A 51,692-nucleotide genomic window follows, 5' to 3' on the forward strand; every position below is an offset into this window, starting at 1 on the left:
CGTACACTAACTTGTTGAAACGTCGTAATGACCCCATGAGATGGGGACCTTATGCCCATTTTCTAGATGAGGAAACTGAGGCACAGAGAGGTTGACTAACCTGCACAAAGCTACACAGCAGGTAAGTGGCAGAGCCAGAACTGAAACCCAGGTATCTGGCTCCTGCAGCCTCACAGTTCACCAGCCCAGGCAACAAGTGTCAAAGGACAGTGGCAGGCAAGGCTTGGGTCGGCGCCTAGGTGAGAGGCCCTGGTTCTCTCCAGAGCCCCACGAGCTGGGTCAGGGATGGTGGCCAGAGGAAGCTGATGCAGTACGGAGCAGTCAAGGGCGTGATGAACACTCTGCAGCTGGGGACTGATTTCTCTGTCCCTGGGCCTTTGTTCCTGGGGGATTTTTCATCTGGTAGCAGAGCTGGACCCCAAGTGTAAGCTGGAGCCTGGGGCAGTGGTGGGGGCTCAGCCGCTTGGCCCTAAGGGTGGATCTCAGGTCCAGGTCCTGATGGGGGTGTCTAGGCAGAGTGGGCCTTGGTCTGATCCCACCTGGGAGACACATCCCCACTCCCCACTTCCCCAGCCACCACACTGTGGCGGTGTCTGGGTAGCGTGAGCCCATGGCGGGTGTGTGCTGTGTCTCTGTGTGTTTCTCGGAATGAGAAGAGCTGTGTGTGTGCATGTGTGTGTGTGTACGTGTGAGTGCGTGAATCCAGGGGGCAGGGCTAGGCCTGGTCTCTCACTGTCCCCCCCCCTCCCTCCACCACAGTTCCATCAGCCCCCAGACCCCACCACCCATCCCCTGGTCACTGTGGGCAGTGCAGGGATGGCTGCCCAGCTGCCGGCTGACAAGGCCCTGGTGAGTAGTGTCAGCTCCTTGTCCTCCTCCTTGTGGGTGGCTCAGCCTGGGCAGCCAGAGTCAAACGAGGCCCTGCTGGAGCCCCCCTCCGGGGCCTGTGCCCTGTCACCTGGGGCAGGGTGGCCACGAATACAGCTTTATGCCGAGTCCCACAAGTCCTCACAGAGAATCATCAAACTTTGGGATGGCCTTGGGGACCGCCACACAGCCCTGAAGCCCCAAACCAAATCCAGTCCCAGCCCTGTACTAATGATGTCATCCTAAAGACAGCTGACGTTTCTTGAGCACCTACTGTGTGCCAGTGCCATTCTGTGCTGGGGGAGGGGGATAATCCCTGGGAGGACCCACTGTGGCCAGGGCCTTGCCCCACCTCCCTGGCTCCTCCAGCCCTGCCGGCCTGGTTGAACCAGACATCTTTGCTGTCACAGGAGTTGGTGACATTCAAAGACGTGGCCGTGAACTTCCCACAGGAGGAGTGGCAGCAGCTGGAGCCGCCTCAGAGGGACCTGTGCCAGGACGTGATGCTCGAGAATCTCCAGAACTTGAGCTCCCTGGGTAAAACGGGGGGCTCTGGGGAGGGCCTCCTCCTCCTAGTTCACAGGTGGCCCCTTCTCGCTGTGTCCTCACAAGGAGGAAGGAGTGAGAGCTCTCACTAATCCCATCTGAGTACCCTGTCTTTATGACCGACTCACCTCCCACCCACCTAATGCCATCGCCTGGGGATTAGGATTTCCACATATGAATTTGGGGGGGGCACATACATTCTGTCCATTGCACACACACACTAGACCTCATTCTAGAGCCCTTAGCAAGTACTTGAGGAGGCTTCTCTTTGCTTTCCCAGCCCCCAGCCTTCACCCCTTCCAGCTCTGGGAGTAGGTGACATGGGTGACGTTCGTGTTTTCCGTCTCTTTCAGAAATGGAGTCTAGACTGGAGAGGAACGGCCCAGTGGAAGCTGTCCCTGCAGGAGTGTTCCCTGAGCTGGACCTGGAAGAGCTGGGAGGGGGCTGCCCCTGGGGCTGTGCATCAGGAGAGGCCGGGACAGCTTCAGGAAGGGCCCCTTCAGAGCATCAACCAGGAGACCCCCAGCCAGGAATTCCAGGAGGGAGGGGACCCCACAAGTGCGGCTCGTGGAATCCCAAGTGGGAGAGCCCCTGCCGTCACTGAGAAGCCCTGTGTGTGCCAGGAGCGCAGGGAGGCCTTTGTGCACTGCACCGACCTGGCGCAGCCCCAGCGCGCGCACGCCCTGGACAAACCCTTCGCGTGCGGCGAGTGTGGGAGACGCTCCCGCAGGAAAGCCACGCTCACGGCGCACCGGCGCGTCCACACTGGCGAGAAGCCATTCACGTGCGCCGAGGGCGGCAAGGCCTTCTGCCAGCTTGCCAACCTCACGGTGCACCGGCACAACCACATGGGCGACCGGCCCTACCGGTGTGCCGAGGGCAGCCGCGCCTTCGTGCAGAACACGCAGCTGCTCGGGCACCGACGCACACACACCGGCGAGCGGCCCTACAAGTGCGGCGAGTGCGTTAAGGCCTTCACCCTCATCACCAACCTGGTGTACCCACCAGGCGCACCGGCGCATCCACACCAGGGAGAAGCCCTCCGTGCGTGACCTGTGCGGTAAGCGCTTCACCAAGCGCTCCTCCCTCCTCGGGCACCAGTGGGCCCCCAGAGGCGAGAGGCCCCACCCGTGCAGGGTGTGCGGGAAGGCCTCCCGCAAGAAACCCGAGCTGGGCAACCACCAGCGCACGCACACGGGCGAGCGGCCGCTCAAGTGCTACGAGTGCGGCAAGGCCTTCAGCCAGAAGGCGCGGCTCGTGGTGTACCGGCGCAGCCACACGGGCGAGAAGCCTTTCCATTGCAGCGCCTGCGGGAGATCCTACAGCCAGAAGGGCTACCTCACCGTGCACCGGCGGCCCCATACCGGAGAGAGACCCTTTGGGTGCACGGAGTGCGGCAAGACCTTCAGCCAGAAGGCGCACCTCTCCATTCACCTGCAGATCCACACGGGCGAGAAGCCCTTACCGCTGCGGCGAATGCGGGAGAAGCTTCCGGAAGGTGTCCTTCCTGCTCCAGCATCAGGCCATCCACAGTGACGAGGCCCTTCCAGTGTGGCGTGTGCAGCAAGGCCTTCGTGCGGAAGTCCACCCTGGTCCAGCACGGCCGAATCCACACAGGGGAGAAGCCCTACCAGTGCGGGCAGCGTGGGAAAGACTTCCGGCACCAGCCCACGCTGACGGCGCACCGGGAACCTCACCTGCCACCAGAAGACCCACGCTGCTGCAGGGGTGCCCGCCAGGGAGCCCAGCCTTCTGCCCAGCCTCCCAGATAGCCTGTCACAGGTCAGGCCTGAGAAGGCGGCCAAGTTTCAGCATCCTCCCGTCATCACTTTAGAATTAACTTAGGGACGTCAAGAGACGCCCTTGGGGCTTGTGACACATTCCTGAGAATTCCCTCAGGACAGGCGACAGCCGCCCCACTTCAGCAGTGTGCGACCTGTTCAACCACACAGGGCCTGGCCCACACTCGGTCTCACGCTCTGCAGTCACCATTTTGAAATGCTTAATAATCTCTGGACAGAGGGCCCCATATTTCCATTTTGCACCAGGCTCCAAAAATTATCCCCATTCCCAGGGGAGAGATTAGATCAGGCAGGGGTTGGCAAACTGCAGCCCTGGGGCCAGACCTGCTTTCACATGGCCCCCGAGGTAAGAACGGCTTTCACACTGTAAAATAAAGCGAAAAGAATACGACACAGAGAGAGCTTTTGTGGCTTGCAAAGAATACATGGTCTCTGGCCTTTTGCAGAAAAGGTTGGCCAACCCTTGCCATCAACCAACAGTTATTTGTGGAATTCCGCACCCTTCCTCAGCACACGCTGGCAAAACCCTTTTGGTCTCATGGTCCCTCTTGGTGGTTCCCTCAGGTGGGCTCCTGGGACTAAGTGGAGGAGACTGGCCGGCTCCGTTCTTTCATTTCCCTCTAGGCCTTTAAAAAAATATATATATATTTATTTATTTATTTTTGGCTGCATTGGGTCTTTGTTTCTGCACGTGGGCTCTCTCTAGTTGCAGCGAGGGGTGGCTACTCTTCGTTGTGGTGCACGGGCTTCTCATTGTGGTGGCTTTTCTTGTGTGGAGCACGGGCTCTAGGAGTGTGGGCTTCAGTAGGTGTAGCACGTGGGCTCAATAGTTGTGGCTCATGGGCTCTAGAGCGCAGGCTCAGTAGTTGTGGCGCATGGGCTTAGTTGCTCCATGGCATGTGGGATCTTCCCAGACCAGGGCTTGAACCTGTGTCCCGTGCATTGGCAGGCGGATTCTTAACCGCTGAGCCACTGGGGAAGCCCTTACTGTGGCTCAGACCAGCTGCTGTCTTTGGTGCTGAACATCACCTGTGTACCTGGCACTTTACCGGGAATAAACGTGATTCTCTGTTAAATGGCTGCCTATGCACTGCCGGATCCGGCGTCTCTGCCAGAAAGGTCTGTCCAGTGGGAGCTTGCTGTAGCTCACTCACTGTATTCGTTTGCTCCGGCTGCCATGGCAAAAGGCCACAGACAGCACAGTGGACTTGAATGGCAGAAATCTATTCTCTCGCCGTCCGGGGCCAGGGTGGGAGCAGAGGTGATTCCTCCTAAGGCCTCTCTCCTTGGCTTGCAGATGGCGGCCCTCCTGTGGCCTCTTCACGTGGCTGTCCCTCTGCCCGTGTGCGGCCTGGCATCTCTCTCTCTCTTCTTAGGACACCAGTCATTGGATTAGGGCCCACTCATATGACCTCACAGAACCCTAATTATCCCTTTAAAGGCCTATCTCCAAATGCAGTCACATTTTGAAGTTACTGGGTGTTACGATTTCAACATATGAATTTGGGGAGAACACATGCAATCTATAACATCCTTAAATGCCTAGAAACGTAGCCTTTTGCAACTGTAGCTGCTGTCTACATGTTACCGGAAAGCGTGAGCACCCACCTGGCATTGTGGGCGGCAGGGGAGACAGTGACCCCCACGCTCCTCACTTTCCTTCCTTCCTGGTGCGGAGTTAGTCCTGGGACGCAGCTGTCCTGTCAGAGCCCGCATTTCCCACTTGCATCCAGGAAGGGGCATGGACCGCTCCTCCCTGTGGAAGGTGAGGAGAGGGATGTGTCCAGAAAAGGCTGGGCCTTTGCCACCGGCCCTTCCCCCATCCACCCCCTGGATGCCGACCCCAGGGTGTTTCCAGAAGCCGTGAGCTGAAGGTGGTACAGGGAGTTTGGACCCCCGAGTCACCCTGTGGAGATCCTCCTACGATCGGCTGCAAGGAATTAAGCCCCAGGTCTTTGGGGTTTGTTGCTGCATTTCGTCCATGCTGACCCAGCTCTGTGACCGCACCAACACCTCCACCCTGTGTGGGAGGTCAGGCCTCACCTCCACTGAAGGAGGCACTGAGCAAGCTCAGGTTCACCACTGGGTGAGGGCCAGTACCAGTGGTTGAGCCCAGGATCCCCGGACCCCAGAGCCCACTTGATCACTCCTCCACTCTGCAGGGGCTGCAGACCACGCGTCCAATCTGTTTCTTGCCCCAGATGTTGTTGGTGTGGCCTGCTTGGGCCTGGCCCAAGTAGCATTTCTTAAATATGGGAATTTGGTGCTGCTTGGGAAATGGAAACATTGCACATAAAAGCTTTCAGCTCCAAGATCTTGAGCAAAGCATTAGTACTCTGAGCCTCAGTTTCCTCAGCTGAAAAACCAGGATAATAATAGCATTCTAGATAGTACTTATTAATATTTTATTTGACTGGTTGCTAATAGAGCACTGTATTTATTATTTACTACTAATTAATGATAATAACAATAGAGCACTATTATCAATAGTAAAATAATAAGATTATTAAGGCTGTGGATGAGGCATATATTAGACAATAAGCCTGCTTGACTCAAAGCACTTTATGTTCACAAGAATCCCATCCAGTATGTCGGGGGGTCATAAATCTGTGATTTGAGAGAGGATGGTCTGCACCTCTCCTGAAATTCCAAAACTTCCAGGAGATTCCTGGCCATCACCAGCTTCTGGATCTGTGTCCAGGCCCTCAGTGAATAATACTGGACAGTGACCATGGGCCTCTGATAACTCCCCAGGGCTTGTCTCTGTCCAAGGTCTCAGTTACCTGCATCCCGTCCTGACCCACCAGGGACCGGGTGGCGCTGAGAGAAGAGGGTGTTCCCACACCCCTCCTCTCTGTCCTTTCCCATTTGATGAGAGGACTGGGCCGGGTGTGGAAAGGTCTAGCAGGGAGAGGCTGAGTGTCCCATCTCACGAGTAGGAGGTGATGGGAGGGTAGCACAGGAGGAGGGTGGCGACATGGCTGCTAGGCCAAACCGTCAGAGACCCCAACTCTTAGCTCCTACTGGGGGGCCTAGAAGGTTGCCAAGCTCCATGTGCTCATTTTATTGAAAGACCATGTCTCATGCCCCTGCCTGACTGCACGATCTGCCTGGACAGGTCCTCAGGGTGCAGCCTGAGGGATGGTTGTCTCCACTTCGTCCTGGAAACACCCCTGGACGACACCTCCCAGCCTCCATGTAGGTCTGAGGGGAGGCAGCTGTCAAAGGCATGGCAGACAGTGGGAGACACTGGGCCACTTCCGGTCTGGTGCTAAGGTGTTGGTCAGACTTACCTCCTCCAGGCTGCCTCCCCTGACCTGCCGCTGGAACGCTCATGGTAGCTGGCAGCCAGCTCTGACCAGCCCTGTGTCCTCAGGGGTGGACGGGATGTAGGTCCTAAGTGACCACAAGGAGTGGGACTGGGTGGATTTTTTGGTCTGAGACTGAGAGAGAAGCGAGGCAACAGGAGAGAGACAGAGAGGCTGGGGGCTCTGTTGTCTGAGGCTCTGTGTTGCCAGGACCTGCAGCTTAGCCTGCCCCCGACTATCCTAACAATCAATCGACTTCGGAGATGCCCACTACCCCCTTTTTAAAGCAGAGGGAACCGCAGCACAGAGGGTTAGAAGGAACTCACTCGCTCACAGCTGGGGCTCACCTTCCATCCACCCAAGGCTCATACTTGCCCTGTGCCTCACAGTCACTCACCCGGCCACCCCTGCCCCCCACCCCCACCAAGCAGGAAACCTGGTCACATGACATCTGTTCTTGCCGACGGGAATGGGGGCATGGCGACGAAAGCTGGTGCAAACAGATGTGACCTGGAGCCTCTCAGTCTCTCTGGGCCCTGCCCCCATCCCGTGGTAAAGAGAGCACAGAGGACAGCCAGGACCGGGGGCTCTCGTGGTGACCGAGGCAATGAGAAGGCTCCCCAAAGAAACTGTCACGCGCAGCAGGACCTCACTGTCACAACAAAAGCCAGAGAGGCCATCCGATGACGCTGGGGCCGGCTCCTCCGTGTCATCCCACTTCTCCCCCGCCGACTGTGACCTGGGCAGAATGGACCCCACGCCCACGTCAAGGGTGGGCAGTGGTTTCAGGCCGATCTGGGCAGTCACTCCCATTCATTCCCCTTCCACAGCTACTATTTCAAGGATGAGGGCGAGACCCGTATCTAAGCCAATCAGCACATGGCATTTCTCTGGTCAGAACAATCAGGCCCTGGTGAGTCCAGCGGAATGAAACGTAGGGCTTTTTTGCCAATGACTGGAAGAGGTCTGTCTCCAGCTGGACAAGACTCAGGAAGTGTGTCAAGAGGAGCTGCTGGAAACCAACACGAAACCACAAGGGAAGCCAGCCTGAGGACGAGGCCAGGGCGTGAAGGGAGAGCCGGGGCCCACGGGGAGGCAGTGCTGTGGTTCCGATGCGCCGCGCGCCTGGATCAAGTCCACCCTGACGCCTGCCCCTGACAGACATTCAAACACTGTCCATGGTGCTACATGGCTGTCTCTCCTACCTACAACACGAAGTGTGCTGACTGATATAAGTGGCTGCTTAAAATGAATTATTTATTCTTTGTGAACCCCGGCGTCAGGAAGTGTGGGACATTCAGACACGCCAGGACATTTGCGACCAGTAGCACAGAACATTAAAATAAAAAGGTGGTGGAAAAGGTCCCAGAGAGGGGAGACTGGGGGAACTCTGTGTACACAGAGCTTCAGGTCAGCCTTAGGAGACTCCAAGTTTAACTGCAAAACATAACTATGTAAAGAGACTCAGCTGCGCAACTTGCTGAATCCGGTGAAGCGTTTAACCCTGAATATCAAGCCCGTTGTTACTCGCTCCCCGCCCTCTCCCACGAGCACTGAGGCCGACTTCAACAGCACACCTGGCACCTGTATCTTTCTCGCCTGATGACTGTTTAAGATGACATGGTCTCCCTTCATGAAAAGTTTTATTTAAAAAAAAGAATTTAACAGACCACTATGAGAAACCTTGGCAGCCAAGGCGGTTACTGTTATCGCTTACTCTGAAAAACAATTGTTTTCCTCTCACTAACTTGCCAACTTCTACCGCTTATTAGCCTGGGGGGAGGGGGCTTCCAGTACGGTTTAGGGAGACCGCAGGGGGGCTGGGATGTGGACGGACGACGAAGGGTCCCCCGCTAGCTCTTCCCCAGAGGAAACTCACAGACAACCTACGTCTGGACTAGACCGAGGGTGTGTGTGACAAGGGGAGAAACGTCCCCACGCTCTTATCAAGTCCTGCACGCCTCTCCCCAACTTCACTATCGGAACGGAGACCGACCGGAGGCTCCATCTCAGCGCTTAAAATTTACTGAGCGCTTGGTCTGGAGCCCTGACGCGCTCCGTTCCTGGAACTCCCGTGAGTTACCAGCCACAGCCAGCCTTGCAACGTTCCCAAGTACACTGGGCACGGAGGAACTTGCCTTCCGGCTCGGCGGTGTGGACGCCCGGCTGGGAAGCAGCGCGTGGGAACCAAGACCCCCACAATTCCTAAGAGCCGCGGGGCTGCGCCACCCTGGGCCGCCACTTGAGAACTCCCGGAGCCGACGGCCCGTGCTAAGGACCCCGCCCACCTGGTGTAGACTGGGGCGCCCCAAGCTCGCTAGGTGTGGATCCTCAGGTGCCGCGTGAGGTTGGTGTTCCGGCTGAAGGTTTTCCCGCACTCGCCGCACCTGTAGGGCTTCTCCCCGGTGTGGATCCTCTGGTGAACCGTGAGCGAGGAGTTCTTGATGAAGGCCTTGCCGCACTGCGCGCACCGGTACGGCTTCTCGCCCGTATGGATGCGCTGGTGCTCGATGAGGTAGGCGCTCTGGCTGAAGGCCTTCCCGCACTCGCCGCACGCGTAGGGCTTCTCGCCGGTGTGGCCCATCTGGTGCACCACCAGGGACGAGCGGCCCGTGAAGTGCTTCTCGCAGATGTAGCAAGCGTACGGCTTCTCGCCGGTGTGGATGCGCTGGTGCTGCGTCAGCGCGGAGTTCTTGCTAAACGCCTTGCCGCACTGGCCGCACTCGAAAGGCTTCACCCCGATGTGCAGCCTCTGGTGCTGGATCAGGTAGGCGCTCTGGCTGAAGGCCTTGCCGCACTCGCCGCACGCGTACGGCTTCTCGCCCGTGTGGTTGCGCCGGTGCAGCGTCAGCGACGAGCTCTTGTTGAAGGCGCGGCCGCAGTCCCCGCATGCGTACGGCTTCTCGCCCGTGTGCGTGCGCTGGTGCTCCGTCAGGTGCATGTTCTGGCTGAAGGCGCGCCCGCACTCGCCGCACACGTACGGCTTCTCGCCCGTGTGCGTGCGCTGGTGCACGATCAGGTGCATGTTCTGGCGGAAGGCCTTGCCGCACTCGCCGCACGCGTACGGCTTCTCGCCCGTGTGGACCCGCTCGTGCTGGGCGAGGGAGGAGGTCTTCCGGAAGGCTTTCCCGCACACGCCGCACGCGTACGGCTTCTCGCCGGTGTGCGTGCGCTGGTGCACGATGAGGTTCATGCTCTGGCTGAAGGCGCGGCCGCAGTCCCCGCACGCGTACGGCTTCTCGCCCGTGTGGACCCGCTGGTGGATGGTCAGCGACGACCGTTCCAGAAAGTGCTTCCCACACACGTCGCACTGGAAGGGCTTCTCCCCGGTGTGGATGCGCTGGTGTTTCACCAGCGACGAGCTGCGGCCAAAGGCCTTGCCACACTCGCTGCAGTCGTAGGATTTCTTCTTCACGTCCGGTCTGGAGGGTTTACCAAGGTCTGAGTTACCTGCGAGGTTCTTGCCCCGCATGGCAAACGGGTGGATCCCTGCTTCTCTCGGACCCCCCGACCTGGGTGGCGCCGGGGTGGGGCTCTGGTTAACGAACGCCTGCAATTCATGACATTCGGGGGCCGACTCCCGGGAGATTTCCGGCCGCCCCGGGCAGGTCCTAGCGCTTCCCCGCCGCGACTCCACCCTGTCACCCGGCATCCGCGCTCCGTCCAGGGCTGAACCCCAGGGCCCGGATGGTCTGTCTTCCGAAATCTCCTCCTTCAGGTCCGGTTCTTTCATTTCAGGTCTCATTTCCAAGTCTGGCGGGGGAGGAGGAGAAGGAGAAGAAATGTACGCGGTTAATGCTGGGTGGAAGTAATTTCCCAAGCGGGGGTCGGTAAACGACAGGGCACGGATGGAGAAGCTAAGAGCAAAGCAATGCGCTGACGACACACGTGGTTTGAGAAGGCAGAACCCACCTAGGAGGTGAGCAGAGAACTAGAAATGTCCCTTTCGGAGCTCGGAGGAGACACACAAGTTGGGCGGGGAGGGGGCGGGTCAGAAAGGCTGTCGCAAACCTGAGTGAGGAGTTTCTGCAATGGATTCCTCCCCTCCAGGGTCCATCCTGAATATCCCCAACCAGTCACGCTTCCCAGAGCATCGATTTTGTATTAGAAATGATACAAATACAGCTGACGTTTATGGCGTGTTCAGGTTACGCCGTCTTCCCGGGCCCCGGCCCAGCTCCATCCCTCCCCCCCCCCCACCCCGCCCCGCCCCGCCCCGTAGGCCCCACTCCCCTCCTCCACTGCCCAGTCATGGAGCGCAGGTATCCCTGTGGGGCTGGCTCCAGACCTCTCCTCTTTGCACATCCATCCCTTCCTGGTCATCAAGCGGAGTCTCCAATCCCCTCTCACGTGTATCCTGTTCATTTCTATTTCCAGTCTGAGTTCTGGACTCTGTATCGTGGACCTAATGGCTTCATTCCCAACATTTAAAAGTTGTGAGATCTTACACAAAAATGTCACGAAAAGTGTGACGATATGACCACACAAAGCCTTTATTCCTATGAGGCGATAAAAAGCAGGAGTGGAGCAGCAGCTGTTCCCAACCCCTCATTTAAACCCCCCCTGGCCCCACCAACACTTGAGTTTGAGACCCCCCTCCCTTAAGTCATGTCATGCCTCATGGCCCCGCCAAGGGAGTCTGGACTTCTGTATAGTATCTTCTATACAGTGATGCCTCCCAAATGTGTGCCCCCCACCCAGACCTGCTGAGTTCTGATGAGGACTATTCAGAAGACTCCTGTGTCCCTCCTGTGTCCCTCTTGGGTATGGCAAACCCGTTTAACAGGAAACTTGTGATTTTGGAACCCTCACCCCCACCCCAAATGATAAAAAAAGAAAGAAAGGCTCATCAAAGAGATGTAGCAACATAGTCAGACACAGAAGGACACTCATATGAGGTCCCCAGAGGAGTCAAATTTACAGAGACAGAAAGTAGACGGTGGGTCCCAGGGGCTGGGGGAGGAGGGAATAGGGAGTGTTTACTGGGGACCAGGTTAGGGAAGATGAAAAGGGCTCTGGAGATGGATGGTGGTGATGGCTGCACAATAATATGAATGTACTCAATACCACTACTGTACACGTAAAAAAGGGCTAAAATGGTAAATTTTCTGTTCTATGTATTTTACCATAATTTTAAAAAGTGTTTTAACAATAAAGATTTAGCAGTCATTTTTGATTCGCCCCTTCCTTCCCATCATCCAGGCTGTTGAGTGCCACTGGATGGGCAAAGCAGCTTGAGCCAGACCAAATCTCTCCAACACAGCCAACCATGGAGTCAGGCACCGCAGATTTCCTGCCTACACCCTCTGCCCTCTACAAGGCGCTGTCCACTCAGTGGTGGGGATCTTCTCAGGCAGGCCAAGCCCTCCAGCATCTCCCCAGCACACTGAGAATCAGGGCCAAGACCTTCCCTCCTGGGCCCTTGGGCAGACAGAGCCAGCCTGGATCCTGCCGACCACGCCGGACTGACTCACCTTCCTTTTCTTCAGGCACACTTGCCCTGCGGTTCCCTTTTTACCCCCTTGTCTGTGCTGAGCTCTTCCTGCCTTGGGCCTTTGCACCTGCTGGCTCCTTGATACTCCTTGCATGCTCATCCTCAGGCCTCAGTTAGCATTTATCCTCCATCCTACGGTGGAAAGGAAGATCTCTCTTGGTATCCTCTTGCCTGCTTCCTAGTGATCGTTCGTTATGGCCCGTGGCAACTTGTCTTTGTCCCTTGATCTGTTTACTACCAGTCCCTGCCCTGCAGTGGAAAGTGAGCTCCAGGAGGGCAAGACCCTGGCCTGTGCCTGGTTAGTTACAGTACCTGGCACACAGAAGGTAGCAGGTAAACATGCACTGCACACCTGCAATGTGCCCAGTACGGGGCTGAGCAATCGGCACAGATCATTCCGTGTGGTCCCCACGACTATGTAGTTATGTTTGAGATTATACCCATTTTACAGACAAGGAAACTGAAGCTCTGAGAATTAAGTCACTTACTCAAGGTCACACAGCATACTAGAAGCAGAGCTGAGATTGAAGCCTATGACCACAGAGCCACGGGCCCTGGTCAGTCACTGTTTTGCTGTGTTTTTATGCTTTCCCACGCCAGAGCAAAGGATCTGAGAAATACTTGAGAGTGATCCTGGCTTAGTGACCCTGGGGTGTGGCGTGATGCCCAGATGTTACGGCAGATGGAGGCATGGGGCATGAAGGCCCCGTGGCATGGGTGGGGGTAACTTCTCAGTAGGAAGAGGAAAGGAAGGCTGATGGTGGGTTTGGTTTGGGGTGCATGGGGTCTGAGACGTGCTGGAGACATACACTGGCCTGAGCCTGCAGAGATGGGAGGCAGCGGAGTCTCGGTTGTGAATACAGTTGGAAGTCTTCTGGAATAAATATGAGAGCTGGAGGGAGCATGCCAGCAAAATCCCAGAGTTAAGGGGCAGTTAAAAGGGGGCAGCCTCCCTTTCAGGGATTAAAACCCTTCAGGAGATGTGGCAACATGGATGGACCTAGAGGATATCATATTTAGTGAAGTAAGACAGAGAAAGACAAATATTATATGAAATCACTTATATATGGAATCTAAAAAATAATACGTATGAATCTGTATAAAACAGACAGACACAGAAAACAAACATATGGTTACCAAAGGGGAAAGGGGGGAGGGATAAATTAGGAGATTGGGATTAACAGACACACACTACTATACATAAGCTAGATAAGCAACAAGGATATATTATATAGCACAGGAAACTACATTCAATACCTTGTAATAACCTATAATAGAAAATAATCTAAAAATATATACCTGTGTATATAACTGAATCACTTTGCTGTACACTTGAAACTCACACACTATTGTAAATCAACTCTACTTCAATTAAAAAAAACAACACAAACACCCTTCAGGAGAATTTGCAAAAAAGCAAACATCAGCTCTTACTCGTGAAAAGGTATGCAAACACAGCTCAACATCAGCCAAATTAAAAGGACCCTGCCATATGGCTTTTCACCCATCAGATCGGCAAGGAGCAAAGCATTTGATGATGTGTGGCTGGTGACAGTGTGTGGACATGGGCCTTCTTGCCCACGGCCAAGGGAAATGTTAACAGGACAATGTCTGCAGAGGCCATTTCGGCAACAAGCTACAAACGTCCAAAATGTTATTCATTCCTTTTGCTCTAAATGTGGATTTTTTTTTCATGGTACTAGATTTCTTGTCCTTTATAGTTTCTTTTCCCATATTATGTATTTCCACAATTGCTTCTGATCACAAAGTAATTCACACTTGTTATTAAAACATCAAACATCCAAAAATAACATAAAATGGAAGTCTCCTGCAATCTCACCATCTAACAGTTTGATGTATAGTTTTAGAATTTTTTCCCAGTGCATACTTTAAAAAAATACGCACCACACACCCTGTATGCACACACACATATGAACACACACTGTTGTTGTTTTTCTAAAACGTGGCCAAGACAGAGTAACAAAGATAAGATTTCCCTCCAGCCTCCAGCCTAAAGCAATGGGAGGAAGAGAGGACAAAATGTATAAAGCAAAGGGTTTCAAGACACTGGACATGAGGCAACAGAGTGCAGTGGTTCCTGAGACACAGGACTCAAAAGAGGCGGGCCCTCCGGCCACCCAACTTACTCGCAGGGAGGTTCGCACGCCACGGCACAGGAGGGGAAACTGAGGCGAAGCCCGGCAGACTCCCTGAGTTGAGGAGATGGAATTGAGAGACGGAGGCAGGTGAAGTTCACGGGTCAGAGTACTGGGCAGGAAAGTGTGGAGAGTGGGCTCTGGACACAGGCAAGGTCCTCCCTCCAGGACTTGGGTGACTGATCAGAACACTCATATACAGAAGCTACCCAAGGCTGGAGAAAAACCACCCGAAAGGAATTGAAAACAGTCCCCAGAGCCGACGCAGGGCTGGGAACAGTGCCTCCTCGCACCAGCCATGTAACTCGCACCATATAATTCATGGGGCGTTGGGCAGAACATACAGAAGGGTCTTGTGGAGATTAAGTCGTCCTAGACTGAACACAAGCCACAAAGGCAAAAATGAAAGCAGGTCAAATGATGTGGTACTGGTGTCCAGACAGACAAATAGAGGGATGAAACAGAACAGAGTCCAGAATTACACCCACACATACATGGACAGCTGATTTTTGACAAAAGTGCAAAGGCAATTCAGTGGAGAAAATTCAGTGGAAGTTTTTCAGTGGAAAAATTCAGTCTTTTCAACACATGGCGGAACAACAGGACATCTATTTGACACAAAAAAAGTGAACTCGAATTAACATTTTGTGTCATTAGAAAAATTAAGGGGATCATAGAACAAAATATGAAACCTAAAACTATACAACATACAGAAGAAAACCTCTGTGGCTCTGAGATAGGCAAAGATTTCTAAAATCTGACACCAAAAGCATGATCCCTAAGGAAAATAATTTATCAATTGGACTTCAAATTTAAAAATTCTCTTCAAACAAATGGTGCTGGGGAGCCTGGATAGCCACATTCAAAGGAGTGACATTAGACCCCTTTTTAACATCATTCACAAAAATCAACTCAAAGTGAACCAAAGATGTACATGAAGAGCTACAACTGTTTCACTCTTAGAAGAAAACACAGGAGTAAATTTTCATGGCCTTGGTTGGGCAATGGTTTCTGAGACACGAAACCAAAAGCACAAGCAACAACAACAAAATAACTAAATTGAACACATCAAAATTTAAAATGTTTGTGTTTCAAATGATGCCATCAAGAAGAGAAAAGTCTACCCACAGAATGGGACAAAATATTTGCAAAGCATCTACCCGATAAAGGACTTATGTCAATAATAATAATAATAAACCTATAAAGAACTCTCAAAACTCAATAATAAGGAAACAAACAACCCAACTAAATAAAACAGGCAAAAGACTTGAACAGATATTTCACTGAAGAGAATATACATGTGGCAAATAAGCACATGGAAAGATTCTCAATATCAAATGAAAACTACAATAATGATAAGACTACACACCAACGAGAATGGCTGAAATGAAGAAGATTGAGCATACTGAGATTTGGCAAGCACATGGAGCAGCTGAAACTCCCACTCACTGCTGGTGGAAATGTCAAATGTTACAACTGCTTTGAAAAAAAGTTTGGAGTTTCTTAAAAGGTTAGATATACACCTCATATCTGATCCAACCATTCTACCCACCGGTGTTTACTCAAGAGAAAGGAAAGCATATGCCTACAGAAAAACTTGTACACGCACGTTCACAGCAGCTTTATTTGTAATAGTCCAGAATTGGAAACAACCCAAATGTTCATCAACAAGTGAATGGATAAACAAATTGTGGGCTATCCATAGGCAGAATGGTATTCAGCAATAAAAAGATGTGAACTATTGATACATACAACAACATGGGTGAACCTCAAAATCATCATGCCAAGTGAAAGAGGTCAGACCAAAAAGAGACTACATGCTGTATGATTCCATGTATACATGGAATTCTAGAATATGCAAATTAAACCACAGTGACATAAGGCAGACCAGTGGTTGCCTGGGGATGGAGGGTGGGTATGGGGAGGGGAGGGAGATACTACCAAGGGGCATGAGAAACTCTTTGGGGTAATGGATATGTTCATTATCTGGATCATGGTGATGGTTTCCTGGATGTGTACAGATGTTGAAATACATTGAATTATTCTTTAAATATGTGCAGTTAATTATAGGTCAATTATACTTCCACAAAAGCTGTTGAAGAAATGGGACCATACTCTAGTTCTGAAAGTTAGTGTTTCAGCAACACATCAAGGGACATCATTCCATGTCAGTGCCTACAAAGAGTGCACATCTTTGAAAAGCATGGTTTCCATCATATGGCTACACCTTGATATGTTAGTCAGTCTTGTACAGGTGGGCATTTAGGTCATTTCTAGTTTTCTTCCTATGGAAAACTTTGTACACTTATAGAAAGATTTCTAAAGGATAGATCCCTAAAAATGGAATTGTTCAAAATTTGGCTGATAATGCCAAACTGTCCTCCAAAAGAGTTGTCCCAACATTATACTCCTAAAAGGACAGAGTCCCTTTCCCGATACCTTCATAATACAGGCTATTATTCTTTTTCATTTCTGTGTACCTCATGAACAAAAACTGTATTTCTTTGACTCAGTTTGTATTTCTTTGACTATTAGTAAGATTTAAAAATCTTTTATAAAGCGTGATTCCATGTATTTCCACATTTATGAACTGCCAGCTATAAGTCTGGCCATCATTCAGTCTTTTTCTTATTTATTCCTAGGAGCTCTTTACATAGTTATAATCCTGTGACTGTTATCCATGTGGTAAATATTATTCCCCATTTCATCATCTGTCAACTTTATTTTTAGCTTTGAGTGATTTAAACTTTCTACGTAGTCAAATCTGTCAGTGATTTAAACTTTCTACATAGTCAAATCTGTCAATCTTTTTTCTTATTTCTCTGTAGTCCTCACATGACAGGCTGATGGTAAGTAACTCAGCGAAGCTGCCCCTTACCCAGCGAGACCAGGTTCTGGAGGTTCTCTAGCATCACATCTCTGTACAGGTCCTTCTGGGCAGGTTCCAGCTGCTGCCACTCCTCTTGGGTGAAGTCCACAGTCACATCCCTGAATGTCACTGACTCCTGTAAGAGGAAACCCACAACCACTCACCGCACGGCCCTCCTTACAGAGGTCTGAGAGAATGGCCAGAAAAGCCCAGAGGATTTAGGGAAGGCATACAGGATGTATCTGAAGTGATTTCAACAAGGAGCAGCCACTCAGTTATCTTGGTGCCTCATTATTTGGGGATGGTCCTCTGACAGAGAAATAAAACAAATATCAGGCTGTTTAGAGCAGAAAGTCACAGATTTGAGAGACAGAGAAGGAATCAAAGGCAAAATGATCATAACCCAGTGAATCAACACATTCATTAGAAGCCCAGCAAAGGCAGAAAACTAGATGGAACCCAGTAGTTCACCAAAGATTCCTGAGCCCCTACAAAGCTGCAGGCACTGAGCAAGGTGCTGGGATGCAGACACAGAAGGTTTAAGAACTAGTTCCTCAAAGGAGGGGCAGATGAAAACACCTGTAACTGACCCACAATCTGGTCAATACTGTCATGCAGGTATGAACAAAATTCTCCAGGCGCCTGAGCAACGGCAGCTTTAGGGGGCGTCCGGGAAGACTTCAGAAAGGTGACACTGAGTTTAGGCCGGGGGAAGGATCAGTGGTCAGGTCCTTGGGGGGAGATTCTGGAGGGGGGAAGAGCTTGGGTCAAGATATGAGGCTTAAAAGGCAGATTAGACCATTGAGGAATCATGAGAAGTTCATGTGGTGGAAGCATTAGAGACTTTCCAGCTGATGCCATAAGCCCTGGGGATGAAATGAATGTGGCTTAGCAGGGAGAGATGATGATGATGATGGTGATGGTGGTGGTGGTGACGATGGTTGTGGTGATGATGGTGATGACAATGATGTTGTCAATTGTACGTCACAACACGTATCACTTCATAGGCAGTTGCTATGTACCAGGTACTATTCTAAGGATTTGTTATAGGTTGAATTATGCTTCCTCTCCTCCAAATCCATGAGTGGAAGTCCTACTCCCAGCACCTCAGAATGGGACCTTATTTGGAAATAGGGCCACTGGTTAAGACGAGGTCATACTGGAGTAGGTGGGCCCTAATCCAATATGACTGGTGTCCTTATAAATAGAGGAAATTTGGACACAGAGACACGCACACATGGAAAATACCATGTGAAAACAAGCCAAGAACTACTGGGAGCTGAGAGAGAGGCCTGAAATTGATTCTTCTCTAGACCCTTCAGAAGGAACATGGCCCAGCCAACACCTTGATTTTTGACTTCCAGCCTCCAGAACTGTGAGAAAATATATTTCTGTTGTTTAAGCCTGTCTGTGGTACTTTGTTATGGCAGCCCTAGCAAACCAATACATCCATCTTGCTCTCTACTATTTCCCCAGTGTTTAGTACAATGCCTGGCATATAGTGGGCACTCAATGAATAGTTCTTGAATGAATAAATGGGTCAGTGAGTAAGGATGGTGGGAGGATTAAATGAGTTAATCCATGTTTGACACTCAGTGCACAGCATACAGTAGGTGCTTAATTACCATCAGCTACTGTTACTGCCACCCACATCCACAGGTCCTTGGCTCTCCCCAGTGCTCTGAGCCCCTGACATGAGAACCGTGAACCCTGGCTCACCCTCCCTGAGAGGAGGCCTCACTTCCTGGCCAGTCCTATCATGGTCCCCATGTGCCCGCCCAGAGGCTTTGGGCTCATGCTGGCCTCCTCTGCCTCATGGGTCACTACTGTTTGATGAGGAAGAAGTACAACGCAGTGGTTGAGAGTGTGGGCTCGGGAGCCTGGAAGCCTGCAACGAAATCCTGGCTCTACCCTCAACAGCTCTCTTTTCCTTGAGCAAGTGCCTTAACCTCTCTGAACTTCATTTGTTCATAATAACAATGTCCCCCTCTGTAGTTGTCATGGGGGTTGAATGGGGTCATGCCTATATGGTTCCAGCACAGTGTCTGGTATGGCTGGAGTAAGTTCTCGATGAATGTCAACTATTACATTTGATTGACTTTGACATTTCATATGCATCTTATATATATACTTATTATTAGTTATTATTTAATATTTATTTATTTAGGCCAGGCTGGGTCCTAGTCATGGCATGCAGGATCTTCGTTGCAGCATGTTTAGTTGAAGCGTGCAGGATCTTTAGTTGTGGCACGTGGACTCTTAGTTGCAGCATGCGTGTGGGATCTAGTTCCCCTGTAGTAGTTATTATTATTATATGATATTATTATTTGATTCTTTGGCCAGTCCTGCTAATAATTCCTTTTTTTAAAAAAAGCCACTTTATGGAGGTATGATTGACCTATTTAACTAATACAACTTGATAAGTTTGGACAGTATGCGCCCATGAAACATGATCACAATCGCGGCCATAAGCTATCCGTCACCTCCAAAGGTTTCCTGCTGCCCCCCTCTATCTGTTTATTTATTTTAAGTTTTAAAAATATTGTAGTTCCTTCAGAGAGTCTTCTCTAAGTATGCCCCGCATCAGTGAACTCACTCAATAAATAACATATTTACTGAGTAGGCTCCATGCACTGCTCTGGGGCTGGGCTGGGAGGGGTGCACTAAAACCAAAATGGACAGTCCTAGAAGTCTCAGAGCTGACACCTTACAGCAAAGGATGCTGAAGGGCAGACAGCAGGGGCCGCCCTCCTCTGGAGGGTTGGGAAGACTTCCCCAGAAGTATGGTTTAGCCCCAAATGCACCGAACCTGAGTGCTTTGTCTGTGCATGTCTGAGGCCACTCATTCTCGTGCTTCATCTGTTTTGGTCTCCTGTCTAATGGCACAAACCAATTCGCCACAAGGAAAACCTCCCCAAATTCCAAAGAGCTGAAATCAGATAGGCTCTATTTCTTGAAAATCAGAATATATTTGCACTAGATGTAATTAAGAAGAAAGCACTTAAATAAAAAATCCCAACCATACCAAAATAAAAATAATCAACAAGTCCTTCTAAATTAAGTAGGAAAAAGAAGAAATCAAGACGATAATCACAGACAAGTTAAAAATGAAGACATCATGGTGCAGTTGCTTTGGAAAATAGTCCGACAGTTCCTTAGACAATTAAGCAGTGTTATATTAGGACCCAGCAATTCCACTCCTAAGTATACACCCAAGAGAATTGAGAACACATGTCCAAACTAATGTCTGAACTGCAGCATTCCTAATAACCAAAAAGTGGAAACAGCCCAAATGTCCATCAACCAGTGAATGGATAAATAACATGTGGTCTAACCACACAGTGGAATATTATTCAGTCATGAAAAGGAATGAAGCAATGACACATGCTAAAACATGGATGAATGTCAGAAAAATTATGCTTAAAGAACCCAGACACAAAAGACCATATATCATATGATTTCATTTATATGAAATGTCCAGGATAGACAAATCCGGAGACAAAAAGTAAATGAGTGGTTGCCAGTGGTTGGGGGTCAAGAGAGGAAATGGGAGTGAGTGCCATTGGGTACACACTTCCATTTGGGATGATGAAAATGTTCTAAAATTGACTGTGGTGATGGTTGCACAACTCTGAATATACCATAAGCCAATGAATTGTACACTCTGTGGTATGTGGGATATATCTTAATACAGGTGTTAAATAAATAAAGGCATGACAAACCAAAACTCACAGGTAAGTGAAATGACACATTTAGACATCAAAATAAATTCTAGGTGGATTCAGAAGTTCACTGTTAACATCCAAACGATAAACAGAAAAAAAGGAAGAAAAACAGATGATGTGTGACCTGTGGATGGAGAAACCCTTTTATAGTTTAAAGACAATGGAAGACACCAGAGGAGGTGAGACAGACTCGATTTTAAAAATATGAAATGCTTTTGGACTTAAATATAAAATAAGAAACGAAAAGTAAAGCTGGTAAGTATATTTGCCACAAATATTTCCATACACACACACTTCTTTAAAATCTTCAAGAATACTAAGATTCCTGGAGACTGGTAAAGTACAAGATAGATCATTTAACCCCCTGCAGAAAAGGCTAATAGACATTTTCTAAAAATCAAACCTCACTAATATACATACAATGCTACTCGGAAAAGATTTTGTGACACCATTTGTCACCTATCATGCTCAAAGTTTATACCATTTGTCACCTATCCATTTATCATTTATATCCAACTTGCACAATAAATACCCGACAGCCATAAATAACTAGGGACAAATAAATATCAAACAATAGGGGAACCATTAAGTAAGCCAGGTATGGCCCCAAGATAAAATTTCTATGGAGTCATTAAAATGGATGTTACCAAGGAGTTTTTAACAATGCAGAGAAATGCTCAGGATGAAATCTTCGATGAAAAAGGATATAAAAATTGCTCAGCTGGGGTGATTCTTATTTTTGCAAAAAACATGTATCCAGGGAGAGAAGGACACACAACTTTCGAGGGTGGTTATTTCTAGGATGAGATCAAGGGTCATTCTGATCCTCTTCACTATGCTCTTCTGGATTTTCTAAGCTTTTTGTAATGATCATGGCATTTCCTTATTTATCAGGAATTTTCTTTTACTTTTACAATAGATTATTTACAGCATTGGAAAATGATTTTTTAAAAAGTCAAACTCACCAATACCAGATGGACATTTAGATACACTGATTATGCAGCCAAAACAAGTGATGTCTGTAGTTTTCAAAGGCTGGGGAAATCCTAATGATTAATGTGGGATGGAAAAAAAAAATCTTCCAAGATAAAAATGGCAGAGCCAATACTGGGTCAATTTTTAAAAATAATTATCAGAGAAGGAAGCCAATAAATGAATACACAAATAATCCACACGATTATCTCTGGGTAGAGGCACTATGGGTGAATTATACTGTCTTACCTACAGGTTACTGGATTTTCCCTATTTTCTATAAAGAACATTTATATATTTATTATTATGAAATATTTCTGGCATAAAAGCAAGCTTAGAGAAAAATTCAATACACAGCTATATATGTACCACCCATTAAAACATCATAACACATTACAGTGAGAGCCGGGGATGCCAGCCGTGCGCCCTCCCCATGGGCATCCTCCCTCCCCCGAGGTAACTGCTGTCTGAAATGTGTGGGCCTTGTTCCAGCAAGTCTTGTACACATTTAAACCATCAATTTCCAGGTGCCCTCCTGCGTCTCCTGAGGGCCCCCAGGGCAGAACCAGTTACTCCCCAGCTGCCCTGTCCTCCTTGGCTGACAAAAGCCAATGTCAGGGACAGGAAAGAGAGAGGCTCCTGGGCCTGGAGGGGGCAGGGTGGACAAGAGCATCACCCCTGAGCACTGCTGTCCTTCCTCAGGGTGGACAGAACCCCCAGGAGGTGGGGACATGGGCCCTGGATAGGGCTGGGGGTCAGAGGGTCATCCCTCTGGAAAGGAGAGGGAGGCAACATGACTCACCAGGGCTTCATCAGTCAGCAGCTGGGCAGCCATCCCTCCACTGCCCACGGTGACCGGGAATGGCGGGCTCTGGTCAGGGGGGAAAGAGAGGGAGGCACGGTGAGAGACCAGGCCTAGGCCCACCTCACAATGCACACAGGACAGACACACACATGCCCACAGAGGGGCAGGAGACAGGAACACACACACACATTAACAACAAACATTCCGGGTGCTTACCGCCTGCAAAGCACTAGACCAACGCCTCTCACTTAATCCTCCTAACACTCCCGCAAGGTGGGCACTATTTCCACCGACCCCATTTCACCATATAGTCTCACTTATATGTGGAATCTAAAATACGACACAAATGAGCTTATCTATGAAACAGAAACAGACTCACAGACATAGAGAACAGACTTGTGGTTGCCAAGGGGGAGGGAAGGATTGGGAGTTTGGGGTTAGCAGATGCAAACGATTATATATGGAGAATGGATAAACAACAAGGTCCTACTGTATAGCACAGGGAACTATATTCAATATCCTGTAATAAACCATAACAGAAAAGAATATGAAAAAGAATACATATAACTAAATTGCTTCGCTGTACAGCAGAAATTAACACAACATTGTAAATCAACTATACTTCAATAAAAAAAGAATACTGTCAAATTCAATGTTGGTCCCTATAAACTTTAAACAGTGAAATTTCAAATTAAAAAGCAATACAATTATTTAAAAAAAGAAGCCCCGCTGTACATCACAAAGGATCACAAAGGTATGGGCTTGTGTCCCCACCACTTCACGTCTGCAAACCCCACAGCAGCGTGCCCAGCCCGCAGCAAGCCCTCCGCAAAAACATCCTCCAGCTTAAAGCTCTCCGGTGGCTTCCCACAGCCTTAGAAATCATCCACAGTCTTCACTGCTGCCCATATGGCCCTTATAGTCTGCCCCGAGGGCCTTCCCCCCGCCCACTCCACTCCCCTCTCAAACGCTTGGCCCCAGGTACAGTGGCCTTCGAACCTGCCGCTTCCTCTGCCAGAAATGCTCTTCCCCTGGCTGGCTCCTTCTCACTGTCAGCTCAAATGTCACCTCCATGGAGAAGCCTCCCACTCCCAGGGCCCTGAGCTCAAGTAGCCACCAACGCCCACCCCTGCCATCTTCTTATAGCCCACATCATTGTTGACAACTGTCTCTTTAAAAAGTTTTCAAGTTCATCATCTGTCTTCCCTTCACAAGAATGCAAGCCCCCGGGGAGCAGAGATGATCATTTTTGGATTGTGTTTCCAGCATCTAGGATAACAGCCAGAGGTACCCAAACATAGAGCTGAGTGAATGAATAAGCCAACTTCTATCACTGGCAAAGATGCAAAGAAATGGGCCTCCCACACACAGCTGAAGGAACGGGAGTCACTCAACATTTCTGGAGAGTGAGCTGGCAAAACACAAACCCCATAACCCAGCAGCCTTGTTCCCGGGACTCTGCCCATAGCAACAAAAACTCCATGTAAAAGGTTATATATGGAAAAAAGATGTTTATTATAGCACTATTCCTAGAATCCAACCAAACCAACAAACACACAAAAAAACAGAAACAAAATATAAGTATCCATCAACAAAGGAATGTTGAATAAATGGCGGGGCATCCGTTGTGTGAAATATCAGGTCTCCTTAGCAAACAGGAGTGGGTTCTGCATCTGCTGACATATATATTGGTGATGTCATAATCAGAAAAGCAAGTTACTTGGTTTTATACCTAACTTTAACCCTTCTGTATAAAAATGAACCAGCACATGTGGGTGTGTGTTTCTGTAGGTGTTTCTGAGCCTGGGAAAGGCCTGGGGAAGGCCATGGAATAATGGACACCAGATGGTGCCTCGAGGGGTTGGAGGGGGAATGGGAAGGGGGAGTTATTAATCTTTTTTCTTATATTCCTTTGATTGTTTCCCTGGGTGAGTGACTTCATATTAATGTCATAATTTTTTAAACAGAATTTAACTTTTTAAAGAGTATTCTTTCTGGACTGGCAATCTCCATCTGACTCCCATCCCTACACTGTGAGGTCAACAACACTGGCTTTGGCCGGACGTGGACATGACCAGAGCCGACTTACCCAGGAGGCACAGCGAGCCCAAGGCCCCTGATACCTGTAGGGGCCCATGAGAATGTCTTAATTTAAGATCATTTAAAAAAAAAAAGTGACTCTAATCCAGCCTGGATTATATTTGTCTTCATATCAATGTGATCACTAACTGTAATTTTTTTTCTTTCATGAAAAAAGGAGCCCATGAAGGCACAGGGGCCCTGGAAGTGACATGCTCTGGGCTGGTGACTGTTGGACCCATGGGGCCTGAGACCTATGTGGCTACAAAGCTGGGGGCTACTTCCCTCCTCTCCTTCCTTGAGGCTTCTGGCATTTCCTTCCTTCCATTGTTTCTAAGGGTAAGATTCCCATGGGGGGGGAAAATCCTGCAACTGTGTGTCAGATGAGCTGATAGGAAGAAAGGATTTCCCATTTGTCTGGTGGTTAAGTGTGCGGTCTCTGGAACCCAGATGCCTGGGTATAGAGTTGGGTCATTCACTTAAGTCTCTGAGCCTCGGTTTCCCCATGTATAAATGGGGATGATGAGGTCCCTACCTTGGAGTTACTGGGAGGCTTATAAATGAAGTAGTCCCAGCAAAGTGCCCAGAACAGCACTTTGAGGGCCTAATACACATCCTCTGAACAAATCAACCCCGGTCGGGAGTGGGTAGGGGACTCTGACCCTCCTTTAAGAAGGTCCTGTGGAAGGCAAGAGAAGAAGCCTTAGCCCCACATCCTGTCACCCACACACTTCCTGCCCCCCCCAACCCTCCAGAGCCTTCTATGAGCCGGACAAGGCTCTGAGGGGCAGGAAGGAGCTGGCGAATCTGGGGGCCCCAGGCCAGGAGACCTGCAGGACAAGAAGGGAGGTAGCTCTGCTAGGCCTCCCTGTCCAAGCGTTCACAGTCTTTCACACATGCTTTTAGGAGGGTCGCACCCAGATGCACTCGCATACAAACACCCAGAAAGGCCCAAAGACAGACACACAGGTGAACACACACACACAGAGAGGTAGAGACACTGACGGGGCGGACTTCGGGAGAGACACACCCCATGCTCACAGACACACTCACACCCAGGGACACAGCTACAGAGTGAAAGACGAGACACAGGTGGACACCTGGATGACACCCTCACACAGAGACACCGTGGGCAGAAATAAAGGCAGACACACACACAACCAAGGATGTGGACATGGCGGTCACCCAGAGATACATGCCCCCACCCCAACAGGGAAGGCAAAGACTAGACATAGAAGACACCCACAGAGACCAAGACCGGTAGGCACACGAGCGCGTGCGCGCCCCCGCCCCCGACTTACACTGATGCACACACACACAGATTCGCCTCCTTCCCCATCGCATCACATTAGGTCAGTACCGGCCTCCTCCCTCCACTCCTCTCCCCAGCCCTCTCTCTGAGCCGGCACTCCCCTCACCTGGGCCCTCACACCTCCCTTCAGGGCCCACCTTCCCCTCAGTCCACACGGCCTCTCCCGGTGCGCACACCCTCCCCTCCTCCCTCACGCCCCTCGCCTAGGCCCGCACACCCTCTCCCTTCAGTCCTCACACCTTCCCCTCAGTCCGTACACCCTCTTGCTGCCCACACACCCTCCCCTCAGCCCTCAGGCCCCTTGCCTGTGACCTCACGACCCCTCTCCTCAGTCAGCATGCCCCCTCTCGAGCCCCGCCCCGCCCTGCCCGTGGCCGTACTCACCAGCGCGGGTCGGTCTGTACAATGACGGGCGCCCTACGCCCTCCAGGCCGCATTGCGCCTGCGCAGATGGGCGGACTACACTTCCCAGAAGCCCGCGCGCCTCCGCCTCCGCTCAGGCCTTCCCGCCCGCGGAGCCGAATGGAGCCGAGCGGACCCGAACCTACCCGAGACCCGACCGCGCCCCTCCAGCTCCCAGAGGCCCCCGCGGCACCGGAGCCGCGGCCTCAGGGGATGGGGGTGCGCGGGGTGGGGGGGTATTGAGGGATGGGAGGGGAGGAGGAAGAGTGGGGGGAGGAGGAAGAGTGGAGGGAGAGAGGAGATGGGGGGAAAGGGAAGGGGGAGAAGAGAGAGATGGGCGAGAGGTAGGAGGGGTGGGGGATTGCTTAGGGAGGAAGGTGGGGGAGGTAGGAGGGAGAATTCCAGCAAGGGCGGGGGCATGGGTGGAGGTGGAGAAGGGAGGCTGTGGCCCACCTTCTGCAGACTTCTGGGCTGGACTGAGGGAGGATCCTGGGCAATTTTGTTGAGCGTGATAATGATGAATTGTAGAAAATTTGTAAAGCACAGAGATACAAACCAGAAAATAATAAGAAAAAAAAGTATTCACTCTTCTTGAGTTTCCTACGTGCCAGCTCCTGTTTGGGGCGTTTTATGACTTAGGAACGTATCTAATCCTCACAACCATGCTACTTTCCAGATGAGGACAGTGGTGCAGACAAAAGAGGTGGCACAAGGGGACAGTGGGGGAGCTGGGGGTAGGAACCAGGGCTCCTGGCTGGGCCTGTTACACCATAAACCACAAAGCCAAGTCCAAAAGCATCTGCTGAATGTCTCAGTGGCCACAGAAATGTAAACAGCAGCTAGTCTTTTTTTTTTTTTCTTTTAATTGCAGTATAGTTGATTTACAATGTTGTGTTAGTTTCAGGTGTACAGCAAAGTGAATCAGTTATACATATACCTATATCCACTCTTCATTTAGATTCTTTTCCCATACAGGTTATTACAGAGTACTGAGTAGAGTTCCCTGTGCTCTACAGTAGGTCCTTGCTAGTTATATATTATATATATAGTAGTGAAACAGAGGCTAGTCTTAAGGGGTGATTAATAACTTTAAATATTTTATTTGAGACAAATGTAGGTTCACCTTCAGTTGTAAAAAATACAGAAACCACCGAGAGAGATCCAGTGTACCCTTTATCTGGTTCCCCCAAGGGTGAAGTCTTGTGTTACCAAACCAGGTTCATTTGCCCAAGGCACAGCAAAAAGCCAAGGTTTGCAACAAGGAAAAGATTTATTCAGAGGCAGCCGATGAGGAGAGGGGAAAACATCTCAGATCCACCTCCCTGAGGCGAGGGGGGTGAGATAGTTATGGGTTAAAGAAGCAAGGTGATTCTAGTCATAGGAAAAGGTATTGGCAGTAGGGAAAAGGTGAGGTAATCTGTGTTCTGTGGGTTACATGCTTCCTCATGGGATGCATGTCCCAAAATGGAGGTGCTTATTATGATCTGAGGGAGGAGTTTTTGGCCCTCTGATGTCAAAAGTTTGTTCACCAGACACATCAGGCCTTTGTAAAGGCCTAGATGTAGGGTCAGTGGTCCCAACCAGTCTTAACTGGCTTGAGCTTGAACTGGACACAGCTCAGTCCAAGTTCCTGGAAAACGACTTGGGCAAATGTCTTACCGTACAGGCTAGGTGTGGCTTGGAGCACATGCAAATCTTCTGTAGCAAAAATTAAAGTGAGCTTGATCAGTGAAGCCTGGTTACAAGTGGAGGTGGTTTTAACGAGCTGTAAGACAAGGTCAAGAATTTCTGTTAGGGGCTTCCCTGGTGGCACAGTGGTTGAGAATCCGCCTGCCAGTGCAGGGGACACGGGTTTGATACCTGGCCCGGGAAGATCCCACATGCCGCGGAGCAACAAGCCTGTGCGCTACAGCTACTGAGGCTCTACTCTAGAGCCCGTGAGCCACAACTACTGAGCCCATGTGCCATACCTACTGAAGCCCACGCGCCTAGAGCCCGTGCTCCGCAACAAGAGAAGCCACGGCAATGAGAAGCCCGCGCGCCGCAACTAGATAAAGCCCATGCGCAGCAACGAAGACACAACGCAGCCAAAAATAAATAAAATAAATTTATTTTAAAAAAGAATTTCTGTTAGTCACCAGTTTCTGTTAACCCTATAGGGCACGGTTTCACTTGCAAAGTCACAAATAGGATACAGACATGAATATTGTCAAGATACAGAACGTTTCCGTCACCACTAGGATCCCTCAGGTTGCCCTTTCATAGCCACACCCACTTTCCTCCATACCCCATCCTTCCTTAACCCTTGACTATCGCTAATTTTTTCTCCATAATTTTGTCATTTCAAAAATGTTATATCAATAGGCATTTTTTTTCATTCAGCGTAATTCTCTGGAGATTTATCCAAGTTGTTATTTGTATCAATAGTTCATTACTTTACTACTGAGTGGTAATCCATGGTAGGGATTTACCACAGTTTGGCTACCACATCTGGGATGTTTCCAGTTTGGGGCTATTCCAGTCACAATTTTCTTTTCATTTCGGTAGGAACACTTAACATAAGATCTACCCTCATAACAAAAATTTAAGTGTACAATACAGTATTGTTAACTAGAGGCACGATGTACAGAACACTAGAACTTAATCACCTTGCCTAAATGAAACTTTATACCTGTTGACCAGTAACTCCCCATTTCCCCTTCCCTCAAGACCCTGGCAACCACCATTCTACTCTCTTCCTTGTGTTTGACTGTTTTAGATACCTCATATAAACGCAGTATTTGTCCTTCTGCATCTGGCTTATCTCAGCACAATGTCCTCAAGCTTCACCCATGTTGTGGCATGTGGCAGAATTTCCTTCTTTTTTAAGGTTAAAGGATATTACATTTTATGTGTATACCACATTTTCTTTATCCGTTGACTCACTGGACATTTAGGTTGCTTCCACATCTCAGCTATTGTGAATAATGCTGCAGTGAACAATGGAGTGCAAATCATCTATCTGAGATCCTGACTTTCGAGTACCCAGAAGCGAGAAGCGAGATCATTAGGTATTTCTAATTTTTTCTGGAGGAAACTCCATACTGTTTTCCATAGTGGCTGCACCATTTTACATTCCCATCAGCAGGGTACAAAAGTTCTGATTTCCCCACATCCTCTTCAATTAAAAAAAAAAAATTCATTCTAATAGGTGTGTGGTGATATCTCAGTGTGGTTTAGATTTGCATCTCCCTGATGATTAGTGATGCTCTTTACCTTTTCATGTACCTGCTGGCCATTTGTATGTCTTTTTGGAGAAATGTCTATTCTATTCAAGGCTTTTGCCCATTTTAAATTATTTTATCTTTTGCTATTGAGTTGCAGGGGTTCCTTACATATTTTGGATATTAACTCCTTATCGGATATTTGGTTTGCAAATATTTTATCCCATTTCATAGGTTGCCCTTCTACTATTAATTGTTCCTTATTACAGGGTTTCGTGTGAACCTAAATCTTCATTTCTCTGGGATAAATGCCCAGGAGTGCATTTCTAGGTCATATGGTATTTGCATTTTTAGTTTAGTTTTTTTTTTTTTTTTTTTTTTTTGCTGTACGCGGGCCTCTCACTGTTGTGGCCTCTCCCGTTGTGGAGCACAGGCTCCGGACGCGCAGGCTCAGCGGCCATGGCTCACGGGCCCAGCCGCTCTGCGGCACGTGGGATCTTCCCGGATCGGGGCACGAACCCGTGTCCCCTGCATCGGCAGGCGGACTCTCAACCACTGCGCCACCAGGGAAGCCCCTAGTTTTTTTTTTTTAAACAAACTGCCAAACTGTTTTTCAGAGTGGCCGTACCATTTATATTCCTACCAGCAATTTATGAGGTATCCAGTTTCTCCAAATCCTTGCCGATACTGGATGTTGCCATTATACATATACATATTTTACTTTAGCCATTCTGATAAGCGTGTAGTGATATCTCATTATGGGTTCCTTGTTTTGTTTTGTTTTTGTTTTTACTAATGACTTTACTTTTTAGAACAGTTTTAGGTTTACAGGGAAACCTAGCAGATAGTAGAGAGTTCTCATACACCCACCTCCCTGCACCCAACTTCCCCTATTAGTAAACGCTTGCATTGAACGTGGAACATTTGTTACAATTAATGAACCGATATTGATACAGTATTACTAACAAAACCCCACAGTTTACATTAAGGTTGCTCTTTGTGTTGTACACCTCTGTGGCTTTTGGCAAATGCGTAATAATATGTATTCACCATTACAGTAGCATATATTTCAGTGCCCTAAAAATGTCCTGTGCTGCACCTGTTTGTCCTCCTCCATCTTCATGAACCCGGTATTTTTTCAGTTTTGTCTTTTCCAGAATGTCACAGAGTTGGAATCAGACAATATATAGCCTTTTCCAGAATGGCTTCTTTCACTTAGCATTTAATATGAACTTAAAGCTCTCCATTTTTTTAGCTCATTTCTTTTTTAAAAAATTAATTAATTTAAAAAAAATTTTTATTTTTGGCTGCATTGGGTCTTCGTTGCTACATGCAGGTTTTCTCTAGTTGCAGCGAGCAGGGGCTACTCTTCTTTGCAGTGCGTGGGCCTCTCATTGTGGTGGCTTCTCTTGTTGTGGAGCATGGGCTCTAGGCGCACAGGCTTCAGTAGTTGTGGCACGTGGGCTTCAGTAGTTGTGGCTCACGGGCTCTAGAGCAGAGGCTCGGTAGTTGTGGCGCATGGGCTTAGTTTAGATGCTCTGCGGCACGTGGGATCTTCTGGGACCAGGGCTCGAACCCGTGTCCGCTGCATTGGCAGGCGGACTCTCAACCACTGCACCACCAGGGAAGCCCCTGGCTCAATTCGTTTTATCACTAAATAACAGTCTACCGGTTGTGCCACAGTATATTTATCCATTCGCCCACTGAAGGACATCTCGGCCGCTTTCATAAAACTGCTGTAAGCACCCACATGCAGCTTTCTGTGTGGACATGTTTTCAATTCATTTGAGCTAATACGTAGAAGTATGGTTGCTGGACAGTGTTTAGCCTTGTAAGAAGCTGCCAAACTGTCTCCCAAAGAGCCTTGGTCTCCAGATCCTTGTTCTTCTTGTTAGACTTGAGGCGACATTTTCAGGATATCTAAATTTTAGTTCCCCAAAGAAGGAAATACTCAACAGATTTAAAAAAAAAAGGTTTCAATGTGTAAGTTTACATAATTGATTGATTTTTATGGACCCCCCCCAAAAGCCCTACATCTGTGTTATGCATTTTCAAAACAAGATGTACTTTCTAAATTATTCCGACTCTTTGATGTTCACATTCGTTTTAAGCCACTTATGCCTACTTAACTTGTCGAGTCACATCTTCTTCCTTTTGATCACCTTCCCTTTAAAATTATTCAGAATTTGATTAGAGTCTCTCACTTCCTCTGAAAACACTGTATCTTAAAATGACAACAATGGTATTAGAATCTCAGGAATACTGGCTAGAAGAAATCCTCAGTGGTGCTAGTCCCAATCTGAGTTACTCTGGATCGTCTGTAAATCAGACTGTCTCCTTTTGGGAACCGTATTCAAAATGTTTAGTAACAACTGTGGCCCCCAGATGACCACTCACTGGCCTTATGAGGAATGTTCCAGAATGATACATGAGGTACATGCACTCTGAGTTCTAGGCTCCTTGGATACAAGCAGCACAAACACTTCCTGTGAAGGCCATATCTGGAGTGAGCGGTGGGAATTTTTCCTGCTGTAATCTAGAAATGTTGATTCCCTCAACTTACCATGTGGCTCCTTGTCATCTCCAGACCAACTTCCTATAAAGGTCAAGGTCAGTTCTTCTGGGGCTAAATTGCCAGAAACTTTTCTCAATTGTCACTGTAACTTCTCTCTAGTACCTCTGATGTCTCTCCCTCTTCTTATAAGGTTACCAGTTCTATCAGATTAGGGCCCCACCCTTATCACTTCATTTAACTGTAATTCCCTCCCCCAAAGCCGTCTCTCTCCATATACAGTCACATTGGGGGTTAGGGCTTCAATATGTGAATTTGGGGGTGGGAGGGATACAATTCAGAACTTACAACCACTCTACAACAAAATACAGAATTTAACCAGCATCCCACCTTAGCAACCCATAAAAGGAGTCTCTCAATTTGGTTTTAAGCAATCTTGTGTTTTTTTTTTTTTTTTTAATGCGTTACGTGGGCCTCTCACTGTTGTGGCCTCTCCCGCTGCGGAGCACAGGCTCCAGACACGCAGGCTCAGTGGCCATGGCTCACGGGCCCAGCCGCTCCGCGGCATGTGGGATCTTCCTGGACCGGGGCACGAACCCGTGTCCCCTGCATCGGCAGGCGGACTCTCAACCACTGCGCCACCAGGGAAGCCCCAGTTTTAAGCAATCTTAACCCTATGACTTCAAACAGTGTAAGACATCTTTCAACAATATCATACAAAGACCCTTAGTTGCTAGTAGTTCAGAAAGTTCAAGCTTTGAGTTTTAAATTACCCAAAACAGTTAGCTACCGGCATCACAGACACTCTTTGGACTTGGCATTCCTCTTCCTCTTGAAACTGTCATTATTCAGGACTCTAGACCTCTATACACCTCAGGCGACTACAACTAATAATAATTCACTTGCGTGTTTGCCCAGTGCACACCACGAGTTGTTACTTTCCTAGGCTAGGAAGGAAACAGGAGTCTCACTTGCCCCATCTCACCCAAACGCCAATCCCTAACACCTCCAATATTCCAAAGATTCTATTGCCTATTACATAATCTTCATACCAAACTCTGACTTGGTTAAGTTTCTTTAACTGCAAGCAAACAAGCAGAAAATGAAGTATTGAGAGGATGGTAAGTCGTTTAAGGAATCGCAGCCTTGGAAAGCACAAAAACTAGGGTGGCTCCAAAGATCACAACCACAAGGGCACCAGCATCATCCCTTTAGGGAACAGATCCTTCTCCCTTTCAAGCTCCAGAGAGAATCTGATTGACTAGGTCCCTCAGAACTGTAAGACAGGGTATGGCCAGTTACTCAAAGGAAAAGAGAGAGTGTAGTCAAAAGAAGGAGGCAAGGACTTCTCTGGTGGCACAGTGGTTAAGAATCCGCCTGCCAATGCAGGGGACATGGGTTCGAGCCCTGGTCCGGGAAGATCCCACATGCCGTGGAGCAACTAAGCCCGTGCGCCACAACTACTGAGCTTGCGCTCTAGAGCTTATGAGACACAACTACTGAGCTTGCATGCTACAACTACTGAAGCTCACACACCGAGAGCCCACGCTCTGCAACGAGAAGCCACTGCAATGAGAAGCCCGCACACCACAATGAGTTGCCCCCGCTCGCCGCAACTAGAGAAAGCCCGAGCGCAGCAACTAAGACCCAACGCCGCCAGAAATAAATAAAATTAAAAAAAAAAAAAGGCAAGGAAATCTGGGCAGAGGAAAACAGAAAAACAAGGATTTTTGGTTTTATTTTTGATATTATGATTATGAATTTATACTAGAATACAGGTCTGAAAAAATTCTTTTCATTTAATATAGCACAACTATCTTTTATGGCTATATACACATTTATAGTTTTTCAACAGCCGCATATAATTCTATTGAAAGAATACAACGTAATTAACTTACCCATCTGCTCATTACCCTAAGTTACTAAGAGTTTATCATTAAAAATGCTTCTCATTATACATTTACCTACCTGTGTTGTACACTTTGGTTTCTGAGGAATATTGATTCGAATGGTCTATACATACAGCAATTTATATAACAAACAATAGAACTGTCTTGTTCTTCACACATTCACCAAAACTGGGTATTATCACTCTTCTGTGACTTAAAATCAATCTATTGGGGGAAAAAGTCAATATATCATCACTTTATTTTGCATTGCCTTGATTACTAAAGATAGTAATTTTCCTTAGCTGTTTTTATTTCATCTTCTTTAAAGAGGCTGTTAGCTCTGTCCATGTTTCTGAGTTGCAGATGTTACTATTACTGATTTGTAAGAGTGCTTTAAATATCAGGGATTATTGCCCTTTGTCATATTCGTTGCAGACATTTTCTTTCAGTCTCTCATTTATGTTAACTTTGATGTTTTCCACACAGAAGTGTTACTCAGTTTAATGTCAGCTCCTGGGTTATGTGTAATACTTAAGAAAGTCTGCCTCAAGCCAAGGTTATAGAAATATTCTAAATTTTTCTTGTACTTTAATATTGTACCTTTAGATCTCTAATCTGTCAGAACTTCATCAGTGTGCAAAGTATAGATCTACGTCTTTCCAGAGAGCTAACTGTCCCAAGGCCACCTGATCAATCCGTCTTTGCCCTACTGAAATGAAAAATCCTTTTCATCATATATAAGGGCAGTCAAAACCCCCTACATACTCTGGATAAGATCATCCATCTCCTAGCCTTGATGCCGAAGTAAAGAGGAAGCCCCAAAGCTCCATTTTCCAGTGTCCTCTGGATAAGAGCTCCCATCACATGGCCACAGACAGCAACCAAGAGGAAACCCAAGAGCTCTGGGTACTCCAGGTACCTGTTCAGGTGTAGGAGGTGCTCCAGGTAAGTATTCTCCTCTAGTGTAAGAGTATCTACTAAAGGGCAGGGGATCTCGTTTTGGGTGATGAAAATGTTCTAAAATTAACTGTGGTGATGGTTGCACAACTCTGAACATACTAAAGGCATTCAATCCTATACCTTTTTTTTTTTTTTGGCTGCGCCACACGGCTTGCAGGATCTTAGTTCCCCGACCAGGGACTGAACCCAGGCCGTGGCAATGAAAGTGCTGAGTCCTAACCACTGGACCACCAGGGAATTCCCTGAATCATATACTTTATGTGGGCAAACTGTATGGTACGTGAAGTATCTCAATAAGACCATTACCAAAACAAAACAAAACCCAAAACAAAACCCTCCACCAGCCTCTAAAGCACGACTGACAAAGAGTGAACAGAACTCTCGTGAACCTTGTTAAGCCATCAATTCTTCCTTCCTGCAATACTCGGAGCATCATAATTATCTGCTTTGAGACTGTCATTATTCTCATCATGCCCTTTGGGGCTGAGTCTTTTCTAGTTCCTCCCTAGTCCCTTGGTTCTAATGCCCATATGTTATGGGGGAGTAAAACACTCCCTCCCAGCTCTCCCTGGCTCCCTCTTTAGATCATTTCTCATCATGTACAAGTAGGTACATGTCACATACTTACTATATAGTATTTCAATTTTTAGTTTGTCTTCTCCCACTAGATCTGTGAAGAAAAACGTTTTTGTACATTTTGTACCTCGCTGTATCCCCAGCACCTAAAACAATGTCTGGAACATTAGTAAATGCTCCATTAATGTTAATTTAGTGATTACTACAGTACTACACTCTTTGCTATATCACAGTACTATCTAGGTGGTCAAAATGAGCTTGTCAAGTTAAAAACACATAGGGACTTTTTTTTGGACTATCAATGAATTTACGTATTTAACTTGGGGAGAAATATCGTTGCCAGACTGAGTCTGTCTACACAGAGACAAGTCTAGCTTTTCATTTACTCTGTTTTTTAATATTTAAAAAATATTTAACTTTTGGGCTTCCCTGGTGGCACAGTGGTTGAGAGTCCACCTGCCGACGCAGGGGACATGGGTTCGTGCCCTGGTCTGGGAAGAGCCCACATGCCGCGGAGTGGCTAGGCTCGTGAGCCATGGCCGCTGAGCCTGCGCATCCGGAGCCTGTGCTCCGCAACGGGAGAGACCACAACAGTGAGAGGCCCGCGTGCCGCAAAAAAAAAAAAAAAAAAAAATTTAACTTTTAACATCCACATTCATAAGCCAACTGCAATATATATGTTTTCCTGTTTTGGTATTAGTCTTGTCAGTCTCATAGAACAAGATGGGACGCTTTACTGTATTTATTTTATGCTCCAGAACAATTAAATATCACAGGGCTTGTTTGTGATGCTTTTCCACAGGTGAAAGTGTTGAACTACCTTTTGTAGTTTATTTCATGGCTATTAACCTATTCAAGTTTTCTAGCTTGTTCATTTTAGTTCATTTTTAATACTACCCCGTAGTTAGTCCTACATTCTACCTTTTGTTCTAATTGGCCTATTATCACTTGTAAGTGCCAGGTGAGGTGAGACTCCCATCAACAATGCTAGACGTCATTATATTTATTCATAGAGGGAGGTGCAAGCCACCATGTTACCTCGTATATCATACAATCTTTCAATTCTGAATGTGTTCATTTTTCCTACCTACTAGGAGAGTAAAGAGTTCTCCGTCTACTTTAAAATTTGTAGGCTTCTTAGTCTTGACCTACTGGTTCATTACACTTGCAGCTGAACATAACTGTAAGGAAAACTCTACCTTAATGGCATTAATTATAAGCACAGGAAGGTATGCTAAACTCTTTAAATGGATTACCTAACATATTCTTCAAAACAAGTGTTTCAAATGGAAAAGTAACATGAATACAGTTCTTTATTTTTAAAAGATTAAGCTGGCTACAGTGCTAAAAATGCACTTGAGGGAAGCAAGAGGAAAAATGGTTGCAACGCTATGCAGAAATCCAAACGAGATGGTTGCATCTTTGACCATGATAATGGCACGAGTTGGAAAGAAGTGGATAGATAGATTTAGAATATTGAAGCTAGAGGACCTGGTGGTATGCAGGTGAAGAGGAGGGAATAATTGAGGATGACTCTCCGGTATGAATTCGCTGATGGTGAGCAAGGTGTACACTCTGCCTAAAGGCTTTTCCACATTCTTTACATTCATAGGGTCTTTCTCCAGTATGAATTCTCCTATGCAGCGTCAGATGGGCAATCTGGCTGAAGGCTTTGCTGCATTCCTTACACTCATACGGTTTCTCTCCTGTGTGAATTCTCTGATGCAGAGTAAGGGATTTACGATGGCTAAAGGCTTTCCCACAGACGTTACATTCGTAAGGTTTCTCGCCTGTATGACACCTTTGGTGACAGATCAGGGAGGTCCTCTGTCTGAATGCCTTCCCACATTCAAGACATGCATATGGTCTTTTGCCAGAGTGGAGCCTCTGATGTTGAACAAGATAGGAGCCATCACTAAAGGCCTTCCCACATTCAATACATTCATAAGGCTTCTCGCCAGTATGAACTCGCTGGTGTTGAATAAGGTGTGCAATTTGACTGAAGGCCTTCCCGCATTCCTTACATTCATATGGTTTCTCTCCAGTGTGTACTTTCTGATGTTGTGCCAGGTGCGCATTCTGGCTGAAGGCTTTGCTGCACTCCTTACATTCGTAAGGTTTCTCCCCAGTATGAATTCTCTGATGATGGGCGAGGTGCGTGCTCTGCCGAAAAGCTTTCCCACATTCCTTACATTCGTAGGGTTTCTCTCCAGTATGAACTCTTTGATGAAGAGTGAGTGAGCCACGATGGCTAAAAGCTTTCTCACAGATATTACATTCATAGGGTTTCTCTCCTGTGTGAATTCTCTGATGGACAGTCAGGGATGAGCCATGGCTAAAAGCCTTCCCACACACATTACATTTGTAAGGTCTCTCTCCAGTATGAATTCTCTTATGCTGAATAAGTCCTATATGATCAGTGAAAGCCTTCCCACAATCAATACAATCAAAGGGTTTCTCTCCAGTGTGACAATACCTCCGATGACGTATAAGAGAAGCGTTCTGCCTGAAAGCTTTCCCACAGTCAATGCATTCATAGGGTCTATTCCCAGAGTGAATCCTTCGATGATGAGCTAGAGATGAACAATCACTAAAAGCTTTCCCACATTCGATACATTCATAGGGTTTCTCTCCAGTATGAACCCTCTGGTGTTGAGCAAGATGTGCAAGCTGGCTGAAGGCTTTATGACACTGCTTACATTGATAAGGTTTCTCTCCAGTATGAACTCTCTGATGTTGAATGAGATGAGCATTCTGGCTGAAGGCTTTCCCACATTCAGTACATTCGAAGGGTTTTTCTCCTGTGTGGATTCTCTGATGTTGAGCAAGGTGGGCACTCTGGCTAAAGGCCTTCCCACATTCAATACATTCATAGGGTTTCTCTCCAGTATGAATTCTTTGATGAAGAGTAAGAGTTGAGATTTTGCTGAAAGTTTTCTCACAGTCATTACATTTCAAAAGTTTCTTTTCTCCATAGACTTGCTTGTGTTTTTTCACAAAGGAATGTGCTTTTAAGCTTTTCTTATTTGTGTCAAAATTATATATTCTCTCTTCGATAGGAAATACCTGTTTTATATAAGATAATGTATTCAGATGAAAAACTGTCCCAGATTTGTTAGAGTGGTCTCCTTTCTCAATAAGGGTACCTATATGACTGACTGTCTCTTGCCCAAAATGTGTCTTCTGACTTACCAGCTCCCTCTCAAACAGGTCTTCACGTTTCCAGTTTTCCCCTAATGTGGAACATTCGAGGTCACAGCTTGTAAGTCTTTCCATTATCATTGCCTGGGACAATTTTTCCTCATAGATGTCCTTGTTTGGAGATAATTCCTTTCTCATCCACACATACTCCAAGTCTGAAAGATATTAAGAAAGCAAACGTCTCCCTTATTGAAAGCCAAAAGAACGGAAACTTCCAAATGAAACCATATGAATCAAAACAGTTGCTGAAGCCCACAAAGGTATATGTTTTTGACAGTTCTTAAAGTTAAGCAGTGTGACCACCCTTGCATTTCTTGAATAAACCCTCCTTGGCTCTGGTATATTATTTCAACATGACTTTTTATTTAAGATATTGCACCAATATTCACAATTGATTTCGTCTGTAATTTCCTTTTTTTGGGTGCTGTTTTGGTAATATTTTGGTATCAAATGTTATGCTGTCTTCATAAACACATTTTTTATAGTTCTCCTTTTTATTCTCTGTCATGGAACACTTTAAACAATGTTGATATTGTTCCTTACAGGCTTTATAGAATTTATTTGTAAAACTATTTGGGGTTGTGGCTTATTTTCTTGGGGGAGGCAGTTCTTAGATGACTTTCAACATTTCTTCAATGGTAACCAGTCTGTTTAAATTTTCTATCTCTGGTGTCAGTTGTGGTTATTATATTTTTGTAAAGTATCATCCATTTCATCCAGGTTTTCAAATTATTTACAGGGACTTGCATTCCAAAAATAGATCCGTATGATTCTCTTACGTACTTAGGCATCAGTGGTCATTTACCATTATTTCTTTTCTTGTATTTTCTTTCATTTGTCTGGATAGTTTATATATTTTATTCGTTTTCTAAAGAAGCCTATGTTGGATTTATTTTCATTAGATCTACTGTTTTCTGATTCATTTATTCCTACTTTTATCTCTAGCAGTATAAATCACTATATATAACTTATTTCAGTTTCCCTGAGATTCATTTTGTTCTTTTTCTAATATCTTGAATTGGATGCTTAATTCCTTTTTTTTATTATTTATTAATGTACACCATTAGGGCTATAAGTGACCTATCAATGTCCACTTCTTAAAACTTTGAGAACTGAAAGCAGGAAAAGGCCACACTACAGGCCACAGAATAAACTAACCTTCTCACTTGAAGCTCATTTCCCTGCAATATATGTCTATAGGCTACTATCTGGCTTTCTAAACCAGAAAAACGGCTTTCAAGCATGACAGGGAAAAAAATTAATAAACTGAAGAAAATAACCTGAGTCAAAAATCCCAATAGGTAGAGTAAAAGTGGGAAGACGATGGACAAAGAGAGAGGTAGTAACATTAGTGGGCTAATTTCTTCATCTTTCATATCGGTATCAAAAGACAATGTTTTGAATCTCAAGTGGATGAATTTTAAAATACAAATTTAAAAATAGATGAAGTCGTAAAGTTAACAAGTTGTAGAACTAGAACCTTTCCAATTGAAGGGGGAAAAAAAGACATAAACAAAAAGAAACAACAACAATAAAAAATAAACACCAAAGAGAAAAATAATTAAAAGCAGAGAGAACATAGCTATAATACTTGTTAACTTGGTAGGTCACATTTTAAAGAAAGGAAAATACTTAAACAAGTTTGAAAAACTAAACACAAATCTGTCTAAAGAACTCAGAAATGTTTAAAGTCAGGGATGATTACAACAATACAGTGCTTGAGCAGAACTAGGTAAACAGCAATGGAACATAACAGAGTTCAGAAACAGACTGTGGTATTTATAGGAAATCACTAAAGGTAAAAGTGGTATGTCATACCAGTGGGGAAGAAAAGATCCACTTAAAAAAATAGTGTCAGAGGGACTTCCCACGTGTCCAGTGTTAAAGAATCCACCTTACAACGCAGGGGACGTGGGTTCAATCCCTGATCAGGGAACTAAGATCCCACATGCCACAGGGCAACGAAGCCCACGCGCTACAACTACTGAGCTCACGCACCTCAACTAGAGAGCCTATGTGTCACAAACTACAGGGCCCACGTGTTCTGGAGCCCGCGCGCCACAACTACGGAGGCCACGCACCCTGGAGCTTGCGTGCCACAACTAGAGAGAGAAAACCCACATGCCACAGCTAGAGAGAAGCCCGCATGCCACAACAAAAGATCCTGCATGCCTCAACGAAGATCCCACTTGCTAGAAGCGCCTGCGTGCTGCAAACTGCAGAGCCCATGTGCCCTGGAGCCTGCGCGCCACAACTAGAGAGAGAAAACCTGCATGTCACAACTAGAAAGAAGCCTGCGAGCCAGAAGGAAATATCCTGCATGCCTCAGCAAAGATCCTGCATGCTGCAACTAAGACCTGATGCAGCCCAAAATAAATAAAATAAATAAATAAATGATAAATAAAATCTTTAAAAAACATAGTGTTAGAACAAGAAATTTCAATTTGGGAAGGACTTTGAGAGGTATTTTCCAGCAAATATTAGAGGGAAGAAACACCTTTAGGATAGTTTTCCCAACTCTAGTTATCCTGCATTTACCTGGGGGCAGCCCTCTTGTTATCTCTCCTTTCATCATCCAGGGCTCTTTATCCTGCTCCAATAAGGAGATCACATCTGGTTTAGAAATGCAAAGACCTGCATATAAGAGGAAATAAGAAAATTAGCTATGCTGTGAATATTCCAGAGCTATGACAGTCTAAATGGTATTGAGAGAAGAGAAACATTGTAGGAAAATGCTGATAAAGTCATGAAAGGCTACTGAAGTGGAAAGACTCCTAGGGGAAGGTGGAAGGAGGAATATACTCTTACCCAATGAAGCCAGGTTCCTATAGTTCTCTAACATCACCTTCTTATACAAAGTCCTTTGAGCAAGATTCAGCCATTCCCACTCATCTTGGGAGAAGTCTATGGCTATATCCGTGAAAGACACTGAATCCTGAAACGACACAAATATAATCTTGCTCAATCAGTGTTCATGCCCTGACTTAGCTGGCCTTAGGGTAAAGAGTTATGCTGTTCACATTTGGGAAAAAAAAAAATTGTGAGTAACTGCCGTGGGAGGATCTAAATGATCAAGGTCAGGTAGTTATTTACTGAAAAATTTTCTGCCTATATTTATATATATTAATAAAAAGAAAAAATATGAGCGATAACTCTCTGTTCTTGAAGCATTTTATGGTGTGAGAAGACATTCTCAAATAAAAAAGTGTTGACTGCATTCAAAACAGAATATCATCAAGCACTAAATTATTTTATCTCTGTTAGGAGTTAGCTCACTTTCTACGTGGAAAAACTAAAGAGCTCTGGGACTGCAACAGAAAGTTTCAAGGAATGATGCTGACCTGATGAGTATGACTTCAATCTCCACAATATATTCTAAGAAACCTTAGTGTTCTCAAGATATTAAGAGGTATGCCTAAAAAGAATGAAAGAAAAAAATGCCCAGCACTATTATTTTGTTTTGAAAAACAAATATGTTTAGATTAGGAGAGAACTCATTTGGCAAGTTATTTTTTGATAATTTGCTGAGAAGTATCAAGAGATGATATGAGGTAAGCACATGACAGGTAACCTGTGTTTTGTTACATGGGCTGAATTTCTAACCAACCAGGAAGTGAGGCCAGTTCTATGGCTGATGGCAGATGTTTCATTTCTTCCTTTTTTTTTTTTTTTTTTGTGATTTCACTTATACCAACATCTAAGAATGAGTTTTAAATAAAACCAGAGAAAAAGGTTAGATTATTATTCCAAAGAATTCAGACTCTGTCACTTACTAGCTGGGTGATCTTTGCCAAGTCAATTAACTTCTGTGTGCTTCAAGATTTCCCTCCTAAAAAAGTGGTAATAATTTTAGTACCTACCTCATGATAGCACTGTGAGAATTAAATGAAGTAACAGGCACAGTACCTAAGTACTCAAGAATTTTTACCTATGATAATTATGAAGGAGAGATGGGAAAGAAAGAAGAGCAGGAGGCCAGGAAGAGGTGAAACATTTGGTTTAGTATTTCAATAAACGTTTTACCTATATTTTATTTTACTAATTTCAGTAAGCTATAGTAGTTAAGAACATGGTCTCTGAAGCCAGATCACCTATGTTCAAATCCTGTCCGGCTCAGCAAACCTAAGCTATTAGTTTTGGTTTCAACTGTCGAAGATACTTTAAATGCTTCAAAAGAACATTTTCTTGCATTTACATATAATATTCACCATTTTTGTTGCACTTCCTTCATTCCTAATGTTACAAATTCCCTTCTGATATAATTTCTACTGGAAGAACTTCCTTTTGTAATTCTTTTAAAAATCTGCCTATGAATTTTCTTAGTGTTCATTCACAAGAGAAACTATTTCACCTCCTTGAAGGCTATTTTTACTGGACACAGAATTCTGGGTTGACAGTTCTTTTCTTTGAGCACTTTAAAAAAGTTGTTCTACTTTTCTGACTTCTGACTTCCATGGTTTCTGATGAGAAATCCACAGTTATCCAAATCACTGCTGTCCTGTATGTTAAGCACTGTTTTTCTCTGGCTGCTTTTGAAGTTTTTTTCCCTTGTCTTTAGTTTCAGCAGTCTGATTATGACATTTCTGGGTAGGGATTTCTCTGGGTTCATGACATTGGAGTTTGATGAGCTTTATAGACCCACAGGTTTATGTCTTTCACTAAAGTTGGTAATTTTTCAGCCATTATTTCTTCAAATATTTTTTCTACCTTCATTTTCTCCTCTTTCTGGGGGGATGTCAATGATAGAAATGTTAAACATTTTGGTATTTTCTTATAGGACCCTGAGGCTTTGTTCAGTCTTTTTTCTTGCTATCATTCAGATTAGATAGTTTCTGTTTATCCTCAAGTTCACTAACTCTCTCCTCTGTCATCTCCATTGTGCCACTAGTCCATCCAGTGAGCTTATTTTGGTTACTATATTTTTCATTTCTTGTTCATATTTTCTATTACTTTGCTGAGACTGTCTTTCCACTAGTTTCAAGAATGTTCAACCTTACTTGTTGGAGCACTTTTATAACAGCTGCTTTAAAGTCTTTATCAGATAATTCCAACATCGGTGTCACATCAACGTTAGTATCCGGTGGTGGCCTTTTCCCCTACAAATTGAAATTTTCCTAGTTTTTCATTAGCTGAGTAATTTTGGATTATATTTCTGACATTCTGGATATTATGAGACTCTACGTCTTGTTTAAATTCTATGGAGAATGTTGGCTGATATTTTGTTCAGGCTGCAAGTTCTAACCAGCCTTCTGTGGGTGGTGGTTTCAACAGCAGTTCCATTTTCAACCCTGGGCAGTGATATTCACCTTTGTCCTACTTATGCACCAGTGGCCAGCCTGGTCTAAGGCCAGCCTGAGACCTTAGTTCATTCTCATAGATTATGGTATGCTCTTCAGGGTCAGATACATACACGAGCAGCTCAGAGTGAGCTGCTTAGGAGATCATAAACAACTTGATGTGGGTGACTTCCTCCCTCTCTGGGATCTCTCCAGTACTTTGTTTCCCAGGGGGCTCCCCTTTTTCATTCTCTGGCCAGATAACTGGGCCTTATTTATTCCATTCCATTGTGCACTTACCACTTTAAAAGGGAGATTTCTGTTCCCCTCCCCCTCATTCTGAGCATTAGATCCCTTTCCCACTTCTTGAGTCTAAACTAGAAAGTTTCTCCTGCAGTTCCTTCTATCCATGCCAATGCCTACTTCTGAGTTCTGTGCTTGTTGAATCCATGTTAAGAGATACTGGGAGGAAAAAAAAAGGTAATCACACTGCAGGTTTGGTGGGACTTCACATTTTGGGCTTCTTTCCCAATCTGCCTGCTATGTACTGTTTAGAGACTTCAAATTGCTTCTTCATGCATTCTGGAGCATGCATGCTTCATGCATGCATGCATCCCAGCTTTCAGTGGGAAAGACAGGTGGAGCATGCTTAGTCCATTACCCAGAACTAGGACTCTCCCAAATTCAGTGCAAAATGTTATTATTTTTAAAATATTCCATTGGAAATATAAACATTACAGATGTTCAGTGCTTCTTGTGCATTAAACATCATATTGTAGTTCTTCAGTAGCACATATAGCTAGTGCTTATTATGTGCCAAGTACTTTTCTAAACACTTAAAATATACTGACTCATTAATACTCACAACAGTCCTATAAATTAGGTACTATTATTATTCCCATTTGACAGTTGAGTGAACTGAAATTAAGGTGATATGTCTAGTATATGGTGGAGCTAGAATTTGTACCCAGGCAGTTTGGTTCCAGAGTCCTTGTTACTAACCTTTATACCATACTCTGGCACTCTTAAAATATATTCTTCTGACCAATAACAATAATGCTTTTGCTTAAAATGTATATATGCTCTAAGAAACAAGTTTCATCGGTAGTACATGTTCTGTAGCATTAAATCTGTTTTTTTTTTAAAGAAGGTATTTTGCTTTAAGTTGCTTATTGTGTCTTTGATGTAAAATAAAACAATTTTAATATTCTAAGTTGTTTTCATTTGATTAGATTTTAAAATTTATGTACCAATTTTTACAGTTTTATAATAATTAAGTTGCTGGTGACACTTGTTCAGTAGTTTAATCAGAACATGAATTATAGTTCTTAAGGTTCTAATGGGTCAATAAGATATTTTACTATTAAAAACATTCTGGAGTAAAGTAAGTGTGAGAAACTCTCATCTGCAAGAAATGAAAAATTAGGAATTCAGTCCAAAGAAATCAGAGATGAGGGCAAGAATTCAAATACAAGGATGATAACTGCAACGCTCTCTATTAAATAGTAAAATATTGGCAACACTTTACCTATGGGACAACAAAGGGCTGATTAAACAGATTATGGTATTCATCCTAGAAAGAAAAAAGGATGTAGTACATTCCCTGGCATTTTAAGACACTATGGCGCCTGTCAAGCAGGGAGGGGAAATCTTTGTTTACTCTGGCGAAAATGTCACCCATCTCACCTGCGCCTGCAGATCTCCTCCACTTCCTTCAATATGCGACTCAGAAATCCCTTCCTCTGTGACTCAAGCCCTCCCAACGCCTCCTCCATCCAACAATGAGTAACACTGTGCAGGATTTCTCACGAAGGTGGCAAAAAGGAGCTAAAATAAGCAGATTTCCTTCTGCCAGATTGTGGTCTATCACAGAGCTTCATCGGTACAGATGCAGGGGCACCTTTTTGTAATTCACCCAAAGGCACTCATTCGGGCTATTAATGGCCCTTCCCCTCCACTCCACAGGAAGTCCACTCTCCACCTGCAGCACTGATCACACTGTAAAAATAAATGTTTGCTACCTTTTCGTTTCTCCAACAGATTGTAAGCTCTCTGAGAGCAAGGATGGGGGTTTAGGGACTAGGCAGATCGTGGCTCTCAAGTCTCCTCTAAGGACTGTATTTCTGTATTGTCAGATACTTATGAAAAAAATGAGTACAAGGGAAGGGCTCACAGTGGCTTATTTCTTGAGTGAAGAATAAACATTGACTAGGAAAAAGAGGAAGTTCTGTAAGAGTGTATTGGGCTGTTTGAAGCTACCTATAGCCCCATTACTCGTCAGAAAGAGAGGAAACAGGAGCCAGGCCCCAAAGTGGGACAATTTTCAGAAGGAAACAAACATTACCAAATCCTGAAATGCAAGGGAATACTAACCAGGGACATGACTTTAAGAAGTTCAATTCCCATCACCTTCTCCTTTTCCTGGCTCCTCATGTGGAGAAGGGCTTCATCCTGAGAGGGCACAGCTGGGAGGAAGAGAAAGGAACGGTGAGAGACTCTAGGAACGGTGAGTAGCTCAAATAATCACAACCTAGAAACTTTTCCCTTCAGATCCCTCTGTTCTCACTCCCTTATTCCTACTCCACCCTCCGCTCACAGTCCGGGCACTCCCTGGGAAACCTATAATCTACAGCTGGGGTTCTGCTCTGCTCTGGATTTTCAGGCTGAGGACAATCTCTTGCTCAAAGCCACCCATTCATTAACAACAGAGATGTATTAGGCGTGCTGCATATATTCATACTCTGATGTGACCTTCACGACCTTCAGTGAAATAGGGAATACTGTCACTGTTTCACACGTGAAAGCTCTGGGAAGTGAAGTCTTTTGCACAAGTCACACAGCTTGTAAATAATGGAGCCCAGTCATCAACCTGTCTGCGTGACTCTACCAACCAAGTTATATGCTCAAGCAGACACCAGAATATAACAGAAAAAACACCTCATGTGCAACTAACTACTCAGGACTTATAAAGAGTCTATGAGACTTGAAAAAAGCCATCTTCCCCAGAAAAAGGTATTACCTTTGTTACAACAGAGTCCATGTGGCTTACAGATAGCTGGACCAAAAAACTGTCAGGAGACCCAGGCTCTCCTTTTGCTTTCTGGCAAACTATAGCTCTGAAGTCCCTGGCCACCTCACCCCACCCCCAGCCCTCCAGCCAAGTTTCTTCAATCAGGAAGAGGATAAAAATATCTGACTTAATTCTGGTTTCTTTCCACTAAACTCCACTGCTTTTTCAAAGCATTATTATAATGATGAATCTAAGAATGAACACTTACGGAGCACTAGTTACTATGTGACAGGGACTACACGAAGTGCTTTACAGGTATGAGCTCACTTAATCCTTATAACAGTCCTATGAGGTATAGAATATCATCTTCATTTTACATAACAGAAACTGGGTCAGAAAGTTTAAGAAAAAAAAACTTGCTCAGTGGAGGTCTTGGGATCTGAACTCTTAGGGTCAGCTTCTTAAACTGTCAAAAGTGGTTAAGAATACCCACTTCAAGGGGATTACATGAGGGCCAGTACAGAGGGGGACTCTGGAGTCAGCCTGTCCTGGATGTGAATCCTGGCTCCTCCACTTACTAGTGATTATTTGTCCTCTCTATGCGTCAGTGTCCTCATCTATAAAAAGGAGGTGAGATAGTTTCTACCTCATAATGTTGTGAGGTTTGGTGTTAACATACCCAGAAGGTCTTAGAACTGTGTCTGGGCCACAGTAAGCACTCAGTAAACATTACCTATCGTTACTGCATGCAGTAAAACAAGCAAAGAACAGGGCTATGAGCAGTGCTTCTTTCCCTTCTCTCTCGCTTTACTCACCTGGCTGGGGGCGGGGGGCCGGGTAGCGGGAAACAGAGAAGTGTGAGATGGAAATGGGGGAGTATTTTTGTTCACCTAATCCATGGAAAGGCTGGGATCCCTCAGCACTTCCAGACGAAGCTGTGAATCTCGCCTTCCTCCCAAGTCGCATCCCACAGTGATAATGTAGGACAGGACTCTAACAGGTTAAAAAATAAAAATATTAAATACTGAGGTCCTCCTTGGACAGCAGCACAGCACTCAGAGGTAATGTTCTAATGGGGAATGCTCTCTCCCCTGGGTCCTTGGAGATACGCAGACAGACCTGGAAGGGGAATGTCTGGTTAGGAGACTCTGGGCAAGTCAAGACCCCTCCTTGAATTCAGCTCCACACTCTGGCCCGAGATGACCGTCCAAATCTTTGGACTTCTGGGTCCCCCACACTCTGAGGCCAGGGACGTCCTCCTCCAGCACTTGGGCCCAGGAACAGCACCCCCAAACTTCAATTTTCACTCCTGCAGCCGTACCGAGGCCCTCTGCCACTCTTACCTCCATACTTAGTCCCGTGGACGTGTGTAGTGTCCCTACTTCCACACCCTCCAGGCGGGGCAGGCAAGAAATGCTTCAGCCCCACCGGCCCAACCAGGCGCCTTCCCAGGACTCCAGGGCTTTGGGCCACACTGGGTTCTTGGTGGTGGAGTCAGGGTGTGTGGGGGGCTGGGGTGTGTGGGGGGTGTCGGGGGGTGGCCTCCTCCGGAGGCGTTTCCAGTTCTCAGCCACGTAAAATCCTTCATTCGTCCCAATACACGCCGTCGCTCACATGCTGCTGGGACGTGCAAGGTGCACAAAAGACACGCGCAGAAACACGGGCCCCAGTCACACACTTGCCTCCTCTGCGCCCCACCAGTCACATCTCACACCCGCACACACTCTCCCCCCCATTCACACACGTACCTGCCTCCTCCTCCCGGTCACACACACACACACCACGCGCTGACGGTCACAGTCGCCAAATTACGAGCGCACGCTCACGACCCCGCCGCCCCGCATGCAGACCAGGACGCTGACCTCTCGGCACCTCCCCGCGCCCGGCTCAGCCGCTGCCGCCGCCCCACTCAGACTTCCTCCTCAGAACCGGCCAGACTCGCTCACGTCAGGGTTTCAAGTCCTCGTCGGAAGTGGGCGTGTCCTCCCAGCGCAAGGGCCCTTGGGAAACGTAGTGCAGACAGGGGTGGCGGTGGCTTTCTGAAATCTGAGGACTAGGCTGCTAGGCAGGGTTCCTCCCCGCGGCCTGGTGATCACTGCCCTCTGTCCCCTATTGGTGCCTCCTGGCCCGGAACAGAGCCACCTAGAAGTCTTTTAGCTTCCGGGTCCCAGAAGTTTTGGCGGCCTCCATGAAAGAAGCCGAGTCCCGGGGACTTCTGGGAGCCGTCGCCGGGCTCGGAGTGCGCAGGCGCAGCTGTCAGGCACTGAAAGCCGAGACCCGAGTAGCAGCTCACCCGCGCCTCCGCCGAAGGTAGGCGGGGTCGCAAGAACGTGGAGCGCGCAGGCGCCTTGAGCAAGGGGAAAAGCCAGGGAAGTGGGCGGAGCTTAGGAGAGGCGGGTCTAGGGGCGGAGCCTTCGGGATAGAAGAGCGGAGATTTGGATTTTGCCTGGTGCTTTGTGCGCTTGCGGGTGTGTGTGTGTGCGCGCTCTGGGGTTTAGGGGAGGCAGATAACTTATTTCCAAAGGTCTACAGAGCAAGAGGAACTGTACTTAAGAAACGACGTCTTATGAGCCTCAACAGCATCTGTACTTAATTTACATGACAAGATTCTTGAGTTTGAGCTGATGCTATAATGAGATGCGATTTGGGGCGGGGCCTTGGAAGCCGGTGATTGTTTTGTATGCAGAAGGGAAATGAGTCACCAGGGGCCGGAGGGCAGACTGTGGTAGGCATCCATTAAGGTGGCTCCCAAATGATCCCCGCCTCCTGCTATTCATAACCTCATGTAATCCTCTCCCCTTGGAAGTGAGCTGGACCTAGTGACCCACTTTTAATTAACCAAGTACAAAGATGAGGGGATGCCACTTGTAATATTAGGTTACATAAAGGCTTCGGCTTCCACCTTGGGTACCCTTCTCTTGCCTGCTCACTTACAAGGAAGCCAGCTGCCATGTTGTGAGCTGCCCATGTGGAAAGGAATTGATGTGTCCAGCCAAAGGCCAGCAAGGACCCGAGGCCAGCCAACAGTTTTAATGAGTGACTTTGGAAGATGATTCTCCTCCCATAAAGCCTTCAGATGACTGCTGTCTTGTTGAGAGACCCCAGGAGCCAGAGGCACCCAGCTGAGCCATGCCTGGATTCCTTACCCAAAGAAGTTGTAAGATGACAAATGTATGTTTGTTTTAAGCCACTAAGCTTTAGCGTAGTTTGTTACACAACAGCTAATGAACATACTATCACAGCCCTTACTCTGTGATTCAGTGAGTTAAAATAGGGGTTCTATCAGTAGTCAAAGATACCACATCGATAGAACTACAGCACCTGCTATCACAATTAAAACTCAAGTGTCATTACCTGCACGTATATGTTTGTTTTTCACTTAAGTAATAATCCACTGCTGTTGCTCCTGAGTGACTGATGGCTTTCCTCCAAATAGCGGATTAGCGGCCCAGAGTTCTTCCATCTTGCAGTTTTGCCATTCCATACAATTGAGATTCTTCTTCCAGCTGGGTGGTACATCCTCTTCTTAATAACCAAGCCCTGAGTGACACACGTTTCCTATTCAAGCCACAGCCAGAACTGGAAGCAATAGTGGCTGAGTAATGCAGGACGTGCCTCGGCAGTCACATTCCGGAATCGATTTTCAGGCAACAGAAAGGGAAGCACAAACTTTGGGCAGTTGTCTAATCAGATCATAGGTATCATTAACAAATGCTACATACCCAGGACCTTGGAAAATAACCATATGGGTTTGTGGTCATTGTACCTGCTACAAGCTACACTACATAAGAATTCCCCCATGAGCCCTCACTCTGCACAAATACATCGTTCAGGAATCCCAGCGGAAATGTTCATAGAGACTGATTACAATCTTTCAAGGAGACTCAGTCTCCTTTCTGTTGACTCAAGTCGATGTGGGACTTGGATGCCATGCCATGGAGTGCTTCTAACTAAAACAAAACCCTAGTGCAGTTTCAACCTTGGGGATCAATAAGGTAAAAATGTCAGATATCAGAACATTCTTAGGATTTCTGTGTTTATTGTGACCATTTCGTTTTATTCTCATGATTAACTGTTGCGTCTTATACTCCAGCTACTGCACATGCCCTAGTTCAGTGCACTTTCCAAATGTAATCACTGTCATGAGAAATCCCAGTACCTAAAGGAGACAGGAGATTTTTAATATGCTGGTACTTCATGTCAAAAGAACATAGAAAAGCTACTAGACCCTGACAGGGGAACTTTCAAAAGATAAGTCAGGGGTAGGGACATAAATGATCCAATCCAGCACTATAAACTCTTGAATTCTTTCAAGTCCTTATATATTATGCAATGTAAATTCTAACCCTCAAAGTGACGTTTCCAAAAATGTGTCCTAGATTTTTGATATAATAAAGGATATTAAGTATTTCTGGATGACATGAGTCTCCTCCCCGTCTGCATTTCAAGACTAGAAAAGCAGACTCAAGAGTTTTGTCATGGATGTATGGCAAAGAGAATGAGGAGGCAGGTTTCTTAAGGTATGAGAGTCAGAAGTTTTCTAAGATGCTTGAATCTTTCGTGATAGCCCCATTCCAGTTACATGGATTCAAGTCTTTCCCAACACTCCACTTTCATTGAAGAGAAGTGGCGAGGTTGGGAATTCAGTAAGTATCATAGCTCAGCAAACACTTGGATCTTCTGTTGCACTTGGCTTTCAGGATTTGCCAGCCCCGTGGTTAGAAGCAG

General features: G+C 46.5%; 2 protein-coding genes across 19 annotated transcripts; both read right to left on the reverse strand.

Annotated features, from left to right (window-relative positions):
* Positions 1-4,587: 4,587 nt before the first annotated feature.
* On the reverse strand, positions 4,588-34,120 carry ZNF71 (zinc finger protein 71). 11 transcript variants are annotated; one of them, XM_082608196.1, is made up of 6 exons: positions 34,021-34,120; positions 27,997-28,102; positions 22,542-22,610; positions 17,052-17,178; positions 8,812-10,276; positions 4,588-4,971 (listed from the first exon to the last, which is right to left on the reverse strand). In XM_082608196.1, the coding sequence occupies exons 2-5, from the start codon at positions 28,024-28,026 to the stop codon at positions 8,841-8,843; spliced, it is 1,662 nt and encodes a 553-aa protein (XP_082464322.1). In that variant the 5' UTR covers positions 28,027-28,102; positions 34,021-34,120; the 3' UTR covers positions 4,588-4,971; positions 8,812-8,840. The 11 variants fall into 11 exon arrangements, with proteins under 11 accessions (XP_082464322.1, XP_082464319.1, XP_082464324.1 ...); XM_082608193.1 differs by lacking the exon at positions 4,588-4,971 and having other exon boundaries at positions 6,969-10,276; XM_082608198.1 differs by lacking the exons at positions 4,588-4,971; positions 27,997-28,102; positions 34,021-34,120 and adding exons at positions 25,159-25,302; positions 26,320-26,376 and having other exon boundaries at positions 6,969-10,276.
* A 57-nt stretch (positions 34,121-34,177) lies between these two features.
* On the reverse strand, positions 34,178-49,051 carry ZNF470 (zinc finger protein 470). Of its 8 annotated transcripts, XM_082608190.1 has the most exons (8): positions 48,827-49,051; positions 48,308-48,581; positions 47,780-47,957; positions 46,328-46,419; positions 41,487-41,613; positions 41,217-41,312; positions 38,670-38,833; positions 34,178-38,543 (listed from the first exon to the last, which is right to left on the reverse strand). In XM_082608190.1, exons 2-8 carry the CDS (start codon positions 48,311-48,313, stop codon positions 36,960-36,962), a joined length of 2,247 nt encoding a protein of 748 aa, XP_082464316.1. In that variant the 5' UTR covers positions 48,314-48,581; positions 48,827-49,051; the 3' UTR covers positions 34,178-36,959. The 8 variants fall into 8 exon arrangements, with proteins under 8 accessions (XP_082464316.1, XP_082464311.1, XP_082464313.1 ...); XM_082608185.1 differs by having other exon boundaries at positions 34,178-38,833; XM_082608187.1 differs by having other exon boundaries at positions 34,178-38,833; positions 47,780-48,083.
* Between the last annotated feature and the right edge of the window lie 2,641 nt (positions 49,052-51,692).

This window comes from Mesoplodon mirus, assembly GCF_964341445.2.
Source record: "Mesoplodon mirus genome assembly, chromosome: 19".
In the NCBI taxonomy this organism is placed as follows: Eukaryota; Metazoa; Chordata; class Mammalia; order Artiodactyla; family Ziphiidae; genus Mesoplodon; species Mesoplodon mirus.

Excerpts from the sequence above, each read along its gene's own strand:
- ZNF71 (XM_082608196.1), bottom strand. The coding sequence starts at position 28,026 with ATGTGCTCCAAGCCACACCTAGCCTGTACG. Across the intron at positions 22,611-27,996 it reads AGCCACACCTAGCCTGTACG|AGCCCGCCATTCCCGGTCAC; the intron begins GTAAGACATTTG and ends CCCCCTGACCAG. Across the intron at positions 17,179-22,541 it reads TGCTGACTGATGAAGCCCTG|GAGTCAGTGACATTCAGGGA; the intron begins GTGAGTCATGTT and ends TTCCTCTTACAG.
- ZNF470 (XM_082608185.1), bottom strand. Across the intron at positions 41,614-46,327 it reads TTCTTAAAGTCATGTCCCTG|GATTCAGTGTCTTTCACGGA; the intron begins GTTAGTATTCCC and ends GTGTCGTTTCAG. Across the intron at positions 41,313-41,486 it reads TAGGAACCTGGCTTCATTGG|GTCTTTGCATTTCTAAACCA; the intron begins GTAAGAGTATAT and ends TCTTATATGCAG.